This window comes from Tympanuchus pallidicinctus, unplaced genomic scaffold (genome assembly GCF_026119805.1).
Source record: "Tympanuchus pallidicinctus isolate F22 unplaced genomic scaffold, pur_lepc_1.0 scaffold5, whole genome shotgun sequence".
In the NCBI taxonomy this organism is placed as follows: domain Eukaryota; kingdom Metazoa; phylum Chordata; class Aves; order Galliformes; family Phasianidae; genus Tympanuchus; species Tympanuchus pallidicinctus.
The window spans coordinates 20,646,026-20,718,114 of record NW_026294769.1 but is presented as its reverse complement, the minus strand read 5'-3'; the positions used below and the strand labels follow the sequence as shown (position 1 = coordinate 20,718,114).

The 72,089-nt window shown below is 37.6% G+C and overlaps 1 long non-coding RNA gene across 1 annotated transcript; it reads right to left on the bottom strand.

Moving 5' to 3' along the window:
• Positions 1–17,330: 17,330 nt before the first annotated feature.
• LOC128091203 (uncharacterized) lies at positions 17,331–60,768 on the bottom strand. The gene is made up of 3 exons (XR_008211295.1): positions 60,690–60,768; positions 17,627–17,679; positions 17,331–17,370 (listed from the first exon to the last, which is right to left on the bottom strand). It is a non-coding gene; the product is annotated as an uncharacterized LOC128091203 (long non-coding RNA).
• Positions 60,769–72,089: the final 11,321 nt, after the last annotated feature.

The window sequence follows — 72,089 nt, the reverse complement described above, 5'->3', positions numbered from 1 at the left end:
AATATTTCTCTTGCAAAAGTCTTTTAAAGAGAAATGATCAGATCTTTGAATTAAATATCTGATTGAAACCCCATACAATCGACTTGAAATACCTATTTATGGCAAACAAAAATGGAATTGCAAATATACAAAAACACTGAATACTTTTTTTTTTGGCACTGAAACTCATTCACAAATTCCTTTACCAAAACAGAAAGTGTGGCTGCCTATTTTTTGCTATTCTAAGGACGATACTTAGTCAATGGATGCATAAAGCTGTCATCGCTTGTGTCAGCAGTGCACAGCACTGTCCTCTTCGTGCCCTGGGGAGCACTTACTTGTAACTGAAATTCCCTGTAGGAATCTCTTTCCTACTCATTGGAAAACCAAACATACAGTCCTCGATACAGGCAACCATTTCTAGAACCAGTCAGCTTGCATGGAAGTGAAAATTAGTGCTGTTTCAAAACTGAGGTTCTTAAGTTTTTGTTGTTGTTGCTGTTGTTGTTTTAAAGCCAGAAGTCTTTCTAATTTTAGGACTAAGCCAAAAGTTCCTACCATTATGTTGGCCATATGTACTTGGTATGGATTTACACAACATTGGCAAAAGTCTATCTGAAAACATGCCAGGACCAAAGAATAATATAAATTTAAAATTTAGGTCCACCTAAATACTACTTTTCTATTTTAACACATCTAAAACCTCATTTTCATTCTGACACTAGAAAGTGTACAAAAAGGCTGTGGAAAAAAATATACATATCCAGTTTCCCTCATCCTCCATTTGTTTTATTTGCTGGCTTGTCTGATACATGGGTGATTTTTCAGCTGCTGTTACTTTGTGCTGACTGTAAGACTCTGTCAAGCGCTGCCATCCAACCCTCTCAAAGGTCATTCTGAGGCAGGGATTGCAAAGTATTAGTGAGCTTACAAGGAGGAAGAGATAATGACAAAATCCGGTGTTTTAAGCCCCCTGCCATATCCCTCCCACAAGATCCTCAGTGCTATGAGAGTGGGCTTTTTTGGTTGCTTTAATCAACACTGTCCTCTAAGTTTCACTAAAAATAAATCATATTTTGCCTACATCTCCTCATAGCTTGGTTCTGCCTTCTGGATTTCAGCTGGATTAAAAAATAAGCAAACATCAGTCTTTAAAATAATCTCTACACAAGCCATCTGATTCACAAGCATCTCTTATCCTAAGAATACAAAATCAGGTCAGTAGTGAATTACCATGTTTTGACTTATTAGCATTAAAAAACACCTAACATCCAGATGAGCATTGAATTTGCAGTTAAAAGCTAAATTACCAACTTTAAATCTTCAGAATTATAAGTGCAATAATAACAAACCACAGCAGCATTTTATAAGCTACTCATCTGAGTCAACAAATGAATTATTTTGGAAAAAAAATATAAATCAGCTCATACGTAGTTATTCTGTTATGCTTCCCAGCTATAATATACTAATTTTGTGAAGTCTGTATAGTCGCTATACCAGTGACACATTTAACTACTGCTTATGGCTAGTTATACAATTATTAAAGAGTTACAGTCAAAAAAAGCCTTTTGGGAGTATTCCAGGGAACAAACTGCTAGATCATTTTGGTAAAGATAATAATGATAAGTGGTAACACAGAAGGTAGAACTGAAGCCTCTCAAAATCCAGATGGTATTCTGCACTATCAACTGAAAAAGCACTCTAGTGTTTCAGAATGGATCACAGGGCTAGTCTGCTTTCCACGTGCGGCCACTGAGGAAAAGAGCACACTTTTAGAAAACCAGACAGAAAGAGTTATGGGGCCAGGTGATAGGTTAGACTGTTTATGTGGTCTTCTTTAAACTTAGCAACTTCCTGCTTGATCTGAGAGCGTGGTGATTAGATATGTAATTCAAAGGAACCATTATCCATATTCCATTACATCAATGTAAACAACGTTTAATGGCATCAAACATTGCTAAAAAAGGAAATAGATTCATTTTAAAACACATATATATATAATCTGAGGCTTGAAATAAGTATACCAAAATACCTTAATTTAAAGGCAATAGAGTTATCGTATCACAAAATTGAGTCCATGTTAATATTTTTTTTATAAAAAACTTCTAACACTTGTGGTTTTCTTTTGCCGTTTCAATGTTACATTTTCTGCACTCCTGTTTGATTTCTTCTAAGCAATCATAAATCCCAAGAATCTTTTTTATTTTCAAGATACTGAAGTGTGCTTTCATCCACAGTTAGTTTGCAATATGTCTGCATGATAAAATCGCATGCCAGGTTATCATCAGTTACAAGGAAAACAAAACTAACATCATTAAGGTTATAGATGTTTCTGCAAATCTTACTAGGCAGAACTTGGCATAGGCAAATACTTTACAAGAAATTTTGCCTTGTAATTCACCGTCTCTCTCCTTCTTTTCATGGAGTTTCCCTTGGAAAAAAAAAAAAAAAAAAGTCCAAAACATCAGAGAGCTTTTACCTCAGTTAGAATTTTCAATTTCTCTGTCAGTTGTAGTGCTATCACAATGCCAAGCACATTGAGGTATATTTGATCCATGGTCTCAGCAGTAGTATTCAAATTAAGGACTAGGCACAGAGCAAGAAAATATTTCCTGAATACTCAGCTACATGTTTTAATTATGTTTGTAATGTTTTTTCCATAAATGAATTGGCAGTGGCTTTGCTAATATGTGTTTATAAAAGCAGTATTTATTTGTTCAAAGGAAAAATATTTCAAGAAAGCTTTTCCCAAAAATTTACAAGTATTCTTTCAAAAAATAAATAAATAAATCAGCTTTTACAGTATGTGCTGCCACAGTCCACTACCTCATATTCTACTAATGCAGAGTAGGTTATTTCTAAAGCTAGTTAATACAATATAATCAGCAAATACCATCAGCTAGCCTACCTGCTATATTAATTTAGTTATGTGACTCAAACTACTCTTTGATAATGTGCTGGATGTTACTTAATCTACTACCCTGTACACGGTACTCAGTGTATTTCTGCCTAAGGCAATTGGAGCCTTGACTTCAAGTTATTAAAACTTGGTCAAACCAAACTTCTACAGTCAACTCTGAAGGAAAGGAAGAACACAGGTGACAGTGCAGCAAGGTCAACTGAAGGTGTACAGAATGTTTAACAACACATTTTTAGTGCTGGCACTAGTTCAAGGGTATTTTTAACACAGTTTGAAAAAGGCAGGAAAAAAAGAAAAGGAAGAAAATAAGACTAAGCCACGAAGACAAAGGAGAGTACTAAGAACATCCTCCGATATCATATTTTTAGATGTCACTGAACACAGGGCATTCACACAGGGAATAGCACTAAAAAGCTTCAGTTCCAAGAGACAGAAGAAGCGAAGACTGCTCACAAATAACGTGGTGACTACTAGAACAATTCTCAGGCACCTGCATGAGTGTCAATGGCAACTACTTGGGCTCTCTGATGTGTTAGTACGTTATTAAAAGTGAAATTAAAAAAAAATCCAGATTAGAGACGTATCATCCTGCTCTGGATGAAAGCAAATGATTTAAACAATTATGATTTAGTTGATCTGCAGATTTTCATCGAAACTATTGATTTACTCCTACTAAATTCAATTTCTGCAAATTTTCATGCATAGGCATAACACAGCCAGTATGAAAGAAAACTTTACAACACATGATGCCACTGAGATATTTCATCAATAACCTGTCAACCCTTTGCTACAGTAGATTTTTTTTTTTTAGGGCAATAGATAGTTGTACATATTAATAAAATCTAAAGTAACAAGATTAAGAAACATCTGTAATCTGAAGGAGTCTCTTTCAGAACACTGTTGTTCTAAACCATAGTTCTACCAGATCTACATTACTATTCCTCCAATATTTACTTCAGTGAGAGGTGAAAGTTTTTATATAGTGACTGCTACCTTCTTTTTTTTCAGACGCATTGTGCAATACTGAGCTCTCTGCTAAAATAGCCTGCTCATATAGGCCCTTTTTTCTGCAAATACAAAAGACACTTACAAATTCAATCACAAGTACTTACCCAGTTGTTAGCCATTGCTGATTACTCAGCTGGAAGAACAAATAACATGGACTGTTCTGTTAAGTTGAAGGGAATAGACTTATTTTCACAACAAGTTGCTTCCCTTTCACTCTATGGAGTGGTATATTTTAAAACAAATACAGAATACATTTTTCCACTGACCATCTTTTCTTTTCTGTAGGTCAATGACATGGACATTTCTCCCCACTCCCTACTCTTAATATCAATTACCTTTTATGCAGCAGCTTGCTCTTTCATTTATTAATAGTCCATTTAGAATTCTCACGCCCGTGTTGCTAAAAGAAAAAAATCAGTTCATGCAAACATATATTCTGATAAACTATTTAAATCTTAGATCAGAACAGTTATATACAAATTATTTTTGGTTAAAAATATTTATACTAATATTTTAAATTGGCCACTAAAGGGAAAAGGAATATCAAACAGATTATCAGATCCTGGCTTCCAGAGACTTGCTATACAAGAAAATTTGCTCCTTCTTAGCTATAAAAGTCTAGAGTTAATTGCTGCCAGTTCAGACAGTCCATAAACACCAATACTTGAGCATTTAACTCTCAGGTCTAAGAGAAAAGACAGATTGTATGACTTTTTTATCTACAGATTTATATCCATGCTTATTTACCTACACAAAGCAAAATGTGTCTTTTTTAACAAATCAAGTCTGACGAGAGATTAATAGCAGATTAATGTTAAACCAAATAATAAAAATAAATTAGTACTTTCAAAATTGTGATTATGTTCTTAGATGTATTTTCCCTGCCCTAGAAGTACATTAAACACATTAGCATGTCAAGAAATACTTTATATATACAGAATCAGAAAGATGCTAATGCCTAGTGCTTAATGTTCACAAAGTTGAAAGTTGTCCTTACAGCATATATCAGAATGTCTACAAATGACCTCAAAGAACAAGTAGTACAGAAATCACCTGAAACTCTCTGGGCAACCAACCTCTAGAGTAGGAGAAATTTGCAACACTGATATCAAATTCTGCTAAGTTTCCCACTTTCTTCGCATGTACTGGCACTGGGCAATCACTTGAGTAAGATTCTGCAGGGTTAATTTTGTTCACATGCCCTGGTATACACACAAGTATTTCTACCTCAGCATTCACACACTCTTAAGTGGTGAAGAAAAAACATGTACATAAGAGTAAGGTATTTTTAAGAGTATTAATTACATGTTTGTAAATAAGTGATAAATTTGCTGGATTCTATATATGTTAGGTATGAAAGATAAGCTATCCGTCTCTGAGTTTCTCATGAAAGAGTGAGCTATCCCTCTCTAACAAGAGCAAATTTTCAGATATTCAAAGAAGTTTAAAAGGATAGCATTACTCCTCTATAAAAAGATAATCTGCAAATGGAACTGAAAAATAAACTAGGTGAGTTTAAAGGTTTCTGAGACTCCATTAATATTTCAAAGAACTTTAAAATGGTCTGACAAACACTAATGTTCAAAAAGGGGCTGTGTTTAAACTCATTTTAGTCAAAATTGAAAATGGATTTCTTGTATATTCTCTTTGTGCATCTAAGAGTGTATTATGTTATCCTGCATAGGAAATAGCATGCAGCTTGAAAATAGTGCACTCCAGTCTCATTTAACACTATGAAAAATATTATTTTTGTTTTACATGCTTTTCTCTTTGGTATTATGGTAATATCAAGTGTTGTTTCAAAGTTAGCTAGACAAGAGGGAACTACATAAATGAAAGAAGAAAGGAAGGACCAAGTGCTGCAACATTCCAATTTTCCTTCCAGAAAATCTTGTTATTTGTCTAGATTTTTAGGACTCTTGCCAATAATGTTTCTGAGCTTCTCACACATATTAGTATATCCGTTTCCCCCAAAATTGTTTAGGACAGAAATATAAACTGCTGCATTACAGATGAAAAAGTCACTTCAAATGAAGTGATTCACCCAACATGACACAAACATAAGTACTTCTGGCAACACTAAAAAACTGAACCTACAATTCAGATATAAACATTTAATTTATGAAGTTAGTTTTCCTTTTCTGGTAAAGACAGAGGTGACAGTAACTCAAGAAATAACAAATAGTTTTCACGCATTAAGTTTCAATAATATCAAAGGAACAGCCCCAGGACAGATCTAATTCATACCCAGTCAAGAACTCCCATCACCAGTAGAACTGAAACTACTGATCACTTTTACGTGTTTTGTGATATAGCTTGTATCCTGAAACTACGCCACATGTAATTCTTAGAGTTACTGGGAAAAAAAAATAAATAAATACCCGAAGGACAATGCAGTCGTTGGTCACAGATAACGAAGGTGAAGGCGAGGAAAGCCTTGTTTAATTTGACCTCCTTTAATGATGTCAACGGTTTAAGGGCTGGTTCAGCCCAGTTCCGTGAAGAGCGGGGCGGAGGGATCTGCAGATCCACACCTCCGGAAAAAAAGGAAACAGGAGACCCCAAAATAATTAAAACAGCGGCACCGATCTGAGGAGAAACAAACTAATTTACTAAGTATATTATCGGAATGCAAGATAACACACTATAATACAATATAATCAGAATTGAAGCTAATAAATCAAATATAATGAGAGAGAGAGAGAATGTCTGAAAGGTGGATAGGCCTCACCACAACGCTGAGGTGAGATGTGCAGTCCAGTTGAGCAGCAGAGAGATGGGAGCAGCACCCATGGCGAAGGGCAGGCAAGAAAGAGCAATCAGGTGACCTTGCCAGGAGTTAAACCTCCTCTCCCTGACCGCAAGGTCCCCTGGGGAATGTAGTTCTTCTTCTCTTCAGGGCAGGTACCCAGGACTTGAGCATTAACAGTTAAAGTCCCAGTGCCCCACATGATGTTATGATGTGGAATACCGAAAGCCAAAAATCACAAAACCATGACAATATCACCCACCTAGCAAACCAAGGGAAACCAGTTGATATAATCTTTTTGGAATTCAAAGTTCTCTCACGATATCCTGGAAATATATGCAGGATACAGCTAGATAAAAACAACATGGTGGGTGAACAATTTGTTGAGAGATCAGGCTCAAATTGCTACAGCAAGTGGAGTTACATTGGGACTGCAGCCAGTCAGTAGCGGGATTCCACAGGGCTAAGAACAGGGTTTTTTTTTAATCTTTTCATCAAGAACTTGGACTCAGGACTTAAACGGTACAGCAGATAAGTTTGTGGACAACACTAAATTGGGAGGAGCTGTTGACTCCCTCAGTGGTCTTGCAGAGAGATCTTGACAAATTGGAGGATGGGGCATGCACCAAATATATGCAGTTTCACAAGAACGCGCATCAGATTCTGCACCCTCAACAGTGCAACCCTGGTTATCCCTGTAGAACAGCCCCATGGAATGCAATCTCGTGGTTCTGGTTGACAGCAAGTTGAGTATGAATTGGCAGCATGCACTTAACAGCCATAAGGGCAAACCAGTGGTAAAGGATCTAGAGAACAAAGCATACTAGGAGTTGCAATGGTCCAGGGTTGGTTCAATTCAAGCAGAATAGGCTGAGGGGAAGTTTCATGGTGGTCTACAGCTCCTCATGGGGGGAGCAGAGGGGCAGCATGGAGCTATGCTCTCTGATGACATCCACAGGTCCTAAGGGAACAGCATGGAGCTGCATCTGGTGAGGATCAGGTTGGGGTCAGGAAAAGTTTCTTCACCAGAGAATGGTGAGGCCCTGGAACAGGCTCCCCAGGGCAGTGGTCAGAGCCCCAAGCTGTTGGAGTTCAAAGAGAGATTGGATAACACTCTCAGACACAGGGTTTGAATGTTCCTATTTGGAGCCTGTGTTGTTTCAATGATCCTCATGGGACCCTTCCAACTCAATTTATTTTATCTTTTTTCTGTTGGTTAGCATGCTTAAAATGCCCTTCCTCCTGAACTTCAGTTCTAACAGGAACAAAGCTGTTAAAAAATGAAAATATGCTTGTGTTATTGCTGCAGCAAAATGCAGTAATGCTTGCTTTTGAGCAATATCCTTTTCACCTTGAAAAGGATTGATGTCTTTATGTAGTGATGTATGGGCATATCTGCTCAGTATTTATGAGCAATCACTTCACCTTGCAGGCTATAGCTACCAATGGAGATATATTCAGTTGCAGGAACTAGTTAATCACTGCATAGTATGAGCACTGGCTCAATTTATAACCAGTCTTAATAGTGCAGTTGAGTCCAGTTTTATTGTTTGGGAAAATTGTATCAAAAGTGTCAAAATTAAAAGTTCCAAGAAAATAATAAGGTTCATTTATTGAATTCTAATGCCATATAGATTTTTGTTTTATGTTATTTTCATCCAAGCAACACTTAAATACTACTATCATAAAACTTAAAAAGAAAACATCTTGACAAATCCTATTACATCCATGACTCAGATGTAAAACATCAAACTGTCCATCCATCCAGAAGTACCCCAGATTACTCACAAAGTCAGCTTGGCTCCTCTTTATCAGTTTCTTACCTTTGCATGTAACAAAATAATTAGCTGCTCAGAGTGATGAGAAAGTTATTCAAAGAGCTAGAAATAACAGGAATACAGAAATTTATTGTTAAAAAAAATTTATATTAGCCTTGAGATATCACAAAATCGCATACATTTTAGCCTTCTCTCAGAATATCAACTGTGGACTTTTCTAACTCTCTACCATAATGGCCTTTGCAAGGGAGCATGGTTATACAGAACACCAGCTGTTAACGCTCTGAGTAACAGGCAAGACAAGGTAAGTGGAGGGGACATGAAGGAAAGTATAGATGTCAATTCAGTAGTACATACGAATGATCTGTGTTCATATGTAAAAGGTCTCTGCTCCAGAAACTCTGTATCTTTTTTCTTTTTTAAAGTATTAGCCCATGATGATAGAGGCAGATGATGGTGGTATGGCAGTAGAGGTTGAACCTTCCCACCATTATTCCATTACATTTTGTTGTTGTGCAGCAACAGCAGTAGAGTGGCAGCCTGACAAAACAGTGTCTGACATGGAAGCAATGGCACATATTTGCTGCATCTATGAACTCCTCCAAGCAAAAAATGGCACCCATTAATCACTGATGCTTGCTAAGTGATTATGGAGACTGAACAGTAAATGTTACAATAGTAAGGTAGTGAATGTGCATTTCTGTAGAGATGACAGCAGGTTACCTCCTCTGTGCATACAGACTCTTGTTCATCATTGGCAAAAATGCAGAGCTAATAGAAGTGACTATGTTGAAAAATAGTGGCTTATACCTGAGAATTTGCTCTATCAAACAGTGTTATTCTGCTTTTTGTATCCATTGTAGTGTCTGCAAAATAAACAGGAGGCATTATTTTCAGAGTAACCTACTTATTTTTGTAGGTCTCTGCATTTTGCAAGACCCCCTCTGTTGTGAAAACAGCAATAACTCCACAAACTTAAGGAAGATCAGTCAATTGCTTTTCCCCATTACAAGTGACACTGATAGCTTTTGTCAACTAAAGCAGAAAAGTAGCATTTTTGTCATCACCACCACAAACTCACTTTCCTCCAGCTCATTGTATGGTTAGCAATTGTATTAGTGTCAGTACTCAAAGAGTGGAAGAAAAGCTGCAGAGCTGTTGAAAATACATGAAACAGGAACCAAACGAATGAGTCCCAGCACATGCGATTTGGTAGATTTATAGTATCTGTTGCTAAGTGCTTCACATTCCTAGCAGAACTAGGTTGACAACTTTAGGAATCTCTTCAGGAATCTTTCTGAAAAGTACTCCATACATAAGCCAAATCAAGAATTTCTAAAGCCAACCAAAAGAAAAAGAGCAGAGTTCCTCAAAACCAAGAAATGACCCTTCAATATCAAAGAGGGGGAGAAACTAAGAGATAAAACATTGAATGATATATTCAGATCAACTTTTGAGCAATTAAAGAGAACAATCTATTATCTAAACAAATAAATATGACCTCCTTTGCATACACACACACACACACACAATATGTCCTCTTTGGTATAGGCAAAATAAAGCTGAGACAATAGCAGAACCAGAGCTGTTACTCCTTGCTGAGAAACACAGCTTATGGTGTGAAGAAAAAAAAAACAAAAACCTGTCAAAACGCCATCAACCTAGAGGTGTATCCCCAGAAAGGTTCCCCAGGAACTATAAATTATGGTTTTCTGATCCAATTTCTGAAAGGAGAATCTCTGTGTACCAAAATGCACCCAGTGTCTCTTGAATTCCTGGTTAACACAACAGCTCTGTTATCACACAAAGTACTTGTTAAAAAAAAAAAAAAAAAGAGATGAAGACTGTAAAATGTTGAAAGCATATGGTGCTTCAGATATCTGCTCTTGAAGGATTCTTGCAATCACTTCTCAGCATGGAGGGGAAAAAAAAGTCCTCCATCACAAGTTAACTTACCCTAAAAGAGAACTTAGAGTTCAGAGTCACACAGAGTCCTTACTCATCTTTCTTTCACAAATGTATATGCCTTTGAAATTTAGATTACCTCCCCCTCCTGCAACCTCAAAAACAGTAATGAAGAGTTAATTCAGTACTGGATTTGAGACATTCCTATAATCCCATATCCTTGGGTCAATCTCTCATTGCTTTGGCTAATTAAACAACTAACCTACTCCTCAGTATAACTTTCCTGCCACAATCCAATTGTGAAATACAAAGCTGCATGCAAATTTCAAGGATTGTCTAAGCAAACACTTGCTTTAAGACCTATGCAAGGATCTTGGGAAATTATACTAATTACACTCGGAGCAACCACTTCTTCCCATCTGGAGATTTTTTAGAACAGTTAAACATCTTCATTAATAAGGAGAACACAAGGTAAATAAGTGGAATAATAAGTATTAATTCATAAAGTATAACTAACACCATAAAATTTCAAGTCTTTCCCTCTGGGGAAGCAACTGTTCAGCCAGCTGGCTGCTCTCCCTTCACTCCAGTAACCTTCAATCACAGTTTAAATCTTAAGACTTCTAGTAGCAAGGACTGGTGTAGGCTGCACTGATCTAAACAAACAAGGGAATATACTTATCTAAACCAGCTCTCTGCAACCAGGGAGCTGAATGCTTTCTGCCATGCAAAACTTCCTAGCCAATGCATGAAGGAAGGGTTGGGGCAGTCCCAACCACATACAAAGGATGGGTGCTAAGCAGACTGAGAAGGACTTGAGGGTACTGGTGAATGAGATGCTCAAGATGAGCCAGCAGTGTGTACTTGCAAACCAGTAGCTATGGGAGAACAGAGGTATATTGAGATGAGAAATATTAACAAGTAGAAGGAGCTAAAGGAGTATCCAGCAAACACATTTTTCTGCTGCTATAACTGCAGTCCGCTGCTACAAATGAACATTATTCTTTACTTTCTGTATGTCTACAATGATTTTTTTTTTTTTTTTCTAAAAAGGTGCCTTATATCTAAATCGTAGATGAGTACCTCACGAGAAAATTATGATAGGAACAACAAAGCAAGATCTCATTGAACTAAATCAATACCCACTCCTTATCACCATGTTTTGAGATAATTCATAGTTGGAAGCAAATCCTAAGCTTTCCAATATCTGACTAATTATTTGCAATGTGCTCTGAGAACTTGGTAACTGAAGATATACAGCTGTAAAACACTGCTTGATCATTACACGATTACAAAAATATTGAAGACAGTCACAGCTTAACAACAGTAATACAAAGCTGTCAACACAGGCTGCAAACCAAATGCTCACCCAGTTCAGTTCCTTTAACGACATTTTGGCACTACAAGCAGGCTGACATCTGGTCTGATTGTGCTTCACAATTACATTAGGAATCCTTGAGTGGGATCAGTCCAGGCAGAACACACACAGTCTTCCTCCCTAGAACCTTTGGGAAGGAGAATAGCATGTTGTTGCACTGCTCTAGATGACATCTGCTTGTTCTACCTGCTCTTTAGAGGTTTTACTACCTGAGAAAGAGGCATCTCAGCCCACAACATGATTGTTTACAGTAGTAGCTTATCATGACTGCAGCAAGCTACAGGCAAGCATGGCATAAATCTACTGTTTGCTTGTCTGGCCATGGGCAAGTCAGGCCTGGATCCAGCCAACAAGTGCACTCTGACTCTGTAAATATTAAGCTTATTTTCAGTTCTTGCCAAACAAAAGAACCAGGAAGATGAAAGATTGAAATTAAAATTTATTCCAGCACACATCTACAAAAAGAATTCATCCTTACTTAACAATCTTGCCTGCATTCCAATATATTTTTATATAATGCATTACACATAGGCTACATCCTATACAACACTACTCGCTTGTTGGAGCCAATCTGAATTCCTCAAGTGGGATTTTCTGAGACACATTACCATTCACTTCAAGATATATTTAGGATGCTTTCATTATTCATTGTGTTACGCAATCAGTGAAAACAAATCTTTCCAGGAAAACAAATTGCTTCCTCTATTATAGTGCATATTGATTAAATACATGATTTAGAAAATTAAATGGGCAATGAAACAATAAATAGCTATTTTCTGGGATGAAATATTTTCAATAGGCAAAGTTACTCTATCTTGACTTAAATGTAGTTACAATTCTCTAAGATAACATTTACATTTTACTTAAACTACAACATGACACTAATTAAGATATTTATAATTGAGATAATTAAGATATTTAAAATTCATGACTTATGAAAAGTGACTACACACCTAAGTATAACGCACAGAATTGGAGCCAGTTGTGACAATCGATACTTAGGAAGTAGATGCAATAGCAGCATGTGGTCCTTTTTATGCTTGTCACCTTGAAATATTGCGTAAAGATTACTCTGCAGCCTCAATCTATAGGACCTGATTCTCCACTCAGTGCCCTATTGATGACAGTGTTTTGGAAATCAGTAAAGTTACACAGCCAGAAAATAGGTAAAACGCATCACCCACACTCCCTGAAGGGACCTCACCTCACCAGTGGGAAGTGAATACATTTGTCAATCCAACTCCCTTTATGTCCACTAAAAGCATTGCTTTTAACTGGAAGGAAGTCTTGCCAAACTTTTGTCACATCTTCGTAAACCTCTCTAGAAACTCTTTCAGAAAGATATTTAATGTAAGAGGTTAAAAACCCATACACATTAATATTGAATAGCATTTAAATAAAGTTGGTAGTTTTCTTTAAATGTGAAGATAAAATGTGTTCAAATTTTCTAATTAAAAGTAGGAAGTTTCTGAGTGAGAAAAATTAAGTGCCTATAGTTAATTATACGTGAGAAAAATTGTTATTTTGCCTTAAAACATAGATGATCATGTCACATTACCAGGAATGCAGTTCAGTCTACTTGCTCAGGTATCTGAGGAACAGAGATATGCCGTAGAAGTAACACTAAAATTAGATAGTGCAGCCCACATCAGAAAAACTAAAATAGTTTTAAGCAAAAATAAAAATAAATATAGAGATGTAGAATGAGATTAAGCTTTACATTTTGAAAGACTATGAGAAATTACACAATAGATGTAGCACACACAATTTCTTTATAGTGAAAACAAAACAGAAATAAGAATAAAGCTCTATTTCTCATGAAATTATTTCAGATTCTTCCTAAGAAGTCCTGCCAAAAAAAAAAAAAAAAAAAAAAAAAAAACTCTTCCACAAAATCTGTTAAAATTGTACTATAACTCTTGTAAGTATAGAAACACTAATTAAGAGGCATTCTAACTATGCTAAAAAGCTTTTTGTAATTTCCAGAAGCAGTTACTTCACTAGCACAGAGACCTTTTAATGAATCTGGGTACTGGAGAACTCTGTTTTTGAAGTAATAGGAAGCCTTTTTTGTGAAAATATAAAGATTTGACTAGGCACCATTTTATCATTACAAAATATTAGCGGTACTTTTGTGTAGTTCTCCAGCATGTTAAACAATATTTTAAGTTTATGTGGTATAGAAAACACTTCACTATGGGTTTTCTGTTGCCTGTTTACAGCAAGCTCAATTGATGAGGGGACCTAAGAAGATCTCTCCAAGCTGAAATAATCAAAATATCAATTTTTAACCTTATGCACAATTTGAAAAGATTACTTAAATGGAAACTCATAGTTCAAGCATCTGACTGATGAAGTTCTATCCACTGTTAACCAAATTCAGCCTAAAGCAGTGCTAGACATGATGAACAACTTGAAAAATTAAAATGACTTTTGAATGGGAAATTCATCTTCTTTAATATCTTTCTCTCTATATATATATAAATATAGAGAGAGATAGTAAGAGCCTGACATGATGAAGTTAGCAGAAACAAACATTTAACAGCTATAATCATTAACCACAATAACTTGTTCATGCTTTTCAGGAGGACAGAGTATCCACTGTGCAGTAGAAGTAGTTCACAGCAAGTACGTTGAAAATACTTCAGAACGCGATACACACAGAAAGAAGCCATGTCCACTTACACAAAACATCATGCATTACTTCTGGATTTTTTTTTCCTCTGTAAGACTCCAGCCAGCATAGCAACATACACGCATGGGAGACCAAATGCCCCACGTCCCTTGATTTGAACAGCAGTGGTACACTCTGCATCCTGAAGTGGATTCAGAGGTTCAACGGTTCAGAGATCCGAGTGCTTTGTGAATTATGGGTTCCATCCAACAAAGCACAGCCACTTCACATGCTGTTTAGAGATGCACCACAGTGATACATATACCTTGCCAAAGGGAGAATTACATAGCAACATCTTTTACAGCTAAAGAATCTCAGCCAAAAATTTAGGCTTACAGCAAACTGGCATCCTATTTCCTTGTGATACTTTCACTAACTGATTTAACTGTCTAAAATATATTTACTAAAAATTGTGTTATTAAACAAGACATAGGGTGGCTCTTTATATACTCTCAAGGATGTCTCTCTTGAATACAGAGATCTTTATGCATCTCTTGCCTATTTGGCTTCAAAAACAAAAGATTTTGTTTGATTTTAAGAAATACAGTTACATGACATATACCCTTATCTCTGTCACACAGAAAGGATCACAAACAGGTTGTAGTTGAGCTCGCACTATAACCTCCCACCTCATGTGCCACACCAGGGAATTGTTTGTCATTGTCACCTTTGCCCTCCTTTGAGTACAACAGGAGATCAACGCTGGCAAACCACAGGGAGTCTTCTGCTGTGATCACCTGTCTTAAAAATGTTTTTAGTCAGACACATGAAAGAAGTGGAATGGATGAAAACCAGCTTGATCTCTTCAGTACCCACAGGGAGACCAAGAAGCTACATGCCTCAATGCACAGGCAGCACCACAGCATGGATGCTGCCATGAATCTGCACAGTTGCTGGCACAGACTCTAATTCTGATGCAGTGTTCCAATGTTATCTGGAACAAATGAAACAGATTTGATTTGAGTTGCCTAAGTAATCTTTTCCCTCATATTTCATCAGAGCAAAGAATGTAACTCATTTTTACTCTTGATGCTATCCTACTAACTGAAAGGATAAAATATTGCATAGGATTCAGTGCCAGTTTTGATGAGGCAGAAGGATTCAAGTTTCTTTTCACTGTAATTGAAAATAAGTTGCTTCGTTTGGAATGTTGAAAATATACCAGTGATCTGATAGAATCTGTTCCTTGTGATAGAAAAATACACCCTTGTCAAAACTGGAAATTTCTCACTAATTCACTTATTCCAATTAAATTTTAGGGCAGGAGGCTCTCCATGCCTCTGCTTCACACATCATAGAAACCCAAATCAACTTTCTGATACAATTCACAGATCACTTGTAAGTTCTAACTTCTCTGTATAACAACAAAAAAAAAAAAAAGTGGAAAGCAATGAAAGTGATCCAAACGTGGAATATCGCCAACCTGCTCAACATTTCAAATTTCATGGAGTGATACAAGTTTTGAAAAATTCTAAGTACGTTGGCCTCCTTTCACACTAGGGTAATTGTTTTGTTTCAAAGATTTTCACAGAATATGCCTTTATTTCCTTCTAAACAAAGAACTTATATTTCAAAACACTGATTAACAACTCACATTAAACAATTAAACACCACTGTACCGCGAAGCAATTCTATGTTTTTATCCTGTAGACTTATCACACGCATCATTTCTTGAGCTTCACTGATCTGAGTGAGCAAGACTGCCTGAGCGTTATGATAGAATCACAACAAATAACAAGCAGGGAGTATCATCACCTGAGCACCAGTACTGTGGCAATCACCATACTAAGCTGTAATGAGGATATATCACAGAAGATGTTTTCATAAATGGAAGTTTATGGATATTGCAGAATTTGAAGTTCTATGGCAACATTACCAAGTGTAAATGCACTTTGTTCATGTGCTGTTACAATATTTATATTCTCTGTCTTCCCACAAATCCTCAAAGTCTGTTATCACCCACACCATCCGTGGGCTGGGGCCTGATGCTAACTCAGTGGGCAGTAGCCCCACTGTACATCAGCTATGCTGGCTTTTCCTTGAAAGACACTTACTGAAGTCCTGCTACTTTTTATAGTTCAACTTAGATCACACTGCTTTATAATTCAGGTAGTAAAACCAAATCCTTTTGTTTACTCTAAGATGTGTTTTACGGGCCATACTTAAAGACAACACTCACTTTTATTGAAAACATTCAGGCTGCAAGTTTTACTCTGCCTGAACAAAAAGGAAAATAACATTTTCAGAGTGCTGAAATAGAAGCTCTTTTCCTACCTAGAAAAGAAGTGCCATTCCGCCACACAATAAGGACTTGGTATTTCAGTGTTTAAGTTTTCCTCAGTGTAAATGTACAATATATCCCCTTCCTAATGTTCAGTACAGTGGGCTTTTAATGTGTTTTCTCAGTGTGTGTATGTTTTTGTAGAACTCAATTCTTATTCAAGCCCTCTGCACACAAATGAGTTAAGAAATCTGTAAGAATTCATCACTTAGAATAGAGGACCTGACTTGCTCAGCTTCTTTCATGGTATCCAGCTTCAAGGATAGTTATCACTAGAAGGAGTTAGGGGGGAAAAAGGAAAGAAAAAAAAACAAAAACAATGGACTATTATCACATATTTTCTTCTTCAGAGCACTTCAGCCAATCTGTCTTAGATCCTAGACAGTTTGATCCACAGCCTACTGCAGGTCAACTCAACATTTAATGAGATTTGCAAGGGAAACGTCCTAGCTTTGCCTCTGCTGGCCCATTCAGGCACAGCTGGGCCCACAAAGCCTAGCTACATCTAGCCCCGGGAATCCAGTGCCTTGTACTTCTAGTGCCATCCACTTCTCTGCCAACAACAATCCAGTTAAGCAAAGTCTAAATGCCTTCTGCTATTTCTGGCACAGTAAAGGACTGAGAGGCACTGCTTCATCCATCTGCATTTTCAGCACTTACCAGCTTGTTCTTTGTTCTGTGTTAAGCATCAGATTTCCCTATAAGAGAAGCAGAAATATCCACATAGCCACAGAAATCCTTTTAGATTAGGGAAAGTAGAACAAAGAGTGGAACAATGCAAATCCTAAGAAGAATCACGCTGAGCCATGTCTCCCACAGTTGTCTACGCTGAGCTGATCAGAGTGACTCAAGTTCACTGACAGCGGGAGAATTACCACGCAAAGCTTTATAAAACATAGAAACTTAACAATTACAGTAATTAATAAATCCATCACCCCTACTTATACATCATACCTATTGAGCAATGAGGTATTTGATGAAGACATTGCCACTGCCAGAAAGATCATCTACCTGAAATAAAGCATTAAGAGAATTCATATGATGTGACAAAAACCAAGGCTTGTCTAGCACTGACGTTGCTTTGTTTAACTCAATGTACATAACTTCATTGTATTTACTACCACATTTGAGCTCCAGATCTTGTTCCTAGTATTTTGGAGTGACTGATCAGGAACCTTCTTCTCACATTCATAGCATTAATGTATTTTGCAAAACACAATTTGCCAAAACACAGACTTCCCTTCAAAATACTGGTATAGAGTCACTTACAAAAATTAGTCATCTTTGTCCGAAGTTAGTAAAACTTATCACAGGTTCAAAATTAAATACGCAGCATTATTCTAGTAATCTGAATATGAAAACAGAGATCTTCAGAAACTGAGTACCCCAGGCTCTACCTGGAATACAAATGAGCTAATATTGAATATCTCTACGTATCTAGAAATCACACACATGCAGTGTGTGTTGTGTGCTTGTTGAGTATATACAAACAGAGCATACAATTGGGGTAGAGAAAATTCAATCTGCAAACTGCTTTTATACAGAAGTATAATTTATTGCTGCTTTCCATGTATTAAACCATTTCCGTGATGCTTTGGAGCATAAAAGGAGCCTCATGCGGACATGGTAGAGCCAAAATCCATTCAATGACTTCACTCCTCTGTCATCTCTCTTTTCATTGGTATTCACTAACACGCAGAGAATGTATCCAAGCAAAGGGGCTTACTGTTAATTGCACCGTCTTCATTAATACTGAATTCTGCATCTGTTGGCTCCAACAATTGGTAACACAAAAGATGCCAAAAGCTTACAAAAACATATATATAGATATTTGGTTCAATATTCTTCATGAATATATTAGTAGTAGTATCTGCTTCAATAGACCAAGATGAAAAGGGTGGCTTATTAGCTGTTCACCAGGAATAAAAGGGAAATAGTCTCAGTTTTTCACTCAAACCTATTCACATCATTTGTATGCCCTTTAGATAATTAGGCTTCATTTCAGAATGAGTAATCCTCACTGTGGTGCAAATGTATCTAGCTGTAATCAGAGCTATCCACACCACTTACATTTGTGGAAAGAACCATGGCTACTTCAAACTCAGAAGAATTCTAGACAATAAATACCGAAACAAATCCAAAAGGGATCTCTTTGCTCCAAGACTACAACTTACACCAACTTAACTTGAAACTGCTTAGAAATGCCTAACTAAACATCTGATTTCAGGATGATGTTCTGCAGGCATGACATGAAAGTGTGCCCACATTCCTGCATACATTACAATGAAAGCAATAATTTTGGATTGTGCTGTTTTCACCAAGGGCAACAAACCAAGATGAAGGCAGGTATTCTAGCACCTGCTATCACACAACATCCCTGAGTTGTGCCACCCATATATCAATTGATACACATCACACATACTTCAGTCTGCAAAGGATGATTTTCACGACTCTGTTACTTGCTTTGTGGTAGGATTCATTTTAATGAGCACAAACTGGCAAGCTCCTTACCAGCATGCTGCTCAAATGGCTACCCACTCTCCACCTCAGAGCAAGGCCTTATGTTTTAAGCAATAGACATCTGCAATCAGGACAAATACTTGGAGATAATGCTGAATCTCTTTTATACTTTCCATCTCCCTCCACTTCTCCTGGAGATGGAAAAAGTTAGTGCTGGAGCTCTGACGAACAGATTATTATAAATATTTATGTTGAATGAAGTACAACAGCCACGAAGAATCAAGCAAGTAAATATTCAACTAAATACACTATTCTTCATTCAGCTTTGATTCTGCAACTGTCTCAAAACAGAGTTTTCTGCTCTCAAAAATGAAAATTCTCCCAGAGTTATAAACACATTTTTGAATTTCAAACATTTCTTCCATTTTTTTCTTAGTGAGTAATACATTTTAAATGCCATTGAGTGAAGCATCTCATTGAGTTCTTCTTACATGGAACTGAAATCCTATACTGATATCCTGCTACCCTGGGCAATTTTGTTGTAACTACAGCTGGTAATATTCAGAAATTAATAGCTCAAAATGTACGCCCCAAGAAACCTATCAACCTATTTTTTAATCTTGGAATTGAAATTCAAACACTTTCCACCACACAAGTGAGTCTGTCTGAAGGTAGATTTTTTTTCCTCTTTCATGGACATCAATATCATCATCCAGCTTTGGTCCAAATTGATAATTTAGTCTTCTGATCACCATGAACTACTGAGCAACTTCAAGAAGCCATTTTTTTTATGCAAACAAGGCTTTAACAGTGGAACTGTAATATTCCAGAAATAAACATGCTGTGATAATTCCATTTAAACATTTACATAAGGAAAACTCCAGCTTCATCAGAGACCATGATATTTGAAAAAACATTCAAAGCTCCTTGGCCAATAATGGGCTACTGCTACCCTACGACAGTCTATGACAAGTGACACTGTCTTTCTTTGCAGATAAGGTACCAACGTAACTTGGCAGTAACTTGTGTCCCAGCGCCCAATTTATTCTTCTGATCTTACAGACTCGATAGCCAAACTAAGCACAGAGCAACCAATTTCCCCAAGTACACAGGCAAACAGAGAGGAAGACAATAGTTTCCCCATACCTAAGCAGGAAGGATCAAATATTGAGATAACACTAACTGAAGGCAACTCTTAAAATGCTTTGAAATCTCAAGTGTTACTTGCAGGTGTGAAGGTACAGCTTTTTATTCCTGAGTCAACTGCTGACCCACACAAAAAATACTGAAATCAATAATGCAGAACAAAGTTGTAACAATCATGAATGCATTTGAAGCAAACCATACTTACGTTTCAAGAGCCATACTTTGCAATCCTGACAGAAAGAAATTATTACAGAGATCTCAAGGAAAGGAAATAAACGGATTTACAAATATTTAAGAACCAAACATGCAACTATTACTGGAAAATCTCAAAACCACAATTCTGGCAACCCTGTCTGCAGCAGGGGTTGGAACTAAAGGATTTTTGAGATCCCTTCCAACCCAAGCTGTTCTATGACTCTATGCAAACTGACAACATGAGAAACATTTGTTTAAAAACAAATTGAGGTACTGAAGAAGTACCTGTGTAAAATGAAGTCAAGATCATTCTGATTTGGTCAGTCTTTGCTATGGTGCTGCAGTTTCATATTACATATAATCTCAAGGTCTATACAAAGATTAAAGAAAACCACCTAATGTGTGACTACCAGAGACTACAGTAGCAACAGAAACACTGTGAACAGCAGTGCACATTTTTGTTGTCTAAATACCTGCACGTTGCATGACACACTAAATTTGATATGCTAGACTAATAATGGAAATTTATTTTCTATAAAAAAGCCATCAATTATGGTGACTAAAAATATGTACAGAATGGGGAGGGAAAGCAACGGTGAAACATGGTTACTTGATTCCATGCACAGGTTTAGCAGCTGCCAAAAACAAGCATACTCTTCAAAGTCTGCAGTACAAAAGGCTTCCACGAAGCCTTTGAATGCTTTATTTTAGTGGTCAACATCAATGAAACCAACAGATGCCTAGCTACCTATGCAGTATAAAGTAAAAACCCTCAAACAACCTATTTCAAGAGCAATGAAAACATTTTCAGTACCTCAACTAGCAAACCACACAAAAATTAAAATGAAAAAAACTACACATAACTGGACTGTGAGCTTATGTAAGAGAATATAACAAAAATAATGATGCAAGCTCTTTTCCCAGGAAAAATAAAATGTTTTAGCAAGGCTCATCCACAACATATTATTCACAGTACTACTATTCTTAAAGACTCCAACCATCACCTACTAAGGCAGTGTACAAGTGCGTAGCTGACTGGTGGATGAAAAGAAATATTAAAAAGTATAAAGTTTTCTCTCAGTAAAAAGTCATTTTATCCTAGAAATCCCTAAAAATATCAAACTCTTCCAGCACATCTACCCATTTTTATAGAAAAAAACCTTTCAAGCTGAAAAAACTCTAGCCTAAAAAGCATGTAATTTGCTATCATAGTCTTACAAGGACACCTACAACATAGGCAAACACACAGGACCAAAAGAATGAAAATCAAATTTGTTTAAAAAAAAATCTAGCCATCTGAGCTCTTCCCCCTCCATCAGCTTGATGGGAGAATGCCTGAAAACTCACACACTGAAAGAATAACCATCTTCATGAAAGTTTGTGTCTTAGGTTTCTCCCTAAAGTCTGCTTCCAGGGCAAAAATAGGGCCTCTGTGTTAACTGATAGTTTTGCAAAGGCAAATAGAAGTTTTCTTTTAAGGTTGGTCACTTTTGAAAAGAACAAAATATTTCACAAAAGACCTCAAAATCTAGTTCATATTCTCTACTTATTTGTGTTTAATACTGAAATAAACTTCTCTCCCATTAAAACTCAAATAAAACTGTATTAAGTGAATAAACAGTACAACTGACTTTTAGTTCAGAAGAAACACTTAGAAAGTGACAAAATAGTGCAGAACAGCTACAGATACAAAGGTTTCTGGTAATAAATAATACAGCAATGTTTTAAGTTTGGGGTGTTGTGTGCATTTCCACACAAATGGCCGAGAACTCATGACTGCTTTGGTGAAATCAATGGGACTTCTGAGCTAAATTGGTTCTTGTGTAAATCCTGATTATGTCTTCATTCTTAGAGCCTATCCATTTAATTCTCTTCACACCATGTCTTTACTGTCTCAGATTTGCTGACAATTTGCTGCTTTGTTCTGGTTTTAAAAGACTCTGAAGTTGGAACAAGAACTAATTTTAACATTGGCAGTGAAAGAGGTCAAAGTTTTCAACTGGAAGGTATCCAAGACGTGGAGGGATCAGGTTCTAGCTAAAGAGACCAGAATTAAATGCTTGACCTTTTAAAAATGGAAAATGGGCAACTTCTGTACAATTCTGCTGTGCAGCATTATCAAAACGTTCCAGTTTTGTTCTTAGGTGGGCAAAAAGTCAAAGTTTGAAACCTCAGAAAACTGATAAGAAATAACTGTTCTCTCTAGTCATTTGTAGTAAGCATTTTCATTCACAAAATTAATAACATTACTTAGGGACATTGATAACAAATCCAGTTCTCAAAAATACTCAAGATACTCAATATTGTGCACACATGGACATTTAAACTACTTTAACATCATGATGATTTAGAGAGAAGCCTACTAAATCATCGCTTAGCCATTTATTTCTCCCTGTAAGTATAGTAATTTAAAAATTACTCAGTAGCTCTTAACTTCTCAGAGCTCAGATCACATTTCAAAGCAGAACTTACAAATTTGCATCACATGATCTCATTTGAAAGTACATCACTGACATGACTCTGAAAGTATGGAGGTCAAAATAAGCAATGTAGAAAACGTTCCCTTTGCGACATTCAGTGATTTCGTATTCTGTGATGGGAAGAAAAATGATGTAATATTCCATAGCGTGGGTATCTTACATCACACCCAGCAAATGGTTTACAGAGCTGCATTTAGAAAGAAAAAAAAAGCAGATTCTGCTAGCAAAACCACAATTTTCTTGAATCAATCCTACTTCATGGATTTCTCTATAACCATTGTACACAGAACTACCACCATAGTCATGGGTGGAAGCATAAGTTCTGATGCCTAGCTCCTTCAGTCAGACAATACAATCCAACAGTCACTCAGTCCAGAAGACTGCTTTGAGATCTGTTTCCATAGAACAGACAAAAAAACTTGCTCAAACCTTGCAACGTACTGGAGACTTGGAATAAAAAGGTCCAAAAACACAACTAATTTGACACAGAATGAAGGAAAAAGTTCCTCGCATTGCCCACGTCTTGGCTCCCTGGGTACTCAGTGAACCAGTTACTTCAGATTCCCAGGTAATAATGAGAAAGTAACACATATTGCTTTATGAACTAAAACTTCCCCTGGGCCTATATGTATGTAGACATACATATTTCATTAAAGGTTTCTATACTCTCCTGTTTGTTTTTATAGATTTCAATCTCCCTTCACTATTATTGTCTTCTTACAAATGTGTTATTGGTTGTTAAGTACTATAAAATCATCTGTATGAAAAAGCCATAGACAAAACAAACTGCACTGCTTTAAGCATTTCTTTTCAAAGTTCAATATAGTCACAGATTAATTTTCTGCAACATAAAATATGAAGTGTCCAACATAAATAGAGTTCCTGTGAGAATTCATCTTTTTTTCACTGAAAATATCCTAACCAAAAATAAAGACTCTTTCAAAAAAAAATAATGGGAGTAAAACACTCCTCTCTATTGTATTTGTGAAGTTTAAAATTTCTGTGTAGGTTGAAATCTCTTTCCACCTCCTCTCTTATTTTTCTCAGCCAAAAAACTAACAGCACTGGGGGCCCAGCAATGAGAAATGACTCATCCACAAGTATTGAGTCACAATCATACAAAATACACTCTTACATCTTGATGGAGCATCAAATACGATGCAATTGCTTTGCTTAGTCATTAGTTAGCTGTAATTCCTATGATTCACTCAATTTCTGAACTTTGATTTCCGATTTCTTATTTTTACTGTCAATATATCTGCAGTTATATAATGCTTATACAACTCTTAAAACTTTTTTTTCCCAATTTTTTCACTGATTTCAAGTTGGATACCATGATTCAGAGGCAAGGTGTGTCCCTTATAAGATCTGATAGTGCACATTGGCTTTGTTTGGAAATGCTGATCTTTCAGTCTGTTGACACCTAAGAAGAATGCCAGCTGACATTTGAAGACACATGCACTAGGACTTCACCCAGTTCTGACTCGTGCCAGCAGCTTCAGTGAAGGACTTTGCTTTAGAAGGGCTCCTCAATCTGACAAGGTCAGAGAGGCAGAAGTAAACATTCAGCGTTTTGCACGGAGGATATGAGGTGATTGACCAGAACTGAACAAGTCAATGCCAGAGTGACAGATTCCCAATTTCTAAATCACTTCAGTTTGTTACCTTTTGTCCTGTCTGGAAGTAGATAAAGCAAAATTACTTTACCCAGCTGTTTATCGAATTACTTATATGTGGAAGAAGCCAAGGTTGGCCAGTGCTCAACTAAGATAATTAATAGACGTATTTCTTTCCACAGGGGTTTACTTCAGTACTTTGTCTAATTACTCCTACCAATTCAGCCACAATCCCAAGAACTTCTCTAAAAGGCAAATGAGGGAGGCCCATCTCTGACAGAGGGAAAAGCAGACAGCAAATGAATTTCTGATGATTACCACAGTGCGATACAGGAGGTAATTATTACCATACTGTTATTTATTCTTCTGTCTTTGGGCACAGCCTTTGTGTTTCCTCACTGTCCTTTTCTGCAGCAGCTGCACTTACGAGTTTTATGCTGGATTAGTGGTTAATAGCTGCTGTGCTGAAGGCATCTGGTCAGTTAAGTACATCCAGAAAATTTTCCCTTATGAAAAGATCTTGTGAGGAAGGCAGAGATCAACCCAGGGGATTTCTAGGCATAAAACAGAATGTGCTCACTAAGATATAATCCACAGAAATCTTACAATATAGGTGGAATATCTTTACCCTTGTTGAGGGATAGCTACCAATTTAAAGCCTGTTTGGCCAGCTCTTCTGACCTTAGTAATATTCAACAACAGCATGAAAAAAAACACAAAACCAACTGAAAAAGTAAACATTTGGCCCTTAGTCATACAATATTAAATTGCAGGCCATACCATCTGCATAGGGTGCAGGTTCCCAAGCCCTACTCCAGATGTTTACACAATGTTTCTACTATTTCTTTTTAATCCTATACAACCTTCTGTATTATGCAAATGTAGTGGAACGGAACTAAATTAGATGTATCTAGATCCCAGTGACCAGGCTAATGAGCCATGCAGGAGGTGCTTTCCTGTAGGTACCTGAGGTTCAGTGAGTTACCCTGACACTACAGCTCTAGACACGCAACCTATTCCTAACACACGTAATAAACACATCCAGAAGGAAATTAATTGCAGCTCTTCCCCCTTCCCTTCACCCAGGCTGAATTACCAAATGCACGCATCAGTGTGAATGTGAATTAAAATTAAAAAAGGTTCCTTTTTAAACCAGAAACTGCAGTATACTGTAGAGCTGAAAGCCTCAGTGCAACACAACTGTCACAAACCTGTAGACATAGAGGTATCAATTTTTAACAAGCTGATGTTGAGAACAATACTTTACTAGGAACACAAAACACATTCCCATCCCGAAAGAGATGCACTTGAATTTTTAATTATCAATACTAGGAACTGTGGGGTAGGCAGAAGCTTTGATGTGATAAATGTTTGAAGGCTGCTGCTGAATTAAAAAAAAAAAAAAAAAAACCCTGACCAGCAAGACCTTGGCAGGAGCAAAAAAAAAAAAAAAAAAAAAGGCATAGGATCAGGGTAAAAGCAGTAAACACTATACATATAATATACTCCAACAATGTTCCTCTTTATTTATTCAGACCATAAGACAACATCTTTTTAAATGCACAAATTCTGTTTTCAGCATATCTACCTGCTCATTCAGTTCAGTGACCTTGATATGCTATAAAAACCAACACAGTTACTGAAGATTGATTTCAATAAGTTTCTGAAATGAGTCCATGGCAGCTTTCCACTCTGCAGTCTCTACACCAAAGGCAACATTCAAACACAGAAAAAGCAAGACAGACTGTAGCTGCTCTTACCCGGTGAAAGAGATGTGCAGTTTGCTGCTGTCAGTAAAGCAGCATTGCAGCATCTTTTCTGCAGGGAGTATCTACACTCAACTTGTCACGTACTATGGCAATAAGCAGGCTAGTCATGAAATACCACATTTTTATTTCCACATCAAAAAGTGCAAAACTTGCTTAAATGTTTTCGCTGTTATTGTTTTTAAAATAGAATAGTTCCAAGAACAATGGAATTTTGATTTACAGACAAGGTAAAGTGTTGAAACACTGCTGTTCCACTGCTACCAGTTTCATTACCAATAGTAAATACCCACTAAATTAAATATAATAAGCCAGCCAGCTATTAGAATGCTATTATTCTACCACCGGATTCATCAAAACAAAACACAAAAAGAAAGTAAAACATTGATAATCTCTGCAGCAGACATACACTTTTTTCTATACAGACAGAAATGAGGATCTTCTCATTCAACATACAAACACTTCCACTCCTGAAGTGCTCCATCAAAAGCCTTGAACCACATCTCTCACTACACACAATTTAAGCTGATATCTGCAAGATGCCAAACGCACACATTCACAGAGCATTACTAGAACAAATATCAAGACATAAAGAAAACAGACACAAACCAGTAATTGAACAGAGACAGCCCCTCTCATCCATGAGTGTCACTTATGATTCCTTTTCACATTTTGTTAGAAGCTACTTAAAAATGAGTCAAATACCTTGGTTTTCTCCGATTTTTCTGTGAAATATTTATTCACAGCCAAGCATGACATTGTTAATTGGCCAAGTAGTGCTTTCATCTGTTCACTAGATGTACAATGAAAAAATAGAGAAGCTTGCCAAAACTCCAAGGATAAAGCCTGGAAATATCAAGATTCACTAGGTTGTAGCAGGATTAAAAAAAAATAAAAAAAAAAAAAGACAAAAAAACAAGTACCTTTAAGGCCCAGCTTCAAAGCAGACTCCCTCAGGAAGAAGGATGAGTGTACCCACAGTTCCAGTAAGCAACCCAGCAAGACTTGAGAACAGATTTACAAGTTCTGAATCATAGATTCAGAAACCTGATGAATCAATAACTCATAACGATGATACTTGTCAGGCTCCTTGTCAGAAGTGCGTGTCTGAGAAGACAACCCACCTATATGGTTACAAGTAAGGTCTACCATTTATAGCAAAACCTCTTAAAAATTTCTGGAATTGCAAAAAGAGTGAGCACTCCTCATTATTTCTGAAGGCTTTTTGTACTGCACTTACACAAATAAAATAGTAATTTAAAAAACAACTTCTATTTCTGAATCAAAACATAATTTTCAAGTCTCAAACTTCTATTTGCATGGCCTATTTATGGGCCAGTAAGTGCAGTCTTTTGTCATCACATTTGTTTTTCAAGTTTTTCAACAGATTTTCTCATGTTTCTTAAGAAATGAGCCTAGACATGCTGGTACCTGTAACTTGTCAGCACAACTCTGGCAGATTCTACATACAGTAAGTACGAAATCAAAATTATGGGAAAAAAATGTCACAATGTTCTTGAACAAATAATTACCAAGCATAGCTAAAATTAACATATCCACACCTGTCAGTATATTAGTTCCCGTTAGCATCAGTCAAGAGAGACTTTGCAGCATGCTTTGCACATTTGCCATTTGACCTGCTTTCATTAGATTACATATGAAGTGCCACATATGCTTCTACTCTCTTATTCTTGAAGTTTTAACTTGATTTATTCCTTCATTTTTTAATATGAGACAGAGAGGAGTACAAGTGTTTTATCAACTCCAAGTCCAGGTGTTCTCTGCCTTCTCCATTTCTTCCTTTACTTTTTCAAGGAATGATAACAAATACTAAGGAATTATAAATTGTTGTAGATCTTACACAATCACAGAAGCAGAGAATATACAAAAGTTTTAAAGATTTATTTATTGGCATGCTGGTAACATGAAGTAGCCAAAACTAGTATTTTCTTCACAAACCCATTTTGCAAGAAAAATACCACACATTTCCTTCAACACAGTAAGGAAGGCTCACTTCCTTACTGTAGTATATTTTAGATCAGCATTGAACTCCTCAAATATTACTACATATTCCATCAAGAACTGCATTGCTTCACTTCTCAATTTTAAAACATCCTGCCATCTTTCTTTGAGTTCATAAAAAAAAAAAAAAAAAAAAAAAAAGTAATGCTCCTGCCTAACAATATTCAGATCTTACATCTTCAAGCTCTGCACTCCTGCCCTTCTACAGTCCAGGTAACACACTAAAACTTCATACATTCTCTTCCCACCTGCTTTGTAACAGAATCACAGAATGGCCAGAGTTGGAAGGGACCTCAAGGATCATCAAGCTTCAACCCCCCTTTCACAGGCAGGGTCACCAACCTCCACATTTTGTAGTTGCCCAGGGCCTCATCCAACCTGGCCTTGAACACCTCCAGGGACGGGACATCCCCAACTTCCACAGCCAGCCTGGTTCAGTGCCTCATCACTCTCTCTGTAAAGAACTTCCCCCTGATATTCAACCTAAATCTTCCCTCCCTCAAATTAAAACTATTTTCCCCTTGTCCTGCTATTAAATACCCTTTCAAATAGTTGACTCCCCTTCTGTTTGTAGGCTTCCTTTAGGTACTGAAAGGCTGCAATGAGGTCACCCCGCAGCCTTCTTTTCTCCAGGCTGAATAAGCCCAGCTCCCTCAGCCTGTCTTGGTAGGGGAGGTGCTCCAGCCCCCTGAGCATCTTTGCGGCTCCCCTCTGGACCCTCTCCAGCAGCTCCCTGTCTTTTTTGTACTGGGGGCTCCGCACTCGGACACAGTACTCCAGATGGGGCCCCACAAGATCAGAGTAGAGGGGGACAATCACCTCCCTGTCCCTGCTGGCCACCCCTCTTCTGAAGGAGCCCAGGATACCATTTGCTTTCTGAGCTAACCCTTACATTCCAACTTCTTTTCCTACACTTTTAGTGTAAACTAAAATACAGTTAAGCTCATGAATACGCTCTTGAACCACCTCACTTTTTTTTTTTTTTTAATGAAAGTGCCAATGAATCCTTCAGGCGTAACCATACCACAAGTACAAAATCCTTCAAATATAGCAAGGCAAAGTGTGCTTTCCCCTGGCCAATTCTAGACAGAAGGCAAAAGACCCCAAAATTTGACTCTCTATCAACACAAAATAATTTTTTCAGTACCAGATTCAAGATCCTAGAGCATATCTAGTAGTGGCTTCAGGTTAAAAACATAAAAATGGCTTGTAAATAATTAAAATCTACTGAAAAGGGAGAGAAAGCAAATCAAGTTCTCTAGGACTAAAGAAAAAACAATTTTGTACTGGAAGAAGTCCAAGGAAAAAGGAAAAAATGAAAGAAATAAAAAAAACACTATTTTATGAATTTTCTAAAATGTTCCATGTTCTAGAGGCAAAAGACTGTTTATATAATATTTCTGGTCAAATTGAAAGGAAAAAGCCAGAGAAAGAATGAGGTATTTTGTTTGTATGAAACATTCACCTTAATTTTGTTCATGAAAGGGAATTACATATACATGCAAATAACTAAAATACATTTTATAAAAGTGTTCACGGGCTGATTTCAGTTTTCCCTAGCATCCTGGAAGCAGGCGTTTCTGTTTATTCCATCTCAATGCCCAAGAACAAGTTCTTCTAGCTATCACAAAAAGCTATAGTGTATGCAAAGATGTGCTGTTGTAACAAAGCAGGACAAAAGAACATGTCAATTTTAACAGTGCACATGTCGCAGAACAAATTTGTACAATCTTTTCATAACTGTCACAATATACAGTCTTTGCCGTCTAAAAACTTCAGTCAAGCAGTACTGTTCCACCATGACAATGGGGCAAATCAGCTCCTCTCACAACTGCTTTGCAATGTGAAAGATGTGGATTAATGATGACAGCTCTGCTGACAGGAAGAAATGCACTGCAATGTTACTCTCCAACTGGGCTCTGTAGGCAGTGATGCTCCTGTATTGCATTGTACGTACAAAGTGCAGTTGGTTCTCTGATCCAGTTGCTCAACCAGAGTAAAAAAGATGATGGAACATTTCAGCATTTGTTACCACTTCATTTTTGAAGCATCTTTCATGCTACTACTGATTGTCTCCCATCTAAGATATACTCATTATTCTGATAATACAGTGCATTTACTAACAAATGGCCCAATTTTGAAGTTTCCAACCTCTCCACAGTCAGATGGAGAAAACAGAACATATTTTCATAGAAACTAGTGTAAACATACAAGTACCACACAAAACACACTACAAGGTCTCAAAAATATAGAAATTTAAAGATGTACATGCCCTCTACATCACTATCATTTCTATCTCTCCTGCTGGATTTTCACTCTTTTCTGCACACCATCCCACTATAACATCCCCCTGCTTTAATATCAGATATAGTATGGAGGAAAAATCTTTCATCTTTTATGGACAAGATAAGCTAACAGGAATGAGGAAGTCTAAAGTAGAAATCACTGTTGTCAAAAAGAAGCTTTTTTTTTTTTTTTTTTTTTTTTTTTTAAACAAAGTGAAAACCTATCAACTGCATTGAGTAAGCAAAGAAAATTCAGTTTCATGACTTCTACAGTAAAGCCACAACACTGAAGAAATTTCTGGAGGTGGAGTCTGCTTTCAGACTGGATTACTCACATTTAAAGCAGAATGTTTGTCTGGCTTGTTCGATCCACTTATTATATGAAATGTAATCATTTCACATCACTCAGAATTCAGCTATCTGCAACAAGTGATATAGAATGGAAAGCCCCAACAGAAAGAGGAGACTGATAATCTGGTTCCAGAGCAAGTTTAACTCTCGCATTTATGAAGATTGAACAAAAGATTCTTATAGGGATGAGAATTATTTTTCATTCCAAAGTACCCTCCAGGTTGGTTTTTTGTTGTTTTTTTTTTAATCCTCCAACATTACTCCTTTTTTGTCTATCCTACCCCTTGAAAAACAGAACTTGCCCTTCTGAGGTAATGTCAAAAAAATTAAAGTCTGTGTATAAAGCTTGCTTTTTTTTTTTTATTATTTTTGTAAAAACAAAAATATTTAAAAGAAAAACTGTTTATACTGACCCCAAAATCCTTCTTGTGTATTTTCTATACAAGAAAAGACCTAGTACAGAAGGTAGTAATTCTGGAAAAACATGTAGGTCTGAAAGCTGCATATTTTCTTCCATAAATCTGACAAGGAGAGAGAAAGAGAGAGAGAGAAGGAAGAGGATTTTCCCTTTTCAAACAATTTCATCTCATTTTTCCTCCTCCCAGTTGAACTCTACAGCCACTAAGATCACCTGAATTTAGATCAGCTCTGACACTGCCACATGCAATCACGCAAGAGACTCTGTTCACTTCAGCTTAGCGATAATCATTAAGCTGCTTCAGCTTTCTACACAAACAGAAAGTGGGATTGGCTTTGGAGAAGAATCGAATCAGTGGAAACTTTCCTATTCAGATGAGAGCCTTCAGACAAATGCAGTTTTGTCATCACCATGAAAGAAACATTCTCAGAATTGATAAACATGGATCTATTCCTATTTTGTGTTATAGAAGAATTAACTGTTGAAACCTCAACCTATGCCAATCCACCCCATCTGTTCAATACTTGTCACAGAAGGACATGCACAATGAAATACAGAGAGCAAAGACAGAGAATACACACAGGTCAGCCTTTGAAAAAGAGAGGATAAATATAGGAATGCCTCTAAGCCTTTATTTAACATTATTACAACATAGGTGTTAGAGTCCCTGTGTTGTCCATGAAACCTTTAGATTAAAGATTATCCTCAGAAAATGGCATTTGTTACCCAAGATCTAGACAGCAACTAAGTCCAGAAGAGAGAAGAGCAAATACGAACATGCTTATCTGTATTGGCTTTTCAAAGACTATCTGGTCCTCCAGTCACGGGAAGCACTAACACTTGTGGAAATCAATACTAAGGATATGAGTGGCTTCTCCCTATGACTCATTCAGGCTCTGGCCACCAGGCAGCAACTCCACTGAGCTGTGCAGGCAACATCTGACACAAGTGACTCTCTTCTCGTGAGACTCAGAGAATCCACCCAAATATACAGCATAATTGTGTAATCTCTCCTCTAGAAATGCAACATTGACTACACTTCCCCAGTACAGCACATCAAGAATGCCTTCTGTCAAAATGATCTTCCTGGTGATTACTTCACAGAACAGTGAGCAACTTTGCACAAGATGTGACACGTGGGATCCAGAGGCTTAAAAAGCATAATTAGGTCCTACTGTATAAGCACATTGAATTAACTCCTCTCATTTCCAGAGAGGTCAGTTAAATAGCACATAAACATAAAACAGGATTTACCACACCTTTTTTCTTTAGCTCATCTTTCAAGCTAGAAAGTAGTTGAGCTACTCAACAAATACTTGAGGAAACAGTGAATTGCTCATTCTGTATTTCTGAGTTAATTTAATGTTACTCTTCATCTTTGCAAAACTATACATAGTACTAGTAAAATTGTTAACATTTTTTTGCCTCGTGTCACTCTTCTCTCAAAAGAGAGCTTCATCTCAAGAGTATACGAACCATTTTTGTAAGCCAGTGTTAACTTTCCTCTCCTTAAGTAATCTTAGTCTCTATCAGATAAAGAAGGCTCCCCTAGAAGAGTCCTGTCTTGTAGCCTGAGCAATTAATAATCTTCGTGGCAGACTACAGAAAGTCAGAGAACATACTTCATGTAAGAAAACCCTATAATTTTACTGTTTTTCTCATTAGAAAATAAAGGAAAAGAAATGAAAATACTGATTAACTGAAACAGTGTTCCCCTCAAAGGTTTTCCCAACTGGATAATAATAATGAACTGCTAAGAAGTCACAGCTTGCGCACCAATTTCTTAAGAAGAGATATTAAGCAAAGATATATTTTTTACCCAACATACAATTTCATAAATATAATCATTATTGCTTGAATGGATACAAAATATTAAAAAGTATTTTTCAAAAATAATCAAGAAATCCAATGAACAGACAAAAAATGCACTGATGAGTCATAATATTACAACTGTGCTGTGCAAGCTAACTGAAAGAAGCTGTTGGCTAAAGGGCTATTCGGAGAAGACCAGCATCACTACTTAATAGCTGACACGGACCATTAGATAGGCAAAGCATCTATGATCTGCAGAGTGAAAACTGCTTACCTTGGGATAGATCTATTAGGCTGTACATCTTCAGTGATAGAGACAGAATTATAGACATGAAAGTATCACCAAGGTTATAGGATCATAAATTAATGAGACTGAGAGATTACTGTAGTAACTGATGGACTGTTAGGGCATGGCAAGTCTATTATTTTTTCCACTCCTGATTTCTTTGCATTGTCATTCCACTGCTAATTACCTAATTAAAGGAACTGTGTGAGCTTAACAGCACATCTACTTCTTGTAGAGAGCAGAGGAAATGTAAGATTAAAAAGGCATTGCCTCTTCCCAATTTAGCCAACAATGACAGAAGCAACATTAGGAAAAGAAATAAAAAAGCTAAAAAGTCATAAAATTCTCCAAGATCATGTCCATAACTCTCCCAATACACAAAGCATTTGCAAGTTACCCACAGCATCAGAATATCATCACAACACCACCACACAGTGTAAAATGAAACACACACTTAAAATCCCAACATAAAATGAGAGGAGCTAACTATTACTAGGCAATTCACCTCAGGTATTATATCCATGATACATAAATGTCAGCATATAGACAAGCTTTTACTTAGACTGAAAACAAAATCAGGGAAATCCTGAAATGCCTTGGTTTGCTGGCAGGCTTGGAATACAGGTAGCAACCATAACTGATGGCACAGGCCAAGAATCCTGAAAGCAAGATTGGGAGCACAAATAGTTACGCTGCTTGAACTTCAAACACACTGTTTGTTAACTGGAGAGCAAGGTAAGGCATGCCACATAGAGTAAGTGTGTAAAGCTTTCTGGATTGAATCTCTTTTCCACAGCAGGATGAATGGGTCAAAAAGCAGCATGACTTCTGAAGTAGCTCAGCTTCCCAAAAATAAAAATAAAAACAACTGCATCAATAGTTTTACAAGCACTTTGTGCCAAAAAGATCAATATCAGCTTTTTTCTCAAGACTGGTTTACTTCATCATATACTACTGTATACTACTACTACTATATACTACATATACTTTTTAGCTGTTCAATTATCAATGCCTTAAACAAATCGGTTGTCTTTTCAAAAGCACAGCAGTAACTGAGTACTTCTAGAGAGCACAGACTGCAATACAGGTGCCTCACCAGGTGCATAAAATTGACACATGAAACTTGTAATTGCTTTCGAAAATACCAGCCTTAGCATTAAGCAAAACAAGGAAGCAATCAGGACAGCTACAGATGTTCTTGCAGCCAACCTTACAAAAACCCATTTTACCTCCTACCATTCCCTTCTATTCCCCATTTTTTCCTTTGTTTGCCATACTTCCAAAATACATAGTCAGCACTACCAGCAGAGTTACTCAAATAAACAAAACCATCATAGTGAGACAGCTATTGATCTCATCTCTACAATTTTTAGATTGTGCTCAACAACTAAAATAATCTGGTTTTACTTTGATTACTGTATGGTCAACAGCATGTCCTATATTTCACTGGCTGAAGGACTGATACAGGTCACCATAAAATGTTTCTTTGAATTTCTTAAACGCCATGAGATTTTTTCACTATGTTAACACAAAGTCATTCAAGTACACATCTGTGTGAATAATGGATATTCATACCTAGGATCTACAGTTTATTTAATGGAGTCTAAGTGGTATACATATCTTCATTTTGGTCAACTTAAATCTTTAAAGAAAATCCTTACAACAGCTTCAGTCTAATGGTATTGCCAGTAGCAATGGTGAACAAGATTCCAGAATGCTGAACAAGTTTTAGCTCTGCCCTCTAATATCTTATGAGCCACATTGTGCGTGTTTCTGGGTGCAGCCTCTTGAAGCCACATAAAAATCTGCAGTTGATCAAATTCACCACACTGAAAGATGTTCCTTGGGGTAACAGTGAAAAATTGATGTAAAAGCATGGTAGCTCACAGAAAACATTGAAAACATTCAAATTAACTATAGTTTATTAGTCCTTAAGGTATGCAGATGTCCAACTGGAAAAAAAAAAAATAATAAAATAAAATAAAATTGCAGAAGAGTTGTCTCAAAAAGGTTCAGCTGTAGGTTCCCTCAGAATGTTCCACAAAGTTCTCTCCAAGTATGAAACACTATTTTCATTACTCTCACCTGTATTATACAGGATACAGAGGATTTATCATGACAGCACATATAACCACTGAGCAAAATAACTGCAAACTTTCTTCTAAATTCATAATATTGAATATTAACAGTTAGAGCTTCCTATTGAGATTACTAAGAAAATAACTAGAAGAAGCTAAATCACTGTTTCACAAGCCAAAACCTACTCAGAAATCTCAACACTCAAAACTTGTTCATCCGCTTAGAAGTCTCCACAGCATGTTTTTACAAACTGCATCATCTACTGGCAGAATCTTGCTATTATTTCCAACAGAGCGTTCCTACACGGAAGTTGTAATGCTTCAGCAGTTTTCAACCATCTAAGAACTCTGGAAAGATCACAGAATTTTTCTGAGGTTCATAAGTAGTAGAAAGAAAATAATATCTATTTTCAGACTTAAATTAACTGTTGGTGTGCCTTCACCTCAACTGGAAAAGTCTACTTAAATCAAAGAAAACTGAAACCACTGCCCAAGTTCAACTATTTAAATAGTTTTAGTAAAGCCTTTCCCCTACCACAATTACAAAATATATATATATATATATATATATACATATATATATATATATATATACACAGAAGATCCAGAAGACACCTAAATATTATCACAGATCTCTTTCTTATTATATCCTTGGTGAGCAAACAGCACAGGCCAAGAAGGTAGGACCACAAAAATTAAACATTAAAAAGAACTGCATGATAAAACAAATCTAGATGGTGCACATAGTAAAAGGAACAGCCAAAGAAATAGTTATCATTCTTATTATTGTTCATCTATGCATTTAAAACATGCAACTCATATTGGTGCCAAAGCAGGTAAAGTGAAACTAACAAATTATCTGTGTACCATCTAGACTGTATAAACATCAACAGGTACATATATGACAACAGTAATATCAGTGACTGCAGCTCTACACCAATTTCCCCAAATACACTATTTATTTGCCAGTATTTTGCAGCTTTTTAATAAGTTCAGTATTGCAGACTCAATCTCTGAAACTGAATAGCAGTATAAACAGAAAAATATATACAGTTCATCTTCAGAAACAGTCACTAATGTAGCAAGCTTCTCCTTTCATTTTTATCAGGTCATCTACACTCGTTTCTGCCCTTGTCTATATCTTACTGGACGCAAAGTCTTTCCCTACTCCTTTCTGCAGTGTTCCTGCCATATGTTTCTGGAAGAAAAAGCACAAGATCAGTGCTGACATTCAAGAAATGCTGATGGTTAGCGTGCTAGATTGCAAGCTATGTGAGTATTTCCTCTATTCCTCACAAAGTCTCCACATCAGCAGTTGATTGGAAAGACCATGTCTTTGCTCATGTTAAAGGGCCAACACAGAACAACCTCAAGCAGACATTAGGAACAAATTGTACAGAGGTCAAATTCTAAAACTGCTGAATTTCCCTTTGAAGCTTTCATCTAAGTAAAATATAATACTAGGTCAATTACTGGTCCCACTCAGAAATGCAACAACTGTATTCCTCAAAAACTACATTATCAGTAGACTGTTTTTACCTCAGAAGAAAGGAATAAATTTTCTTCACACACAAATTTCTACTACAAGATCTACTCTAACCCATACAAGAGTCTACTTGTATCCTCACTGCAGCTTTGGCAGTACGTCAGTTTCTTAGACAATCCTCACAACTGTTAAGAACATGATACAATGACAAAATACTGCTTTGATTAGCAGAAAACAGTTCTTATTTAACAGCTACATTAGAACACTTTGCAGCAATTTTACTGTGTTTTGAAAGAACCACCTCCTCCCTTTCACCTCTGCCTTGCAGTTTGCAACAGTACACTAGAGATACAACAAGCTCAAAAGCTACAGCAGACTGTGACAATTATGCATCTCAGCCATGCTAACTATTTACTCCAAAAGTCTTTTATTCAAATTCAGCAGCGCACAAACGCTTGGTGTCCATTTGTTAGAAGGTGGTAAAGTGGAGATTTTAGAGAGTAAATAATTGCAGAGAAATAATCAGAGGTATAGCATACAGTCTAACATCACTCCTGAAATACACCCTGACCTGCAAGGAGATGGGAATCAGGGTCAGAAATTTATTGCCCTATGAATTAAGAAAGCTCCAGGGAAAGGAAGCACCACATAACTATCAGCTTTCACTTCTTTTTAGTAGACTTCTTTTCTGATATTTCTGGGAAATGGTTTTGAAAGATTTGATGACTGAAGAATCGTTCACACCACCTGTCTTTGACCCTCTTACCTGAACACATAACCTATGTTAAAGATTCTCACAATTGCACATGAACAACAACACATCCACTGGATTACACCAGCTGTCCCAGCAGCAGAGTTCAGAATTTGGCTCTGCAGGTTCTGACTGTTGCCTCTTCACCTAAGCTTTCCAAAGTCATCCTTATTAAGAACAAAAAGACTGCACCATTCTGGCCTGCTAAAGTTCTCCTTAATGTAAGGAGAAACAAACCTTAAGTAACATCCAACTCTCTTTAACTACTGATTTGGGAACCATCACTAGTTGTGGCTGCTATGCATAGCCCCTTCACTCTTTTAGTTAGTTTCACATGCAACTCCATATGCAGGTATAAAATAGGAAGTGGAAGCATCTTTCTCTGTAGCCTTGAAAGAAGACAACATTTTCTGAAGTGCACACTGCAAGTGCAAGTGATATTAACATCCATGTGTTCTCACTTAACCTCCACCACTCTCAGGAAGCAGAAATTCAATCCTCCACCACATATGCATAAAAAAAAAAAACTTAAAATCAAGAAATACAGAAAATCATGGAAAAGAAAGAAACAGTAAACTTAAATAGAGATAAGTTTCACTAAAACCTTGACAGCCACTTGCTATCACTTGCAGATATTTAAATTATTACAACATGGTAAGCCTTTTGCCAGTTCATGCCATTATTTTTTCTCATGACCATGGACCCTCTATTCTGGATCCTTTATCTTTCTCTGCTTAAAAGGGCTTAGAAGGCTCTTATTAACTTATTCTAGCACTCAGAACACAGAGGGAAGACTTAAGATGGGTTTAAGGAGCAGGAAGAAGAAAGCTTTCTTTCTGTCCTCAATGAAAGTGAAGCCATGGTTACAGCCCATCAACCTCCAAACAAGGGGCAATCCCACAGGATCTGAGACTACTGATAGTAGCAGAGGTGGGGATCATCGTATAAGGTAAGGTAGGATTGGGATGAGGGTCGATCTGCAACATCCAGCCATCCTGTTAGAACTGCTGCTGGAAAGGGCTACTGGTCTGAAGTAGAGGTCCACGCCTGAGCACTGACTGGAGCTCTTCACCATGGAGGGACATCCTAGGTGAGGATGGTCAGGACAATTTGTGTTCTCAGGCAATTAGGACTTCTGATACTCTCCAGGCTCTGTAGGAGGCATTCATTTCAATGATGTGAAACTACAACATCCACCATATGTCACAATTTTTTTTGGTTTGTTTTCTAAGGTCCTACTTCACCCTTCCCTGTGAAACTGCCTTAGTTATCTTTGTCCCTTTGCTCTTGAAATTTATGCATGCTGGCTATTTTAATTATCCCAAACTATTTTCCATCTAACAAGATGGAAACAGCACTTAGAGGACTAATATCTGCTTGCCTCTCCTTGAACAAATGGCTTGTACTTGTCACAAGATGACATGAAAAAATAAGAACATCGACCATCTTGTTTCAACATGAATCATAGGGCTGTTTCTTTCCTTAGTTATGGAAACACCTTATTTAAAAAAAAAAAATAAAATAAAATCATAACAACTAGCTGTGATTCCTTGCGATCAATCACCAGTTTATTTTCTTTCTTGAAGACATTTTCTGTTCTGACCAAACTGCATAGTTACAGGACAGTACCCAGCCAGCTGGGATATCTGCTTTCACAGTATTCCAAGAAAGCCACAAAACTGCCTTGACCCAAGCCAAAAATAAAATAAAATAAAAATCCATTGATATAATTCCCATTTCTACATGCAGGAAAAGCAAAGGCAACATATCTTTCTTGTCATTCCTAAAGTGTACGTACATATTCAGAGCAAGAAATAACATGTTTTAGATTTCCTAACACCAAACTGAATTTCAATGATGCCAAACGTACTGAAACCAGAAGTACGAAGGATAAATAAAAGAAGGGAACATAGTGGGGATATACCTTTAAACTACACAATTTTAACATGTTTTTGTTTATTAAAATACCTCACCTATGCATTACAGCAGTACCAGAAAGTACTCTATGAAGTCAAAATAACTTACTTACCTCTATTCTGTTACGCACAACTATTTTCCATTTGTTAAATCTGAATTCATAAGTGATGAAGTTGAACAGAATTGTTTGCAGCTACCTTAGACACTTTCAGACTAAACAAAGCAGTTTCTAAGTGTGAGAATAAAATAGGCAAGTACTGTGCAATTATAAAATTTTGTTAACACTCTGTACAGAGCTCAAAGTCCAGCAAATACAGCAGAACATTTAAAAGAGTAGAAGGGGAAACAAAAGTTCTTTGGATTTTGAACTGATAGTCGAGTTCCTGATGTCTAAGGAATTTGAATGAAAGCCTGTTCAAACACTTCAATATGAAAAAAATCCAATACCATATGTATGTTCATGTACGCAACCTGAACCGTTCTTTGACTGTGACGTATTTGTGCTTAGTTAGATCCAAGTATCTTTGCTCTCCCTAAAAATTCCCACAGAACAACTCCCTAGTATTCTACTACTTCCTTGATCAAGTGAGGAAGCAGGTAGTATAAGAACATAAAAGAAAAAATTAGCTGCCAATTCATAGTATAAAGAGCAATCTGTTCACCTACATATGATCTAGCTCACTGAATTCAAACTCAAAGCCATAATTCAGACCAAGAACCTTTTAATAAGTACATGAAAACAAGATTGCTCAGAGCTGATATTTCAAAATACTAAAAAAGCATTTTAAAAATTCTCTTTTATGGTGTGGAAGAATTACTTGTTGCACATCAAAATGAGTTGATGCTCAGGAGCATTAATCCAGCTCTGCCTAGTATATGAATTATATACTTCCTGTTTTACTCCACATCTGTACTTTATTTTGAACATAACTTTAATTGCCATGTAAACCTGGGATAAATCCAGTAAATTCAACTAACGTGATTCAGATTTTTACCAGACTGAGAATAGTTTGGGGATTCAGTAGACAAATGGACCACAGGCTGTGAAACAAGCATATTGAGAATGAACAAGTCCATTTGTTTAAGGACAAGGACAAAAATAAACATGAACAGCTGTCTCCGTTGTTAGGCAGTCCATCAAAATGAGGCAAGGTTCCAACTGGAAAGAGTTGGACAAATACATTACAGTACATACAAAAGCACTGAATTTTGCAGAGGCAGCTTCACTTTTGATATTCCCTGAACCGTTGGATCTACTTTGCAAAGTTAGAGCCTATTTGCAAAATAATAACCTTATAGTTTTATTTGAGTGAATATTTAAGCTTTGAGGATTCCTCTTTTGCTGTCTTTTTTTTCTCCCTACTTATATCAAAATATAAGAACTTAAACTAGGCATACAAGCAGAGGACTATAATATGAAGGAAAGCTGGGGATAAAGGGGGTGGAGCAGATACATCTAGGAGAGAACACAATAAAGGGAGACTCTCACATTTCCCATATAAAAGCAGCATGCCCTGCAGCCCATCTCAAATTGCTATGTACTAACACACATAGCACTGGGAACAAGCAGAAGTCAGTGCACAGACGCAGAGCTACCTTACTGAGATAAATGGACCCACAGTGAGTTATCTCACATGGAGGTACAGAAGCTCTGTAGGAAAGATGGGGCAGGCAGAAGAGTGTCTTGAGCAGATGCAGATTTGCCTTGGGATGTGCAAGGAAGTACGTAAGAGCTTGCAAGTAAGAATCAAAGCCCACACCAGCAAAATGGTGGTGTAGGAGATGTCTGCTACAGATCTGATCTACAAGAACAAGTAGATGAAGAAACAGTAAAAAGCCTCACAGTTGCAGACACCAGTACTTTCAAGTTACTTAAGCCACCTCAGTACCTTTGTAATGCCAACAGAGCTCAGCACAATCTACCTCTAGATTTCCTGATGCAAGTGATCAGTGAACTTATCAAAGGATCTGCTGCTCAAAAGCGAGGAAGAACTTGGATGAAACAAGGGCCAAGAGCAGCGTTGGCAGCACTGCCAACAAGACTGTAGAGTTTAAGATCCCAAGACAAATAGCAAAATTGCCCAACCTGGACTGAACACCCTCTGAGCAGAACTGTCCTTTCCAGGAGACAGAAGACAAGCATTCAGAAGGCCAGCATGAATGAACCTGGATCTGCTGACTCCACTCAAACACAAGAAACTAAGCAGAAGACAGAAGCATCTCAGGAAATACTCAGCATCATTTAGCACCTACCACTCACAGAGACGCAGGTACACAGCTTCAGTTCCTAAATATGTAAACAATTATATTTAAATATACATATATCTCAATGCAAGCAGTTCATGAAGTTAGCAATCCAAATTAATGTTGTTCCAATCCTATTCAGAGCTTTCCATCCTCTTCAGTTAAATAAAAATGAGCAGAAACATTCCAGAGGGACTGTTACAGAAACATGTGCTTCAATTTTTAGTTTTCACAGAAATTTCAAACAGCTATTGCAGCTGTATGCTTTCCATGAGAACCAGTCAGTAGCCTCGAGCTCCAAAATCTCCAAAGAAACAATTTCCTATGCCCAGTCAAGTAATTTTACAGTAGAAATGGAATTACACGCCAAGTGCAAGCACTGCCCCTTCTAGCATGTAGTTTTATGCCTTCATCCTTTCATCTCTAATACCTGGCTGATCTTTGCCACTTAGTCTATTTTAAGTACAGAATAATGAAATGTTAATTCACCACAGTCATGATCCCCAACTGTTGTAACACAAATAATCCACATCAAGTCTGTAAAACCAGACTGACACAGTAGTTTACAGTAATTTTAACATCCTCAAAAATTTACATTAGAGGCTGAGATGGTCATTTAGCACTGTGGTTTTAGATGGATGCTCAAGTATTTTGTCTTGAAGGAAGTAACTCTCCTGCCTTGGCAACTCAACAGCTTTAAATACACTAAATCAATGTTTGTATGTGGAAGCTAAAGTAAAGAAAATCTCTGGAAACTCTCTACGACCCACACACTGCAATGTCAACCTGTTATAAAAACAGTCCACAGCTCTATTTGTTGTAAAATTGGACACAGCTTTGAGACCTACTGCTCGGCATCAATCATAGATGTTATCATTTAGTACATTAGCAGCCATTGGAGTGCTCAGTGTGCTCACAGAATGACCTCAGGAAATTATGATGAGGCACAATACAGAACTGAAATTGTGTAACAGGAGCTCTGATCGTGGATTGTTGTTTGGGGGTGTTTTTTTTTCCTTGCAGATACCTTCTTGCATCACACCAGAGAAAGGAAGAAGAATATGACAACGATGGATGCATAAACTCTCTACGGAAAAAGAAAAAACAGGAGAAGAGCAATCCTCACAACAGAAATCTGTACTGGTAAGGTCAACGCTTGGCACAGTGCAACCATCTGCCACAGATGGTTGTCATTTCCCAGCTAATCCTGGGACATTGCACTGAGCAGCACAAATTTCCCAGAAATTTAGCAAAATGAGAAGAAGCCAAACATGTTCAGGGACATATTTCAGTAATAAAGCAGTGAATGATCTCCCTTTCTTCTCTTTACTCATTGAATCATTCTTCTAGGTATCTTTAGTACACATTAGCAATGCCTAAGGAGCAGAAGCAGAGTGTAAGTAACACACACAAGGCTCTTATCTTCAAAAAGTTACAAAATTTCATAACTGGATTATTAGTGATCTAAGAGTAATGCTGGTCATTGAATTAATTAGTAGACAGCTGAATGTTCCAGAAGCAAGGGAACGTTCTATCTCAATAAGCTTTGGAACGACCTCCCAAATCATTAATATTCAGGAAATTCACCTATGCTCAATAATTCATATTCAATTACTCCCTAAGCTGCACAATGGAAGAAAAAACTCTTTGCAGCAAAAATCAATGCATGTTTTTGTTCTTCTGACCAAGCTGTACTTGTTTAGTTTGCTAGGTATCTAAGGTCATTCAAAACAGGACCTCTGAGCCAAGTAATGCTCATTGAAGTGTTTTACTGAAAAACTATCACTTGTTTTAAAAGACAAATGCAGACAGGCATGTATGACTCCTACCAAGGTTTTGTGGTGAGGGAAAAAAAATTGTGTAAGAAAAAAATTTATATACTTGTAGTGCGTTCTGCAGGCAGTGTAGATTTGAAACATCAGTACCCCAAAGCAAGCAATTTAACAAGCAATAAGAACACAAATGGAATCAAACCAAACATTTGTTGACAAAACATATAATAGCTGCTCTACCGAATGAGCACATTGGCAGATCATCATTCATCCCAGAATCTTCAGTAAGCCATAGGCAAATTATAAGTAACATATCTTCACCAAACTATATATACAAACTGTGCATCTTTATGCCATGTTCTTATGCACATGCACTCCCTGCAATAAATTACTGCTACTGAAACAGTTTCCAACAGAGCGAGTGTTTAACAGCACATGAATTTCTTGCATACTTAATCCACTAACTTTCTCCCAAAGTTGCCAGGTACACTTCACATTCACTCAGCAGTACATGAAGCTTTATTTAAATGGGTTTGAGTGAATCACAAAACAGTCTGTCCAGTCACAGTTCTGCTCCATAAACAGCACAGTGCTTACTCTGAAGCATTTCTGCACAAGATCTTCCAAATACGGGCCAAGAATTCTGCACAAAAAAGCCATACTAATTGGTACTTAACATACAAAATACATTCCAACCATAGGGTTTCTGTGTGTTACAGACCAAAAGAAGTTCAATTGAGTAGCCCCATTACCTCTGACTCTGAGAGATACACTATTATGTTAATAACTATTGACAGCTATGAAATTCAGAAAAGTAAGGCACATATTGGTTCTGCTGTAATGATTTCAATGTAGCCATTTATAGCTACTCAGTTCTTTCCAGTAAATTAGATGCAGGATCTTTCTTCCCCCATAGAAGTACCACAAATGGGGAGCTTTACCACTTCAAAAGCTTTCTCACATTGCTTTGAATGAGTCAGACATTTCAGAACACTTGATTTTACTCCCTAAATTACTGAATTTGGCTTTAAAAAAAAGCTTATGAGTATACTTAAGTACTTCGTCAAGAAATTGGACTGTAGGAAGGAAACACTGAAAAGAGAGTCAGTAAACATGACAGTGAAAAAAAACATTTTCAAAATCAGATTACTACAAGCCAGCATTATTGGATGAAATAATCCATAAATGTTACTAAACAACTACACTTCCCCCTGAAGCAAGTCCACATCAAAACATCAAGGCGTGAGTGAATACTAGCAAAGAGAACATGATTTGTTAGGCATCTTACCTTTTTGTGGCTCTGATAAAATGTTCTGCTTTCTGCAGTAGAAATAAAAGGGACTGGAAAGACTATGAAGTGCCAGACAGCTAATCAAAGATCTATTGTCAAATTTCTGTTCTTCGAGCAGTCAGAATAAACTGAAATAGCAATTGAAATGTTTTCCCAAATTCCCCTAAATTCAGTTATTGTGTTATTGTCCATTCAGCAGGCAGACTATCACCAAGTAAAACATTTCAGTTTTTCAAAGATTTTGAGAAAGTTAAAAAGAATACAGACCTTAACTGCTATTAATCAATACACAACAGGCATTCAGATCTAAGATAGAGGCGTATAGAAGTTTCAGTCTACACACCAATCACTGAAAGTACACAAAAGTATATCATGCATAAACTTAGGCAGCAGACCAGATAATTTTTTATTGAAACATACACTAATGATGCTCTTATTATACTCTTATGATAAGAACAACACTATATAATCAGTACTCATGGTAGAGACTAGATCATACAACATGTGGCAATATGCTCCACACAACTTAACAAAATAAACCTCCTTGCTCCTTCATGACATTCATTTCTATACATCAGAAACTCATCAGGAAAACTTCAGTGAAGAAGCTTGCCAATATTCTTTTGAACATATTCTACAAGAGAAAGAGCTGTAGAAATAATCTCTAGTTTAACTGAGAAAGACTGAAGAATAATTGAAGTTAAATCGAATTTTAAAGTAACAAATTTTTGTGTTAAAAAGTCACAATTAAATGGCAAACATATTCCACAACACAGATTTTAGGGTCACAGAACATGTAACAGATACAATCAACAGAGGAAATCCTAGGGTCAAGAACACTGCACTAACTGTTCTTTGAATAAATCCACCAGGCTACTCCTTAGCATAACTAAAATGAAGCATGTCTTCCTTGATTGTCAGGACATAAGGCAGCACACAGACCACAAGCATGCAGTGAGTATGTCAAGTGGAACTGTGGCTATTCCAGGCAACAGGAAGATGTGATCTATACCAGCTCTGTTAGAAAAGCAGCTTCTTGTTAGGAGGCACATTAGATTTGTAGCCGAGGCAAAACACTGAAACAATTCCATGCATCCCCACATACAAGCATGAAAACAACAATGACAAACTTCCTCTTTAATCCCATACCTACTTTCAAAAAAACAGCCTGGTGTTTGCTTGAGCATTCTGATATGAAGATTGAGGTAAATTGGTGCGGTATGTCTCAGCCTGATAGAAGGCTGAACATCGTGCAACATTTACAACTTTGTCAGAGTTAAGCACTGCTCAAGGGAGCACTTCATTTTATCACCAACTATTGATTCTTAAAGACAGACAGAATAGGATGATCCAGCTTATCATTCAATGCTACACACCTGGGAACTGCCAAATTTGTCCAAGATTGCATGAACTCTCTCCTTCTTTAGCCTCCTTTCTACAAAGGCTACTGACTGCTTTATGCCCCAAATACACACTGCCAAAACCCAGGCCATTTACTACACTCCATTCTGAACTCCACCAGAATACTGGAATTGTCAATAAGAAAATTGATCCTAAAAGTGTTAATACGTCTTTCTGTAGCTAACTAGCTGAGCTCTTCATAGCCCTTTCAGTCTTCTATTGTCAATGCCTTTCATACAGCAGAAGTAGGAAGGGAGGAACAATTTAAGCAAGTCTCAGTCAGGAGTAGAATGACCCTCAATCTCCAAAACACATGCCAGCAGCACAGCTACTGAAGCATCCTTCCCCTCTATTGAAAATTCTCATCCTGTAAGAAAGCCGGTTAACAAGCAGTTAACTTACTTGCCTTAGCTTACACAGTTTCACAGTGTTATCCTCACACAATGGAAAACACCATGGAACTATTGAAAATAATGCTAAAAACACCTTTATTCTGCACTTTTCATTGCGGAACTGCCTGTCTCACTAGGCCATCTCCACAGGACATGCTATAATACCGCAGCCAATGCTGAATGTCACTTACTCTCTCGACAATAAAAACTGCAAATGCAAAAAAGGCCAACTGTTTGTTGACATTTCATGTCCAATTTGAACATTCATATACCTAATTTGCTCCACTTTCTGTGTGTTTTCTGTCAAAATAAAACTGAGAAAGTGTTGTTTCACGTAGGGAAACAGGAATTAAAATAAAAATGAATGCAGCTAAAAAAAAAAAATAGAGGGAAAAAAACTTATTTTCAAAGTGTCAAGATTATTTATCTGCTTTTAAAACTTCTTGGCTTATGATTTTCACATAAGGCTAAGTCCAAACTCAGAGCAATATTCCTGTCATGTCATACATTTCATTTAAGCAAATAGTTATTTAATAGCACTCTTACTAACATCACTTATGGAAAATGATTAAAAGCCATTTGGGCTTGTGGCAGTGCTCCAAGTCAGGTTTTGTTCTATACTGGTGCTGGTGTTGTAAGCTTGTGAGAATGTTTAAATCCTGGCCTCACTCACGAGAAACTCAAGTTCAAACAGCTGCTCTTTGCTAGAGGCAGAAAAGTCCAGCCTAAAACCCTCTAACAGTCCGTGCAAGAGCTCAAGTCTGTGTATCCCAAACCCGCATATTTAATCACTAGACCTGTGTCTCCATCTCTGCTTATTGAAATCTCTGTACTCTGGCCAATATTGCCTATTACTTAGACACAGTTGGTTGTTCTTTACCTAGAAGAAACCTACTTTGGAGGGGAGTGGATTGGCATGGAACGTCAGAAAGGCATCAGTATTATACCAGAAAGCCCGTCACAAGCTGCCACATAAGAATATGGAGAACAAACTATACCATCAACACCATCAACTGAGATATTCCAGTATCTGCATTCTGGTAGCCTTCAGGTCTCTCAAAAGTGATGTCTCCTATTTATTTCCATGGAAGATACAGATACAAAGAGTACAATAACACTATTTGATAGAGCAAATTCTCAGCTATAAAACACTATTGTTCAAGATAGTCACTACCATCAGCTCTGCATTTTCACCAGCGATGAACAAGAGTCTGAATGACACACTCGTAAGAATCTATACCAGCGGAGGTGGCCCACTGTTTCACAGGTGCTGTGACAGTATCATTGCACCATCCACCACCTCACTGTGCTCACAACCCCTATTTGGTCTCTATAAACATTCAGCAACCATTGGTGAACATCAATGGCTGTAATTTTTTTTTCCACATAAAAGAATTCAATAGCTAAAACTTTGTTTCATACTCACTTGCACGTCAAATGCTATTTTGTATGTGACATCGTTTTCTGCTCCTCTGCTGGCATCTGTCACACAGCAACAAAATGTAACGGAATACCAGCAGGAAGGAGTGGCAAAGGAAAGGACTGTCCAGTTATTACTTAAGCATTAAAAAGCAACATAAGTTTCATGTTATTCCTTTTTCATATCTATCTTGAGAACCAGTATTATTACAAATCAATCTGACCATTTCAAAGCAGGCAAAGACTCCACAAGAGCCAGCTGACTGTAGTAAGACTGACATTCCTAGTCCAGTCAGAGTTAAGAGAGTATGCCATTTAAGTTTGCAGTGTTTCTCAACAGATCAGAGAAAAAAAAGAAAAAAAACCTATTGCCTGAGCGCTGAATACAGCACTGCCCAATGCACTCAGGGGCCTTTAATCTCAGGAAGGCTCGTCCAACAGAGTAACTGATGATGATCTTTAAATACTCAGAAATTTATGTGTGGGTATTTCCATTACCAGCTTACACCATCAAAGAAATAATAAACAATAAGCACCATATGAGTCCCTAGAGAAGAAGGAAATTTGAATCAATACTTTGTTCAGTGGAACTACCATCCTTCTCACAGAGAATGAGCTGCTAGTGGCCATCAGATGCTTACCATTGCTGAACAGCAAACAGTTCATTACTCAGTAATGGAACAGAACAGAGATGTTCTTCCTAATGACTTTCAGTCCCTGTTTCTAAACACCCATGCACAAGATATTGCACTTTCAGGTTTCTTTACAGCTCATTAATGTTTATTCTCTTAATCAAGTAATGTATTCTACAATAAGGCAAGAAAATCCCCAGCTCTCTGAAGAAGCCTTTTATCACTGAACAGAAGTCACGAGCATTTTTTTCTGTACTCACAGATCTATGAAGTATCTAGCTGCTATTCTCAATATCTTTCCCTTAAAAGCAAGGCAAGTGTTATTTCATACATGTTTTTTGCATGGATGTTTTCAGGGACACTCTTCATTATACCACATTGTACATGTTTATTGTTCTCTCATTTTAACAGCATCTTCCCTGCCACAGCATTTTAGAAAGAAAAGAACTGAAAAATATCCTTGGCCGCCAGATACCATGCAGTACCAGCTACTGCAGAAATAAGTAAAACTCGTCTACTTCCATAAGCACCAAAACAGCTGCAAAAGAATGGACATTAAGCCTCCACCTCTCATACATCGATAACCAAACATTAATCATATCACAAATCATCAGGTATAAGAGCATCAAACGTTTCCTTGCACAGGAGCCATTTTCAAACGATACCTGAAACATATGCTGAAATTTGGAACAGGAAATTTGCAGAAATTTTGATAAGAAAGCAGAAAGCACAGCTTTGCCAATTTAACTAGTTCAATTCAACACTTGTGGCAAATACATGGTTTTCTATCCAAATGTAATTTTATATTGGAAAAGCCCCACTTAAACAAATGCTTAATATTCTGTATGTCATTACTTTCGCATGCAATGCAATTTTTTCAATTTTGTCCTCTGTTTCAAAGGTTTTCCTTCATTGAGGGTTAGGTGATGATTTAAAAGCAGAAAAAGAGAAGACTACACGAGTACCAAGTATGCCTCATACTCAGAATCACCAATTGCAGTGATTAGTCTAACTTCATAATTCAGTTTAGCAAGGATGCTAACATACAAAGTCACAATAAGTTACTTTTCATTCTATTCTGGCTTTTCCTTTTATTCTGGCTAAATAGTGATTTGGTGTTCATTTACACTTTCTCTAGTCACCTGAAAGACAGAACTACTCCACTGTTAGTTGTTACATTGTTTTTTTCCACAACTCTTGACTGGACAAAACAACTGTGGTAGTACAGAACAGCACTGACATCTTCCAGCATAGTTGTATTGAAGACCATGAACTGCATAGCCTGAGCAGTTCTGTCAGTGGACCAAACTCAATATTGCAGGCATAGATCATATGTAGCCCTGAAGTATGAATGCCTTCAAGTTACCCAGAAAATAACAGTCCTAGAGTAAAGAAAACCATGGAATCATAGAATATATCCTAAGATGAAAAGGATCCATGAGGACCATCAAGCCTGACTCCACACACGACCACTCAAAAATCAGACACCACCTGAACTCTGGCAAGCTTGGTGCTGTGATCATTTCCTTGGGTGTACAACTACTATCATCTCTTACGGAAAATGTCATGAAATGGTTATCTGATAAATTCTAAGCAGTCATTTTGCAGTACTGTTCTCTACAAAATGCCCTACATTTGATATAATATAATTTCCCAAGATAGACTTCTTACTTCATTGATGTTGAGACAGTAGAAGACCACAGAAGCAGCTCAGGGGAGTTTCTGCAGTTGGTGAAACGGTAGCACAAATTCAGTTGCTGCCACTTATTTTCTGCAGAGCTTCAGCGCTTTATGCATGTTAACAAGAGCACATTCATGTTTAAAATTAATCACGTGTAAAAAGTATTACTGAATTAGACCAAAAGCATGGTTAAGCCAGTGATGCTGCTGCATGGTTTAATACACACACAAAAACAGACCAAAGTGATACCTTTGGAAAAACAGAGTCCCTTCATTACTGTTGTTACCACTTCTACATTTAAACAATGTTATGTGGGATATAGGATGATCATTTTTGTTAACTTATGTACCTTTCCCTAAGCACAGTGCTTACTCAGATCTACATTATCTTAAATAGATTGTAATTACTAACCAGAAAGCTGTAGCTTTTATCATTTCCTTTTCTCAAAACTATTCTGAATAACAAGACATTGTCAACTATCAAAAGCTTCCAAAGACATAATTGAAGACAGGAAGAATTAACCTGACTAACTGCATGGTTGCTTCTTATCTCCCAGACACCCAAATCTACCACACAGTGTGATGAGAGCTTTTTTTTTTTTCCCCTTTGACAAAAGCAACAAAGAATTATCTAATCAGACATGTTTTTATCCATCAGATATTTGTTTGAAAAGAGTGTTGTGCATCTTGTAGGAATGCAGACAGAAACAAAAAATAGCATCTCTCTATGTTCTGTGTTCAAAGCTTCTAGTACAGTAGTGATTTTTCATTTATTTGATTGTTCACGCCTTTCCTCCTTCATACTTCAATAATTTCCATCTTTTTCCTCACTGATTACATTTTAAGAAGTTTATCCTCCTGTCCTATGAGGTATAAAGCTTAAAATAGATCCTCAGTATGAAACAGATTAAAGAACCCCAACATGCAAATAAGTCAGGAAACGAAGCTATTTTTATTTTTTTAAAAAGAAAGTCCAACAAGACTGTAAAGTTAACCATTCAAACTCATTAAAATGAATTCACATAAACCCTGGTAGAAGGATTTAAGCTGAAGGACTTTATGCTTGGGACAGTTGATGTTTCTGATCTTTGTGCATCAACTTGACTAGGATGTAGAAATTAAGCACACAGTAAACAGTATAGTTCATTCAAGTGCCCATACCCACACTTTATATTCAAACTCATTCTCACATCTTTCCTTACAAGTACAAAAGAAACAGTTCCCAATTACTTGGCTCGAAGAAAAAAGCAACCAAGCAAGTCTCTTGACTATTCTATTCAGCCACCTTTTAACCAAAAATTTTCTTAACGAACTCACTAAAAGATCAATAAACTGAGCTATATCTATAATCAAAAGAATTTGATGAGCTGGTTTCACCTAATAAATGGCTAAGCATCAAAGCATAAAGCAAGATTGAAATGTTCATACGCCATTATTAAAAGATCAATTTGAAGATGTTCTAATTCTCTGCTGTTACTAAAGCACTTTATGAACTAGAAAATATTCACAGTGTTGATTGTTTTAATCTTTTATGCTATTTAACAGTTAAGATTTCCACTCATGTTGTGTGTTCAGCCCTCTGCAACAACGTTATAGAAGCATGGGGTCTGATATCAGTAACAGCTTATTGTACTAAGTTTAGGTAAAATAAGTAATAGTAACAAATCAACTACTAATTCCACCATTATCATTGCCCCTGTTCTCCCCTAGGTTTTTCCTTGTGTATCTCTACACACTGAGCAGTCATGAATTCCACAAACTGCTTTATTTAGAAAACACCACATCAAAACTAACTCTCCTCCCACTCCAAGTACCAAGCAAAAACAAAAAGGGGAACAGTCTGCCATTAACATCTGCCAGTTTCCTGCAGGCTGCTTCAGGGAGATAGATTAAAAGCAAACACTTGCTCAGAAATTTGTCTCCAAGCAATTCTAAGAACAGAGCACAGATTTAAATAATTGCTTGCCGGATGGAGCAGCAGTCATAAAACCAACAAAACTGAAACATCATCCACTTATGAAACATTCTCCCTGTTACACCTCACTGAAGCTATATGTCACTAGAGGTGATTCTAACTATTAATCAGCCAGGTGTTTGTACTTCAGAATCAAATTACTTTTACCTACCTGTCAGACCAGCCCTAGGACATCCAGAGCAATAATATGCAATCTTTCTTCCTTTGCAGAAGAGTTTAAAGACTTCCAAAAACCACAGAGGAAAATTGTCTTCCTAGTCACTTCTCATTCCCACCCATGCTTTTTGTTGTTTTTTCAACAAATTGCAACCCAAACAACCAATCCTCTAGTAGACATTATTTTTCAAGGATTTCATTTTGTCAGTTGTTGATTCCACCAAGTTATGTCTACTATAGCTTCACTCTGAAGGCAGCACTTGGCTTCTTTTAAAAACAATTACTCACTCAAAAATGCCACAATGGAATAAAATCAAAATACAAATAGAATAATAGAATTAAAGATTGGAGAGGAACCACTAAGATCATCTAGTCCAGCTATTAACCCACATCAAATAATTTCAGATCGCGTTGAGATTGTTCAAACTTTAAGAGAACTATTATGGCTTTCTTTATAAGCAAGTCTTTTCAGATCACTGAAACTTAGGGGCTTCAGTGTTATCCCCACTATCACAAGACAGCCTGCATGAAGTCTGGAAATAATCTCAAGTCTTCCATGAGCACTAAGTCAGTTTTGAAGAGACGCTCAAATACAAACAGGAAAATAAAGGTGGTGAGAAGAGGACAAGCTCATGCAGAATCACTCGAAAGACACAAATGATGAAAACCCCAGAAGTATCAGCTTATTTTTCTTCTCTCTCACAGACAGCAGTGCAAATACCTCACTGCACTGAGTGAATGCCACCATTAAGTCCAGATGGACTCACTTTTGAGCATCACTGCCCAGTCACATACTTCCTGTGCTTTGGTTTGACCCCCAAAGTGTCTTAAATCACAAATTGGATTCCTTTTAGCCAAAGTCAAGCAACAACTGCTTATGGGCACTGAATCCATAAAGTCAGACTGGCCCGATACAACATATGGACAGGTTCCTCTGCACTGATTGTTTTTCTACCTACTTAAAATGAGCTGCACTTCCCAACACATACACAGGCAGAAAGTATCTCCCTAGTGGGAAATCAGCTATGTGTATTCATCCACCAACATAGATGCAATGTTTTAGGTTCTTTCACTGGAGAATTTCATTCTTCCTAACTTCATACATCAATAGGGTTAAAACTAATTGCTCACAATAGTTATTATGGCAAATAATACCTACACAAATCTTATTTTCAGAAGTAGAAAATAACACATTCCTTTTGCCTCTCTACCAGAGACCAATAAATAAATAAATAAGATAAAATCACTTCACAATCTTAAAAGCCAAATCAATTTATTTGTGAGTTCTGTATGCCTCACCACTGAGCAATGTCTCTATAGCTCATGGCTATTGTTGCAAGCCAGATGAAAATCCAGCATTGCATCATGAAACACGTTCAATAAAAGTAACAGAAATGGAGAGGTAACTGTAAGTCCAGATAAAAAAACTACTGAAAAAGGCAACTTTCACTTCACTCATCCTACTCATTCATGTTTAGTTTTGTCTTAACCACAGTAATTGCTGCTCAGCTTCTCCTTTAAAACTTTATTCTATACTTGCACGTATATTCAAAATACAAAAATCTTGCACTTTTATAGCTATGTTTACCATAATAAAAATTCTGTTTTTCTTTTTTTCAAAGTTTAGTTAAACATCTCAAGACTCTTAAAAAAAAAAAAAAAATTAAATAAAACAACCATGTCATTCAGAAAATATATTGTGTTTCTGAAAAATGGAACAAAAGTGCCTTTACTCCTGAACACTACAATTTCCTAAAAGACAGCTTGCTTAAAAATAGGTAACTGGACTAATACTCTTTTTTAAATGTCCAGTGTTACTATCATAGATAGTTTTGCAGTAATTTGAAACAAGCAAGGGCAGTTGTTAAAAATCAGAAGTACAGAATCATTCAGACCTGAACAAGGACAAGCTTAGTAAAAATCCTCGATTAGAGGTTTGAATCTCAAAGCCTTTAGCCTTCAAGTAGTCAAAAGAACAGAAAAATGCCTGTAGTAAAAGGCTGTGGTCAGTCACAGCCCTGATCTTTCAGGGCAGCATCAGCAACCGAAAAGCCTGTGGGAAAGCCAAATACACAAACAGGCAGCCCTACCTACTCCCAGTCTAAGTCATATTTCATTATACTCTTCTCCATCTCACATGACTACACCAAGGTTTCTCATAAGCTATATGATTAAATTCATCAAAAGCAGTTTAAGTTTCTGCAATCAATATTTGTAAGAATCTCTCCCAGTGCAAATTGAAAGTATTTTTTCCATTATGTTCAAATCCTACTCACCAGCTGGTCAGTCACACAAGCAGATTCTCTTTGACCTAAGTAACCTTAGGGAGATTATTCTGCTGTCATATTGCTGTGAGGCAACTAGTTCTGGCCATGTCAGTAAAAATGCTGCAATGAAAATACAACTGGGTTCAAAGCTAACCTTTATTTGTTCCCTGCCCCCATTAGTACTTCCCTCGAGGATGCTGCACCAGGCTCTTAACACGTGGCAAAATACTGAGAGCAAAATGACAACGTGATTTGGGCAACAGCTATTCCATATAAACAGTCCACATATTTAAAATTCTCTGGTTTTTCTTTCCCTCCTATAATAGCAGTAATGAAATACTTACAATCAGTAAAGAGTAAAGAAAGGGAAGGAAGGAACACTTCCACTTCCTCGCAGCAGTTATTGCTCAGCACAGTTAGCTCCACTGAAATAGAGCAGCTGTTAGCAATAGCAAAATTATTTACCTACATGAGCGTTAGAAAGGATAGACCTTTAAGAATCACACTGTGGTACAGCAAAACCCATGCACAGATAACTCCTGAGCACACAGCGGCTTGTGGAGCACTTCCTAGCTGCATGGCTGCACACACTGATATTATTTCAGCTCTCTATTGAGGCAGAATACAGATCTCTTTTGTTTTTCATGAAGAGAAAACTCAACAAACAGGTCAGAAAATAAGCTGCATCACCTTCACACCACAGGTCCAGAAGGAGTATCCCAGAAGCATCTGCCCACAGAGAGGCAGTCTGTTGGTGGCCCTTATGTATGCACTCAGTCTTCTTCCACATCCAAAAGCATCAGGCTTTGCTGGATGAGGGCCACATGGACAGAACAGTCATGCAGTATACAGCTGGACAGAAATGCAACTCTTCATTAGGAAAGAAGTTATGAAGTTTCACAACTTGCCAAATAAGTGACACTCTTGACAGAGGTTACACTGTTTCCTGCCATACAGCTGCATGGCAAGAATCAGAACAATGGCAAGCATCAAATCAGAGTTAACTGAAACCTAGAAGTAGAAATGAAAAGAATTATTCAGCCTCTGGGGATTTAGATCCTATCAAAAGAAAAACTGAATCATGCATAGTGACATACACAGCTAACTAAAAGCTGTATGATTTTGCATAGCAAAGATCATCATTTGACAGTAACATTAAATCAATAGCTAAAAAGTCATTCTCAAATTAATGCAAAAAATTGATTTGCCCTTGCTCATCCATAAACATCCAGATGATTTAAAATATAATAACAGATTTACATTAAGGCAGATCTTAGGAACAGGTGGTAAACAATGTTCAAGCTCTCAAAATTCCACTTGCAAATCTGGAAAACAAAGTGTAGGTAACCTACTCCAAAGCCATCAGTATACTTGCACAGAAGAAATAATGCATTTTTACCAGCATTTTTATCTTTGTATTCACCAGTAAGGAAGATTTAATTTTGCTCACTTTTTTATTAGGATCAACTAGTATCATCCTAGAAGGTGACTCTAATCATTTTTCTTCTGTTCAACTGTGAAGGTAGAAAAAGTAATACTTGAACAAGACCAAAAAGCTGGTCTACATTTTGCTACAACTACAAAAGCTACCCAAGCACAAGCTTAAAATTTCAGCATACTAATGAAATCCTGGTATTCACATGCCCAATCAATTCAGCAAAGTACAAACTCAAACTTACATTTGGACCAAAAGCATCTTTGGTCCCTTAATAAGGTATCAAAACAGCTGAACAAGCAAAATGAGATGGCAAACTCTTGCAAAATACTCATTTTAGATATTGCTTCTAGCATTTGCATCATGTTTCAGCCAGCAAAGGAAAAAACCTTTTATCTGTAGAAGTCTAAGGTGATTGCACACACATATGGATAGTATACACAGCTAAACACTTGGCACCAAAAAATGCACATATAATCTCACATTCTTTTATGAGGATGTATTTTTTAAAACATTGTGAGACAGTTTAGGTTTACCTTTCACTGGAGCTCTTTTTTAACCTCCAAAGTCTTTATATTACGTTTTCCAGATAAAAGCCTGAAATGTTCAAGCCAGAATTATTGAAGAGCTGGCAAATCTCTTTCATCTCCAAAGTATTCTGTACGAGGTGGGAGAAAAAGTTATGAAGCAAATGATCAGCCTTTGGCCCACTGTGCTCACTTGCACTTCAATCCTTCAGATTCCTCTAGGATCTAGTTCTTAATTCCTTAGCCCTGTGCACCTGCTTCATAAAAGGCCATGCCACAAGTAAATTAGTGACTTGATTGTGTGTGATATTTCAGATGTTTCAAGGAATATACCTAGTAACACCTCTGTACAGTACATTAAAAACTGAATGTCAAATCCTGCCTCATCAGAGCTCTTCTCCTGAACTTTACCTTCAAAACACAGCTCTCCACTAGATTTTACTTAACTAGCCATAGGAGTGAACGTACAAAATGCTCCCAGGTAGGTTCCTAGGTGACCTAAATAAATGTTCTACTTCCCTGAGTTCTTCCTGACATCATGTAATGATCCTGCATTCCTACCCAGGCCATCAGACCTCATGGGCCACTCAATTCAAGGCCATGCAACTGTCCTGGGTTTCTGTGGCATTAAGGAGTTGCTCTGAAGCTAATGTCTGACCAAACAGATCCTCTAAAAATGCATTTCAAGAGAAGCTTCAAAGATTTGATGACTAAAGCAATTGTGATCCAGTGAATCATTTCTCTCTGTCAACAAAACACATATAGACTGTAATCCCACTCAATTGATGACCACAATTATTTCTACAGCAGGGCTCAAATAATGATCCACAAATATAAAGTTAGAAGAACATCTGCAGCTCCAAGTGCTTGCCTGTCTACTTGCTGCAGACTTAAATCCAACACTTTCTATGATCCTTGGTAATCATTACAACATAGCAAACATATAACAAAAGAAAATTAACTAATTTGTGCTACAGCAGTCAGTTTTCATAGTATTTCATTGCACTTGTCACTGATTACTGCCTCTAGACTGCTATGACTAGAAACAATAGAAGCAAAATTATTTGAGCTATGCACAGGAGAAGAAAAGTGCCTCTGTACAGTATGAACATAAATTGATATCCTGTTCATTTTTTCATAGATAGGAAACATTCACATTAAAAAAAAAAAAAAAAAAAAAAAAAAAAAAAAAACCTGTAGAACCACTCTAAATCCCAAACAGATAAAAGAAATAAATAAACAGTGATGAGGAGGTTCTTTTAATGTAGGTGTACCTGATGTGGAGATTAAGAAACAGCTGTTCAGATGTTGATCTGCTCATTTTAGTACAAATCCCAATCAATCAGGGGAATGGGGAAGGGGAGGTTGGTGACTATTATGGATTAGAGTCATGGGAAATGGAAAGCAGGCAACAGGAAAGGAGCAAAAAAATTACGTAAAGTGGAGATAGTCACCACCAAGATCCAGCAGCATCCCATCGCCTGCAGTTCCAATGGTCCAAGGCCGATGCAGGAGCCAAAGCACAGGGCAGAGTGGTCAACCTTAAGCAGCAAGGAGATACAGCAACAGAGCAGGCCCAGGGTAGTCCATCATCATGCAGGTATCACATTGTTAGGTATCTGATGTCAGATGCCTACCCTCTTGGTTGTAGGCCCCTTTTTTTATCCTCTTTCCTCTGCCAACGTGAAATTGCTGGGTGTTTGGTTAAGAGTCACGTGCAGCACCCCTGAGGTTCCTTTCTCTTCAAGAGAGCCCTTCCACACAGAAGACTGCCTCCCTGCCATTAAGCTGCTGCTTATCTCTCACTCTCCCGGCCTGCAAATATTCAGACAAAAGATTTCTCCAACTTTGACCAGGACTTGCCTGGACTAGTCCATCTGTGCTTCTCAGCAAGCTTTGAAACAAAGGTGCAAAAAAAAAAAAAAAAAAATTAAAAAAAAAAAAATCACGTCTTACAATGACTGATTGTAATTAACGTGGACCTCAAGGCATGGATCTGCAAAACAGATGTTACACTGATCCAATAGAATATGTAACAAATTAACTGCAAATGAAATGAAGTATCCTCTTTCGGAGACAAATAGGAGTGCTGTTGCGCTAACTTTCCTCCCAGGAAGCAGAGGAACCGTTATTGCACCCTTTGGATCACTGTCTGGTGTAACCCAACACATCCAGACTATTTCATCAGCATGTGCAAGCCATCAGCAAGTTTTAATTAGCATCTGTAACGCTAGGTAGAAGCTGTCCCTGTAGTCTCTGTTCTTCTGAAAAGATGAGGGGAGAAAAAAAAAAAAAATGAAATTTACACCTGAGAAGAGCCAAAGATACTGTGGAGAGGCTGGAAGCGGCTAGAGCAGTCTATGACCTGAGGCTTATTTTGAATGGTCTGTGGTGTTTATACAATCTGTTCTGAAACACCATAAACTTTTACATGAGACCTTTAGGCACCAGCAAAGAAAAAATAAACGTAAAAATAGTCTGCACTGATACTTTGTTTTAGTTAAAACTGTCACAACTCTAATGTGAATATACAATAGTTTAAATAGTCTACAATGCACAAAGTTTGTGAAATGAATGATCAAGGCACTGCTTCTAGGCCAGCAATATGCACCACTCACTAAATATAAATAAATAATAAAACCTTTCATTCTGAAAGATAGGACTTCTGCAAATGCAGAGTCAGCTATTATTTAAGCCACTTCTTATATTCTTCATTTACAGCTGAAAACTCAAAATGATTTACCTAACAGATTATAATTTGAAAGAGCCCTTGTAATGAACCACCCTTCTAGCACCTGGAAATCCACAATCCTTCCAATAAAGGAAACTGGGATACTTCTACGGTATTAACTGAAGCCAGGACATGTGCTGGATTTGTGAATGGAAATAACATGGCCTCCAAAAACAAGTGTTACATTCCCTGACAACTCGGTAAATGAATAAGTAACAGGAGACATAAAGCATGAGACATTATCTTTCAAAGCTGAGGAGATGACACTAAACATTTGACATGCACATGAATGCAATACAGTATCAAACTAGATACATTTTAGTTACACCTAGTTCTCTTTGGTTTGTCAAGGCAGAAATGTGAGAAATTGTGACTACTCCAATTTTTGCTGAGAAAAATGTACTAAAATGAGGGCACCCTGTCCCACAGCCAGGCTGTCCTCATGGGGAAAAAGAATTGCTCTCTGGATGCCATAGGAACGTCTTATTTGATCTTTGCAAATTGCCTTTCTCCTCCTGTCATGTGTGATAGGCTGTAAGAGCCTATTTTTTTCTTGATAACCTCCCTGCAGGCACTAAGGATGCTGCTGGATATCTTCAAAGCCATCCCTACTCCAGCTTGAACCAGCCCTGGTCCCTTATCCTCTCCCCACAGTGCAAGTGCTCCAGCCCCAGTATCCCCCGATCCTCTGCTCAATTTAGTCCAGATTGTTGGTGTCTTTCTTGTATTGAGGTGGCACATGGGGAATCATACAATTATTAAGATTGGAAAAGATGCTTAAGATCATCTAGTCCAACTGCTAAGTTCATGCAACAGTTTAGGTGTGGTCTAATGAGCAGTGACTGAAGGAGGATAGCTACCCCCTGTGATCTGCCCTTAATGAAGGTTTGTTACCACAGAGTTCTTGTTCCACCTGCTCATTTCCCAGGCTAAACGCATTTGCATTCATACAGTTGATATAGGAATCCTTTCCCGTTTTGTCATTCGTGAGGCCTCTATCACTTCACATCCTCATCTAACATATACTTATCTCTCGTGTTTCTCCTTACTTAAGCTCTCTTCACTAGGTTTTCCAGCTTATTGTCCAAAATACTCTCACTTCATTTTGTCAGAAAAACAACTTATGCAACCCTCGACCTTCAAAGACAGTCTTGACAGCTAGCAATCCAGCTTTCCAACTACAACACCTGCATCAAGAGCCAGCTGTTGACCTACAGGATCTGTTTCTTTTTCTTCTAGCCATAGGGTCCCACAGCCTTAAGACTCATCCATCTCAAAGCTGTGTAGTTGCTCTGAATGTGCTCCAGGTCCCTCCTGCCAGTATCACTGATGCAATACTGATGAGCAACAGGCAGCTGGACTGGACAAACCACTTAGACTGTCTATAACACCAGATGCGAGTCCCCAGCAACCATAAACCTCCCTTGTGAGACAGCAACTCACTCTGACAAACAGGGTCCCTGTCCCTGCAGTAGAGAGCCACTTGTCCCTTTTTCTTGGTGCTACTGCATGGTTCATGCTCAGCCACCTCCAATGCTTCTCCAGACATGACTTCTACCTGCTTGTGTTCCACCAAGGCACCTGCATATCAGTGGATGGAGAACAAGCTGTCCTTACGCTGCCAGAAATCATGAGCTTCTGCTCTTCTCTATTCTAGGATCTTCTGGTTAACCAAGTGCAGACTCCACCTTTCTTTCACCTTTTTGAATGGCAGGGTGAAGCTCTCACCTCTGCAGAGTCTCTACAAAGATGCATCAATCTGTCATTTTCCCTGATTCTACTCATAGCAATCCCTGTTCACAGGAAGACTGGTAAAGCAAGAAGGTCCTCATCCTTCATATAGATAACTCTCAAAGAAACAGTCCCTATCCAGTTTGTGTTCTGCACCTGTCACAGCAAGACACTACTCTCCTCGCTTTTCATTCTAATAGTATGAATGATAAAACAGGGAAGCCCAAGCAACTTGCAGGAAGATTAGAATAGCACCACATGCAGAGAAACAAATAGGGCACAGGCATAACAGTTGCTCTTGTCACAGTCACTGAGAGTAACTGGTACATAAGATTATTCAAGAGTATCCAGAAAAAATATTTTAGAGTTGAAATTTTTCACTCCCACTGGTGACAGAGTGCCACCACAAGAGTTCTAAAAGGCCCCAAAGTCCGTAAATTATATATTAACACAATCTTGATCATTGCAAAATGCTGACATCTCACTCCATCCCAAGTCCTATTTCCTGTATAGGATAGGCCCTGCCTCTGGCAGGGGGGTTGGAAATTTGTAATCCTTGAGGTCCCTTCCAACCCAGGCCATTCTGTAATTTGACATTCACCATCTTAGATACATATTTTAGGCACACGTTGTTATAAATCAATGATAAGATAAGCGTTTCCTACCTAAAGCTTTTTTAGAACAAGCTTCCTGGAAAAATATTTCATATTGAACTTGAATAAGCTCTTCTCCACAGAAGTGCTCTGTGGAGCACTCTAAAGGCAACTCTGAATTCAATTTCTACTGTAACAAATGTGATGTCCTCCGATCCCTGACTTTGCTCAGCTCATTTGCCGGCATTTTGATTATCCTCACTCCTTCAACTTTCACAAACAGTACCAGAGACCATTCAAACAACAGACACTATTAACTGCACAGAACTCATGGAGCAGAGAGGAAAAATTGTTGGCATTTTGGAGTTGTGAATGCAAACGAGCCTAAGCTCCTGCGGAGTAAAGCTGCAGGTTATTTTCCCGATAAATTACTTGGTCAATAAATCTTGTCACAACATCTCTCCACAAATAAAAGTAGCAGCTCTCAGATGGCTCTGAGGTGCTCTCTGTGTTCCCTGGGAAGCTGAAGAGCACATCTGGGGCCCAGTAAGGGCAATCATAGCAGATCAACATGCTTGAACAACATCTTGAATTTTCTTGGCTCCAAACACCAAGGCAAAACTGAGTTTGTACAGGTTTCATATGAAAACAGAACTCAGAAGTCAAAGTGAAAACTCAATTCTTCAGAATTGTTTGTGATTCAGATGTAACTTTAGCAACACAGTTGTAAGTTTACAAATATATTCTGGAATGCTAACATTTTGACCAAAAAAAATTATACTTCCTTAAGCAAAACCACCCCACAAACAGCACATATCAAAACAGCTCCGTAGTCTTGTGCAGCCACAGATAAAAAACCACCAATAACACTACTGTAACGGCTTAAAAACAAAGAAAAACAAAATAGAAAGTATTTCCAGCCTTTAAAATGATACATACTCTCACAAGAAACCTGGTATTGTTCATGATAATAGAGGACCTGTGCCAAAGAGGATCAACAAGATTATGCTACTTAGGAAATTAATCCTCCATAAGGCTTCAGGAAAGGGTTCTGGTTTCTCATAGATTTTACAAGGAAAAACACTCCTATTTTAAATGAGTTTACAATCACACACTAATTATATCATAAGGTATGAAACAAGCTTTACTGCAATAAATCAGGTATTTCTAATGCCAGATCAGATTACTACTGCCCTAAAAACAAGACCAACAAAAAAAAAAAAAAAAAAAAAAATTCAATACTAAAAGCATTTACCCTCCTTCAGTCTCTCAGAGAACCAGAATCTACCAGGAGAGCTCAGAGAATAAATGTTCATAGTGCTGCTCCAATACACCCAGCTGCAGCACACCGGAGCTATCAGTTTAGGCTTGCCGTATTTTGTATGGCTCTACTTCACAGAATCTTAGAATTGCAGGGGTTAGAAGGGACCTCAAGAGATCATGGAGTCCAACTGCCTTTCAAAGCAGATTTCCTAAAATAGGTCACAGGTAGGCATGCAGACAGGTATTGAATGTCCCCATAGAAGGGCACCATAAGCTCTCTAGGCAGCCTGTTCCAGTGCTCCATCACCCTTACCATAAAGAAATTCTTCCATGTGTATGTCCCTTAATGAAGCATACACTTCTGAGTAATGAAGTCACTTCATTAAGCATACACAATTAGACTTAAGATTAATTCCACAGATTTTTGTGCTAATTCTCGTGGTGAGGCAAAGATGACTTGGATGTATACAATCCTTAATCCAATCTGCAGGAATAGTCAACAGTTTATCCACTACATTGAACTCTGTACAAACAATGTACTAAAAGCTGCTTTAAGTTTCCTCAAATTTTCTGCACAGTTGATGCATAATCATCTTCGCATTCTCTGAAGCTTACTATCTCATCTCTTTGCATTTACTGCAAATTGCCAGTTCAGCTTCTTAACCTGTGTTTCAGCCAGCAGTGTGTTCATTGGAAAGATGTTCTGGAACATCTAGCTATTCCAGAAGTATTAATGCAGTCACACACAATGTTTGATTGTGTTTGATTCCTTTGAGAGGATTCCTTGTTGTCTTCTTTCTACCCCTGGAGGAATATATAAACAGAGTTTAACTGAGATCATGTTGTAGAGTTACCAAATATCCATATGATGTCGCAGGGTATTAAACAACATCTATAAATCAAAATTGTCTAACTCATTACAATTAGGACCCTGAGAACAACTGCCACGTGAAAGAAAAAGAAATTAAACTTGCAAAAAACAACAAATCAGCTGGAAAAATTTGCTTAAGTCAGGAATGGAAGGTTAGACATAACCATCTTCTCCCCCAGACAGTGTGGAGTATCTGGACTGGCTAAAGACAGATGCAAGTCCTTGAAGAAACACATGACAGTAATGTGCCCAGGTGGCCAAGAATGCCATGGCATCCTGGCTTGTATCAGGAATGGTGCGGTGAGCAGAACTAAGGAAGTCATCCTGCCCCTGCTCTCGACAATGGTGAAGCCTTGTCTTGTATTCAGTTTTGGCACTTTAGCACAGAAGGCACACTGAGATGCTGGAGCAGGTTCATAGAAGGGCAACCAGGCTGGTGAAGGTCTTGGAGAATACGCCCTAGGAGGAGAGATGACTGAGGGAACTGAGGCTGTTTGGTCTGGGGAAAAGGGAGCTGAAGGAAGACCTTACTGCTTTCCTCCAATGCTTGAAAGGTGATTGTAGAAAAAGCAAGGGTTGGTCTCTTCTCAATGGTGACAGGATGAGGGGAAATGATCTCAAGTTGCACCAGGGAGGTTTAGGTTGGATATCAGGAAAAACAACTTTACTAAAAGCATTGCTAAGCACTGGAATAGGCTCTTCAGGGAGGTGGTTGAGTCAACATCTCTGGATGTGTTTAAAAACCATTTGGATGTGGTGCTCAGTGACATCATTTAGCAGTTGTTAGAGTTATGGTAGTGTGGTTAGGTCATGGTTGGACTCCACAATCTCTAAGGTCTTTTCCAACCTGAGCAATTCTATGACTGTCACCCTTCCCAATACCTGATCTCTGTTAATAGTTTTCAGTTTCTAGGACTATTAATTTTTTTCTTTACAAGGCAAGAAAAACAGAAGGCAAAATTTAGAAGTTTAATCTTCACTGAAGCGCATTTCAGGGAACAAAATAAGTACACAACTCATCTCAATTCATATTTAAACTTAATTAGCAAAAAAGCAGGTACCTCTGGCCCTGTTAGTGATAACCAGGGGAAAAAAAAAGATAAATATCAGCCCTGTCCAAACTAAAACATTTCTTTGAAGTATTTGAACCATGTTCTGAAATCAAAAACTTTAGAAAATATTTTCATAAATAACAACTGTCTCAAGAAATACTTTACTATCTCTTCTGTTGCTATTGCTTCTGCAGATCAGTAAGCATACAGACAGCTGTGTAGCCTGTGTAGGGTTTTATTTGCTAAAAATAAATAAATAAATAATAATAACTCCTGTTGAAGTACTTTCAGAACATAAATGAACCTAAACAAAGATTGACCAGAATTCACTTTGATGAGTGGTTCAGAGCTATTTGAATCCAAAAAAATTCAAGGAAAATATGCATGTATAAATCATAACTAATAAAATTAACGAAACCTGAAAAACTAAATTACTCAGAGCTCTTTTTTTGGTCCCTTAGAAAACACACCAGTGCCTTGTATCTTCTTCAATATTTGGTCAACTGTCAGTTGGGTTAAGAACCTGAGCAAATGAGAATTCGTTCAATCCTTGAGTAGCAAATGCACGGTTGGCTTGAGCTCACAGAAGACAGCTTAAGAGAAATTCTATTCAGCTGTAACTTATACTAGTTGTTCTGATATGGTTTCTAGCAGAACAGTAACATGAGCTTCAGAGTTTAATTAAGTTGAACCATATCTGACTTCAAAACAACATGCCTATATCTATTCAGGCTTCCTTCTTCCCTTTCTCACAGCTAGTTTTTATGACTCAGAAAATCAAATACTCAGAAGACAGGAGAGAAAATTGGAATTTACTGCTAACTTGTAAGTGAGGTGACCTACAGCTGCTTTCAGACAATGCTAACCACTTTAAGTTCTTTCTCCTTCCACTTGTACCTTCTGCAAGAAAAGTTTCCATTTCACTCTTTAACCCTAACAACACAGGATCTGAATCCGTCGTCCCACAAGGAATCCTTTCCCTGGCTACACTCAGAAGAAAGACTTTCACCATCACTAAGTGCACACATACCTTCAGAAAATGGGCAGCATCGTTACTATCAACAGACAATCTGAGTGCTTAAATATCGGCATGCAAGGGCTCTAAGATCAGATTGTTAGTTTATCACCATTATTTTCAGTTTATAATCTCCATAAGGCAAAGAGCAAAAAACTGTAGTACTCAACATATTAATATCACTTATTACTTAGTAAATAATAGACCTGAGTACCAATAATAGAAGTTCATGTGCCTGTTCATCTTCCTATATTTTTGTAACTCTTTTCTTCTAAAAACAGAGTTAAGTCCAGTAAATAAAAAGAAGTTATTCTCTCTGAAAAATGCATGTTTAAGGTACATTTAACATTTTAGCTTTGCCCCTTTGCAAATGCACAGCATCACCATTCCAATCAAGAATTACAGACTATAAGCAGGATTCTATACCATGCTACACATACCACATGTTTTTGCTTCACTAGAAAGATGCTTTCCAACACATTTATCTCCTTTCATCTTACATGCAGTGACACCAGAGAGCTTACAAGAGAGGCTTTAAAATCAGATGGAATCTATTCAGTCCTAGCAGCAGAGGTGGTTGGAAGCGCTGCTGAAGGAACTACTCTCAGACTGCACTGCATCAGGAGAAGTCACAATGACAGTAGATCATCTGCAGACTCTTTTCTGGTGAGATGTTCCATTAAATGAATAGAAAGCAAATTCAGCTTCAGAAGTCCCAAAGCCACAATGGCTAGCAGGTGGGAGAACATTCTGTAAAATAATCATCACAGGCTTGCTCTCGCCTTGTGCTCCCCTCAAAACTCCTTCTTTTAACTGCTGCTGAGTGGAGGGGAAAAAAGAATAAAAGAAATATTTCTCAAAGCCCTTCTGCATTTAAATCCACATCACTTATTACCAGAAAGTGTTATTTTCTCTGAAATAAATACTGTGCCATTTGCTACCATTTCTTAAGACATAGAGTTGTGCTTTAACCACTGTGCTATGTTTATTATAACAGAGAGGACAAAGTTGCTCAGAGAGTTTGCTATGGCAATGTATTGATACCATTCACGCCACCATAAAATATGTACTTAAGAGCTCTATGATCAGGTATATGGGGCACAGTTCAGCCCAAAACAAGGATCTCAAGCCAAGTTCTGCCTTTTTAAAGGTGAGCTTTATTAATGAGAGTTGTAAACAGAACCTCAACTACAGCACTGTAAGTGGCGTTTCTGTGACCTCCTACCTCTGAAGTCAAAGCCAACCTCAGAGCTGTATTGTCAATCTGCATACATATCCTCACTGACACAGTTCTTTTGCACTTGAACAGTGATCAAGAACTCTAAGCCTATCAGAAATGAGTTCAAAATAATCACTGCCATAACAGTGAGTATTTTACGAGGGCTGTGGGAGGTAATGACTGAGCGTACACAAGTCCATTAATTGATTGTTTTGCATTTAGCTCCAGTAGACAATCCGAGTTGCCTGCTGAGCCATAGCAGTTACTTCCTAAGCGAACACTTTTGAAAATACAGGAGCATTCACTTTCAAAACAGCCAAGCCTCTTTTTTTTTCATTTTAATAATCTTCTTTTAAAATAAAGAATATAGCCATTGAAAGAAGCAGCAATTTTCTGCAGGCTATTTCCAGCTGGGATGATTTGACAGGAAGTGTAATTTCACCAGTACTGCCACAGCACACAAGCTATCCTATGTACTCTTTTCCATTCATGTTTTAAATTACCAGCAGTTTTTACCAGCTTCTCTGTAGGTGCCTTCCAGCTCATCACCTTCTCTCCCGTTTCTTAAGATTAAAATGGATTTGCCATACAAATATTTTGTGCTGCAAAAAAAGAAAATGCTGTTCCATTTACAGGTCTAAAATCCAACTTTCTATTTGCAGTTTAGTAAGGGCACAGTTTAGCAGGTCAGATTTACGTAAGTTCTCCTTAACTTGTAAAGGAGCGTAATATTACTTGCCTCCTGTAATGCTATAATGCAATAGAAAGTACAGTGATAACAGCAAGGTGGCAAAGACTTCGGCAGCAGCAAATGAGGACAAACCCAAAGACAGCAGCTGTGGACACAAATGAAGAAAATGTACTTTTTTTTGGAAGGCCTAAGTTAAGCATGGATCTCCAGATACTCTCACCTCCACTGCCAACCCTTAAATGAGAGCTGGGAAGGGGTGGATCTTGGATTGCTACATTGCATGCACCTGAGCTCCCCTAGGTTGACCCTGCCTTCCCACCAGGTGCACAGTCACCTGTTTTTCAAACAGATCTGGAAAATTTTGCCATTTCTTTATAAACATGGATCTTCCCAAAAAAGCAAGGAAAAATCATTTTGCCATACACTGCAAGATTGCAAGCAAATTAATACTTAAAAAATAATTACAGTATGTCATTTGAACAATCATTTATTGAAACTAGGAATTCTGCGTGAAGGCCTCAGTCTAATACTTCCCCCCTTTTAAAAAAGAAAATTTCTTCCCGGTTTCCTAAAAAAACCTTAGTGTTTTCTCAGGAGAGCACAGTGTTTGATTTCTTTCCTTGAACACAAAAATCAGGACAGGGAAGGGGACATCAGGAAAGGGGGACAGCTTGAGTAACCTGACCTAATTCAGTTTGTAGCTGAGAAACATCAGAAGTGAGCACACACTCAAAAGGATTATGTAAACTTCAGGAGGTATTTTTTCCACTGAGCAATCATGAATTAATCTAATGAAATGTTAAAAAGCAATTTTGTATTTGTTCATGGGAAGAGAAAGTTTTCTTTCCCCAGGCAAGCAGGAGTACACAAGCACTAATTCCCTGTTCCACTCACAGTGTACCACCATCCCTTTGCTACTCAAGGACATAAGAAGCAACAATTGCAGCATCAAGTCCTCAAACTCTCAATCCATGTCAAAATGACACTCTACCAGAAGTAAAGAAGATTGAAAACATGCCACTACATTTTAAAAATCTTCCAGGGGAGATTCAGGAACTACAGACAACAGAACCCAACATGCACGTTTCTTCAGAACAGCATCATAAGCACATTAGTCAGAGTGACTCAAAGAGGAATCAGCTTTGGTCAAGGGAAATCACACCTCATCAGTTTGCAAATTCAGTGACAGGTGGGCAAAGAAGATCCAGTCGATCCAGTCTTCCAAGAGGTTTGCAGTGAAGCCTCCTCAGAAGAATTTGTGAACATAAACAGCTGTAAGTCAAGTAGTGCCAAACAAGCAGCCCCCAGAGGTCAATTAAAGCTGACAGTAAATAATTACTGAATCATTAAACATTAAGAGACAAAATCAGCCATTTGTTCTTTCATTCAGTGGAACAGAAATATCTTGCAGTCCCCATATATTTGTAAGCAATTTCAAACAAAGTATAAATAGCTATATATAAAAAAAAAAAAGTTAGCCATATTATCTTGAATTGAGAGAGTAAACAGAAGCATCAATAGGAAGGAGTTGCAAAGAGAACTCAAAATGAGGAGTGGATTGCCAGTACAATCCATAACATGGTTCAGCCTGCTCTGTCACAAAGACACATTGCTGACACATTGGTGTACTTAATGTAAAGCAAGAAATATTTTCAATATATTGTTATGAGTCCTGAATCAATTGATCAATTGAAAACACTGCATTTAGAGCTTTGTTACAATTTTGAACCTGTTTCTGACGCACAATAAACAAAGTCAAATGCTGTCTTTTGGGGGCTGTCTTACAGATGTCTTAAAAATTGCAAGTAGAATGGATGCAGTCTCTCCAGCACAACAAAGACAATTAAATGAAACTAGCAAATGGTAAGTGCAAAAATAAAAACAGAAGAGTCCACACATTGTGCAGTTCAGCTATGAAGCTTCTTGCTCCTAAATACTTAGAGTTTGTAGTCAAAAAGAGAGCAGACTCATAAAGGAAGGAAAAAAATTGACATATTTTGTACTACTAAATATGTAGACATCCAGCTGCATCTCACGATGTACCTAAGATAAATTACTAGAGCTCAGATTTCTAGGAAAAAACATGAACATACATTTACTTCACACAAAAACTTCATGGAAGCATCTATTATAAGTAGACAGAAATAAACATAAAACTTCGGTGTTGCCTGCAACATCATTCTACTCACAAACAGAAATATCTTACATAAAATCTTAAATATCCACCTTAATCTGGGTAACAGTATAATGCAACAGAAAGTGGAGCAATAATAACAGGGTAATAAAGTCCTAGCCTACAGCAATTGAGAATAAGTCCACAGAAGCAGTGGACACAGAAACAAAGGGGAAAAAAAAAAAAAAAACCAACTTACCCTTGGAAGGACTCAAGTACATAGGGATCTCAAGCAACATACCCTTACCTCCACTGCCAACCCTTAAATGAGTATTCCTTGTGCCAGAGACAGATCCTGTCTCCACCCTTTCCAGTCACTCAGCTGCATTGCATGCATCTGAGCTCCCCTGGGTTGGCCCCACCTTCCCACCAGGTGATCAATCACTGATTCTGGCCATGACTTAGCATTTCTGCTACAATCTGGAAATTTAGAAATAGACAGGCCTCTAAATAAACGAAAAACAACAGAAGAAATAGCAGCAAAATAATTGATTTCTTAACCCAACAGAAACCACACAACTGGAATAATATTCCAGTTCTGTCAAAACCTGTCCAGTTATTTATACACTTTTAAATTCAGAGTAATTTTTTTTTTTTTTTTTTTTTTAATAAGAGGAAATCGCGGAGGGAAAAAAAATTCAAATTTCAGTGAAAAGTGACTGTGAAAGAAAGATCTGAAACAAAAAAGTCATCTGTAAGGCAACAAAAGAAAACTGGGGAAGAATCATCAAATCTTTAAAGTTGGAAAGGACCTTTGAAAGTCATCTAGTCCAACTGCCCTGCAATGAACAGGGACACGCACTGCTAGGTCACCTCAGAGCTTTCTCTTCTCCAGGCTGAGCTGCCCCAACTTTCACAGCCTGTCTTTGTAGGAAAGATGTTCCATCCCTTGGATTGTTTGTGGCTCCCTTCTGGATGCACTCCAACAGGTCTACATCACCTCCCTCCATCTCCTGGCCACGCTTATTTGATGCAGCCCAGGATATGGTTGGCTGGGCTGTGAGAGCATACTGCTGGCTCTTGTCCAGCTTTCCATTCACCATCACCTCTGGGTCTTTTTCAGCAGGGCTGAGCTCAATTCTTTCATCTCCCAGCTTATATCAGTAGTGGGGCTTGCTGAAACCCATGTGCAAGACCTTAGAGTTGGCTTTGTTGGACATCATGAGGTTCACCTGGGCCCACTACTCAAGCCTGTCTAGGTCTCCCTGGATGGCATCCCATACCTCAGATGTGTTAACTGTAGCCCACAGCTTAGTGTCATCAGCAAACTTGCTGATGGTGCACTTGAGCCCACTCTCAATGTCACCGATGAAGATATTAAAGAGTATCAGTCCCAGAACTGACCTCTGTGGGACACCACTCATTGCTGATTTCCATCCAGAAGTTGAGTCACTGACCACCACTCTCTAAATTCAATCCTGCATCCAGTTCCTCATCCATTGAACAGTCCACCCATCAAATCCATACTTTTCCAATTTGGAGAGAAGGATGTTGTCGAGTACTGTGTCAAAGGCCTTATTGAGATAGCATAGAAGAAGCATAGGAGAACCACCAAACCAGAGACAGAAAACTTGATAGCAAACCACAAGGAATGAAGCAGTATTCCATATTTTGAAAAATATTACATATTTTAACTGAAATTGCTATCCAGTAAAACAGGAAAACAACCAAGAAAAAAACTGAGAGATGCTCTCTACCTGAGAGAGGTGGGAGTATGGGAGTCTCAGTGCTACTAGAAGAGAAATGCATAGAAGGCTGAGGAAAGAGGGCAAGGAGCAGCAGAGCACACTACAGGCATTGTCACAGCAATTTTCTTTC